Source organism: Macrobrachium rosenbergii, chromosome 21 (genome assembly GCF_040412425.1).
Source record: "Macrobrachium rosenbergii isolate ZJJX-2024 chromosome 21, ASM4041242v1, whole genome shotgun sequence".
In the NCBI taxonomy this organism is placed as follows: domain Eukaryota; kingdom Metazoa; phylum Arthropoda; class Malacostraca; order Decapoda; family Palaemonidae; genus Macrobrachium; species Macrobrachium rosenbergii.
The window spans coordinates 43847791-43919879 of NC_089761.1; the positions used below are offsets into that span (position 1 = coordinate 43847791).

Genomic DNA, 72089 nt, shown 5'->3' on the forward strand with positions numbered 1-72089 from the left:
TGGTGGTAGAATGAACATGCCCCTGCTTAATTAGCTTCAGGAGGTGTAGCAAATATAGTTAAGGTTAATGGCAAAATTTCTAGTTATGTTATTATCATTATTGTGTATTGAAAATCCGCAATCATATAGTAAATATGTTATTATGTAAAATATTAATATATTTTCTATATAATTGTGGATTTCCATCACACAGATTGCTTTTCAAGAGATTGTGAAGATCTTAGCAATTATTATTATTATTATTATTATTATTATTATTATTATTATTATTATTATTGATTTACAATGTAAAATAAAAGGGAAAATCGGGACAAAAACAACTAAAAATTACGTGAAGGAAAAGAGAAACAAACAAATTTGCAGTAAAATGCTCTGTTACATGACGTTCACTAATGTTTCAAAAGAAATATCTTCCCCAGTTCTCCAGAACTCTGTTAGATTTATTCAGGAACCACAAACATGTCTTTTCTTTCTTCTTACTTTCGTGTATAATATCATCTAGATACATTCGATATAGATAATAGATGGCTTACCTGTTCCTGTCAAAATAGCTTTATATAAAAAAAAGACAGCAAAACATAAGAAAATACATTCAGTAACTAAATAAGTAAAAAAATACATTATATAACTACTTCGTTCTCTGGTTCTGACATCCTTGTTGATTGTAATTTTCTTGTACAATGAAGGGCATAAATAATAATAATAATAATAATAATAATAATAATAATAATAATAATAATAATAATAATAATAATAATAATAATAATAATAATAATAATCTTCTCATTCCAAATACTTAAAAGTTTGTCATTGCCCTCCCAAAACTAAGGATTCCCTTAGACTTCTGTGGAAATTCAGAAGAGAGGCCCCGCCCCCCATTCAAACATGGGTCCCTTGGTTTCTTGTCTGTGGTCGAACAGCTACCCATTCTGTAGCAAAGTGGCCTCCGGTCTCTCCTGGAAAACACCAGAAGAGAGGTCTTCTGTAAACCTTGGAACCCTCGGCTCCCTCCGGAGTCCCCGGAGGAATACCTCTAATGACGATTTCAATGTTGTTTAATATTGAAAAAAGACAACCTGGCTACTATCCTGTGAGTTTCCTTGAAGACTCTGGAACCATTCTGCTAACCATTCCAAGTCGTCCTAGAAACTGTGCTTAATACTGAAGAAAGTTGTAGGTCCCTGGAGCCGAAAAGATCCATAATGGTCGCTAGGGTGGACTGCTGAATAGCTAAATGGGTCTAGTACCTTCAAGGAACTGCCAATAGCTGCAGTTTGGTCCTGCGCCTTTTTCCAGGATTAGAGTGAAACTAATTTAATAATGGAAGCAATCCTCCAGCCTTGAGCTTTAGGTCATGCAGAGGAACCTTCTTGTACTGATTCCCTGGAAAAACAGGCACCACTGTTCCAAGCTATGGACCGCTCCCTAAGCTTAGCTGTGGATCCAGAGAACCATATTTGAGTGAGAGGACCTCCTCCGGAGCTTACAGCAAAAACGAGGTGGAACCTCAGGAGTTAAAAAGGCTTTGATGTATTTGTTATATGAATCAGAAAGAGTTAATAATACTACCTCAGATGGAGACACATCTAACTGGCAAGTGTCTATATTACGATTTTGAGATATCTGTCATGGGTCCCATATAGATGACAGCAACTAGGCAAAGTAAAAGTTTTTAACCTTATGAATTTCATGACTTCCATTATTGCTTTACAGTGGGTATTTTCTTATTCATTGATTATCCTGTATTTTGGCATTACCCTTTTGTAGAGGATCCTTTACTTTACACTCTGACATCAACCGTATTCCCCCTATAGGTGACTGATGGTGCCTTAATACCAGTCTATTATATTTTAATCAATTTCTCAAATGAGAGATCTTCCCCATTTCTCGTCACATATTGACTAACTGTCAATGGCATAATAAGATGTACATATCAGGTGCGTAATAATACTGCTCATCGTCATTATTCAACATGTGTACATTCATATAAAACCACCAAAAGGATATTACTTTAAAAAGCAAGGTTCATCAGACTATACTTCCCGTACGTGTAAAAAGGGAAAAGAATAGCAAAGGAGATAAAATAAATTGAACACATCAACAGAACATACAGACATGCACGCATCAGTTTCTACTGAGAAATGTCAGAATATTCGAGAAACGACAGAAACCAGATTTGCTATGTTAGATATACCTTTGAATGAAATCAATGCGACAATAGTAATAGACAGCAAGTAATTTTCTCATATTCACTCTATTCTAGGACAAATTTCAGTTGTATCTTCTGCTCCCATTTCCCAAAGAAGAAACTTTCGCGACTTGCAATAATGAGGATTTCAATACAATTCTAATATAAGTAATCTTGCAACGTTCCCGTGAAAGTAAATTAAGTTGACAACAACGCCATTTGTGTATATGACCCGTATCATTTAAGTTTATAACTGTACATCAATCTAAAATATTCTCACCAAAAGGAGTTTCTACTGGACTGGAAGAAAGTTGTAATATGCTCGAATCCATATTGGGAATCAGACCCCAATGTGCGAAATTTACCTTTGTTTTCTGTTAGACAGGTACGCCATGTCCTCATTTCTCGTCACTGAAACTCATGAACTGGAATGTAATTGAAGAAAATTCTCTCTCTCTCTCTCTCTCTCTCTCTCTCTCTCTCTCTCTCTCTCTCTCTCTCTCTCTCTCTCCATTTACCCATGGAAATACATATAATGACGCACATATCTTTAATATGATTTAATAAATGATGGATTCTTATCTTTAGCTAACCTATTAAACCATAGACAGGTTTGCAGCGCTACATAGATGAATGAAAAGCACCAAAGCAAAAACGAATGGTTATAGACAGAGAAGAACTCTCCTGGTTCCTTAACGGTTCAAAGATGTATGCTGTGTGATTTTCGCACACCAACTACATTTTCTACGCACTCCACTAATAGAATGGAATGGAATGGAATATAGGTTTTAGGCCAAAGGCCAAGCACTGGGACCTATGAGGTCATTCAGCGCTGGAAAGGAAATTGAGAGTAGGTAGGTTTGAAAGATGTAACAGGAGGAAAACCTCAAAGCAGTTGCGCTATGAAATAATTGTTAAGAGAGGGTGGATAGCAAGATAGAAGAAAGATAGTATGAATGGAGCTATAGTAAAAGGAATGAGAGGGATTGCACCTAGGGGCAGAAGGGACGCTGCAAAGAACCTTTAGTAATGCCTACAGTGCACCCCTGGGGTGCAATGACGGCACTATCCCCTTGCGGGAACACTCACTAATGGGAGAGTTGAGAATTCCTGTAGTTCCGACATATTTTGAAGACAATTTAAACAGACCAGTTCGCCTAACACTCTACCTGATCAGTAAAGGAAGACAGGTTAATTTGGGTTGAACTGCACAGTGATGTGGCTAAGGTGCAAAAAAATAAATAAATAAATAAAATAAAATGAAAAATAAATAAATAAAAAAAGATCATTAGAATGAACTTGGAAAGAACTTGGGAAACTTACTCCCAAGTTCCCATGTTCCCACGCTCCCATGCGGTCATCTGTTCGGTGAGTTGCCCCCCTAAAATCTAAATGATAAAATCTCAATGATAAGAAAACTTAACAGATTATTAAAGAAAAAATCATGACGTATCCACTCAAAACATATTTTGCCTCAAGGACCAACGTATTAAAAAAAACTATCAACTTTACATAACAAACCGAAGGGGAGAAAACCTGTCGGGCCAAATGGCGTGTTTTAGCAAATCCTCCGAAAATAAACTGTAGATAGAGAGATGGATAAATATCCATTCTTTCACCTGAGGTCGCTCAGGGTATAGGAGACTTATTAAACAATAAAAGGATGACATTTAAAGATATACTTTAACTTTTTAAAGCATAATTTAATTTTATATTTATCTCTGTTTGACGACATTTCCATTGCACATTCCTAAGACATTCAGTTTATCGCAAAAAACAAAAGGAAGTAACGTAGCTTGACCAAGAGAGCTACGGGAAAGTAAGAGTATCATAGAGTACTTTTTATCTATTTATTTAGTCGCTTGTTTGGGGGATTTCCTTGTGGGGATTTAACTCTTTGGAAATTTGCTCTGAAAGTAAATGGTCTTTCAGGTTTCCTTGCACATGTGAATAGCAACAACAATAATAATATTCATACATCAATGGTAATAAGGAACACCAGATAAAAAGAAGGTCCAGGAGATCCAGATAATTTACCAACACAAAGATTTGCACAGAACTCCAATATACAAAAACTGCAGTTGAAAGCGTGCAATTCAGGGGCTGCGAGAACTGACTGTTCTTCATCCTGCATATCAGATTGAAGTCGGCAGTAGTGTCATGATGCAACTGTTTGATTTGCTTATGCAATCTGGCGTTACAACGACACTGTTTCACTGAGAGAAAACTGGCTGATATCAGTAACATGAGAAGAAAATACAAAATCTTAAAAGCGTTAAGGTGTAAAAAAGGAGCTAATTTATAGAAATAACTCTGGTATGAAAGAGGTAAACAAGGGCGCCACCACAAAGGCCTTTCTTGCTCGAGCTTAGATTCACTTTAATATAAAACGGGAATTCATAGAAAAGTAAAAAAGCATAAGTAGCTAATTACTAGCCTTTAATAAATATAAATAAACAAACGAATAAGTGTATAAATAAATAAGAAGAGTAGAGCTGAATACATATGATTAAAAGTAATAATACGATTCAGTACAATCGGCCGCTCACGTCTAAATAACATTCAGTTGTTTTGTAGATATAAGCAAAAATAAATAAGGAAGAGAGGAGAGTGCACATGCCCAAACCCTCAAGCAATTGTAACAATGTACCAAGAAAAGAAATTGTCAGCCATAGCCACGTTTGCTGTGTTACACGCCACTGGCCCGAAATTTAAGGGGTAAGCATCGGGTTTTACACCTCTGCTGACGTGCCTCAGATATCTGTAATACTTCTCGCTGACAGCTTTTTTTTTTTTTTTCTTTTCTTTTAAGGGTTGTGAGGTTTTATACTGTCTAGGATCAAAACGTTTGTGTATACTAAGTTCTGCTTGGTGCATATGTTTTGGGTTTATTTATATAATATATATATATATATATATATATATATATATATATATATATATATATATATATATATATATATATATGTATATATATACATATATATAAATATACATAAATATATATATATATATATATATATATATATATATATATATATATATATATATATATATATATATATATATATATATACATATAGCACACAAGTGCTCGCTGGAGAAGTGAAAGGAAAATTCGAAGAAACAGAGCTTTCGTCTATTATTCAAGCCATAATCACGGTAACAATGCCAAGGACCATTTGTGGTATTGATAGATAGATACATATATATATATATATATATATATATATATATATATATATATATATATATATATATATATATATATATATATATATATATATATATATATATATATATATATATAAACATATGTATGTATATATATATGTATGTATGTATGTGTGAAAAAAATAATACAAATTAAACAGCTAACTGCAACCAATACTAGCTGTTTTTTGAATCTATTTAATTTTACTCTAAACTAGAGAGAAAAAATTAATATTTCCTAAAGTACATTAACCAAAGTGAAATCAGTACCTTTAATTCTGTTACTACTGGAAAGTGACATCAAATATAATGAAACATTTCTCATCCTCCTGCTGTTAAGAAAAGCTATGAACGTAAGATAAATTCATAAAATTTAAAATAAATCTTATCTTTTCATGACTTTCATGATGAAATCTGACGAAACTTGATAAAATAGTATTTTTTCTTCTAGATGGCAAAAGAATACGTACTTTTTATTCAAGAAATGAATGTGCCTTACAATAATGATCTCAGTGCCAAATTAGTAAAAGTTTATTTGGCTGTAGTTGCTGCAAGTTGAGTTGTCAATAAAACTATCATTTTACATATACTAAGTCGTAAGTTTAAACGAAAATGTTATCAAAACAATAATCTTTTCATTATAAGATGTTAAATAAACGGAGCTTTCAACAAAAGTCGTTACCCCCTTGGACAATCTTATAAAAGAATGAATTTAATTTGCAATGCACTGTTAGCGCATTAAGCCGACTGGGACAAAAATAAGGCATTCCTCAGTTTCATAGTTTAGTCCAGTGGTTCTTAACCATTTTACTACCACGCCCCCTCTAAGAGTTGGTCCTCCTCCACGCCACCCTTGCATCTATAAGTAAAATTCCATCCCAGATTTAAATGAAAATAAAAAAAAAAGAGAATGGGTTTCTAGGGATAGGAAGGGAAGTAAATAATTACAAAACATGGTAAGCCCAACGATTCTAACCAGGTAGTAGACTATAGGAAACTACCGTTATAAGGCGACACTTTTGACATTTTTTCATAAACTTCTGAATATTAGTCCCTCACTCTTGTTAAGAGAATAACGAATATAATTAGAGAATTTTTTATTTTTCCCAAGGGCTCGCGCCTCCCCTGGAAATTGCTGACGTCTCCCCAGGTTAAGAACCACTGGTTTGGGCTAATCATCTTCTTCACCTGATAAGCTTTTCTCAAAGAATTTTCACTTATCTCAGGCGTTACAGTGTTAGACTTCAGTTAACTGGAGTTCTCAGGAGCTTAGCTTCGGTTCATGCTTCAAGTTTCAAGACAATAAAATTCTTACTGGACACATTTACTTCCATGGCTGAATTTGGGTGAAAGTTCAAATTCTGTCTTGAATAAGGCGGATTGTACATATTTTTTTTTTTATGTAAGTTTGCTCTTTCTTTTGCCGTAATAAATAAAAAAAATGAGCCGACGTTTCTTCGGCGCAATAGAATTTTCTTCATTGACGTGGGAGATTTTGTTTGTATTCCAAATTTTGAGCCGCGGTCCATGAAAATCGAAATATTGTTGCCAGATAATGGCTATTACAATTAAATAAAACTACTGAGGCACGGGTCCGGTATGTTCCAAATTGAGGGTGGATGATCAACAATTAACTTTGCAGCAAAAAAGTGCGGACAGAAAAAGTTAAATTATTGAAAAATAAACCTGCATTGACGTAGACATTCTGTTTGTAAAATCTAAAACAAAGATTTAATGAATTCATTAATATGGAATAAAAAAAAAATATGTAAAAAATGAATCCTGTGTGAATTTTGAAGATTTAAAAGATCGAATTCATTATATCGAGACAAAAAATCGAAAATCAAAATGAGTATAGTTAGCGTACCCGAAGATGAAAAGGTCAAATGATCAAAGAGTGCTCTATGTAAATGGTTATTTTACATATTCGCGACGGGAAATATGAATAACGATGAATTTATGCACATGTCCGAACATGAACCAATTTAATTTACGTGTATGCACGTATAGAATTATCAACCATACTCTTGCGTTGGGTTTTAGAGACAGAGAGAGAGAGAGAGAGAGAGAGAGATTACAGCTGGTAAACACACTCTTGCGGATCCCAATGATGTAAAAGTATATCATCGTGTTCCCAGCCCATATGGTTCCCCCTGGAAACTTCTGTTATCCAAGTAAGCCTATGAAGACAGTGGTCCCCGGCAGTTCCCTGCGAAGCACAAGAGTAAGGCTTCATGCATAAATGAGAGCCCAAGACTCCTCCAGAATTCCTGGAGGATTGTCTCTAATACTAAATTGATTTTACTCTAATATTAAAAAAAGGGCACACGCTCCAGTTCTTATTTACTGTAATTCTTCAAAGTGAACGGATCCATGCAACAACCAGTTCTGAGGACACTGGCCCAAGGGACTTGGAGTTTGGCTCGAACTTCAGCCTGAGACTCTAAGATCTGATGAGACGACCGACAGAATAGAACCATTGAGTCCAGGAATCTCATGAAATGGAAGTTAAGTTGCGCAAGCGTGTGTGGATGTGTGTGTGTGTTTCACTTTTAAATAAAGTCAAAATCATTATTACAGCCAACGCTCTGGGGATTCCAGAGACAGCCTAGGGTCCCGATTCTGAAAGTTAAACTCAAGATCTTGAACTTTCTGTTTACTACACCTACATTAGACTTTTTCTTGGACCCCCGGGGGTAGTACGGAATGAGTCTTTCCAGGGCTTTACTGGGGAACCCTGGGTACTCAGGGAGATGATTCCTGCTGTTTGGGAGATGGATAATGGATGACGTATCTATACGTCTTCAGAATTTGAAAGATTTAGTCTCGAGTCAGTATTGTAAACAAATTTTAAACTGTAGTAAATATAAATGATATTGGCATTGGTCTCGTTATTTTTAAAAAGTATTAGGTAGACATAATAATCGGATATCAAATTAATTTTTTATTTTGCAGCTTAAATTTCTTATTGTAAAATGTTCCGCTTCTTGAAGATCACCGTTATAGTTTTCATATATATATATATATATATATATATATATATATATATATATATATATATATATATATATATATATATATATATATATATATATATATATATATATATATATATATATATATAGATATATATATATATGTGTGTGTGTATGTAAATATATATGTGACATACAAACATATATGTGACACACACATATATATATATATATATATATATATATATATATATATATATATATATATATATATATATATATATATATATATATATATATATATATATATATATATTTGGAAAACTGCAACGGAGATCTTCAAGATTCTGAGCATTATATTACAAAAATTTTAATTGCAAAATAAAATTTAGATTTGATTTCGGACTATTGTACATGTACATATATATATGTGTGTGTATATTTATATGTATATAGATATACATATACATAAATAAACCATGCAGCAGTAAGTCAACGTCAAATAACCAGTAGTTAACCATTTCGGCGTTGTCTGAGAAAAAAAAAAACCAGAGTCCGTCATCTTGGCATTTTGCGCAACCTATTGAGTCAGTGTCTTTTCATCTTTTCTCCCGTGAAACTTGGAAACCAAATCCCTTCTTCGGTGTTCCTGCAGAAACTTGGAATCCCATCATTCAAGATGTAGGTATATATATATATATATATATATATATATATATATATATATATATATATATATATATATATATATATGTGTGTGTGTGTGTGTGTGTGTGTGTGTGTGTGTGCAAGTGTATAAATTATTGCATAGACTAACTTATATCCAAGCATCATACTTGAATCTCCACTCATTCTCCAGTCACACTGCTTTTGGCATGTAAGAAATCTACAGTATTCCTCGCTGCTCGGAATAGAGTCTTTAAGAAACCGTTAAAATTCCTAGAACGTCTGTGCTTAAGAATTGAGGACAATGATAAGCCTGCATTCCTAAGGCTATTAGCCTTGAACTACTATACTACCACTACTACTTGGGCCTAACGCTAGATAACAGTTTTCTTTTTTTTATTGCGCATGTAAACAAAATCTTCCCAATGGCCCAATGAGAAAGTAGCATTTTCGGGATTACCTGTGTTGGCAACGCTTTCGGAATAGTTCTTAGGGAAGCGAAATTGTTAAAGAGTCCTTTTTACGAGGGGCAAATGTTAGTTTCTATAGATCATATATTTTTCATGTGCATAACCGGTCGAGTATTCTGAATTCAGTAGACATTTTAGTTTTGTGTTAATGCGGAAATGAGTTAATATATTTTTTCTGAAAGGGATTACTCTAACAAAATGTATGTATTTTTCAATGTCATATTTATTTTTTTATTTTTTCTAACTCTGTGACTAAAGAAATATTTTGAATGTGTGAACTTCTTTTGGGGTTTTATATCAGCTACGGCAACAAGTAACCACTGGCGATGCCACGAAAACGCCCCTAGCACTTTAAACCGCGATCAGAAGTATAAAAGTTTTGGCTTGTTTTGATTCGATAAAAAATAATCCCCAGTTCTGGGAAACCGAGTCGAGAGAGGGACTGGGGTAAGAGGACACTCCAACACTTGATACTGGCGGAAGTGACGCAGTTGGCTGGTCACTGAATAGTTCTTGTCCGTGTGGGTTTCTGGGTTCAGCGCTTATTCTTCACTTGTTTGGTGGCCTTGCAAACGACGTGCTTTCGCGAATAAGTCTAACCTTCTGCCGCGATGACGATTTGACTGAGGAGTCAACGCTTGGCATAAATTCGACGCGACCACCTCGTCGTGCGGGACAGAAACAAATAAAACGTGACACGCTAGTCAGGACAGTAACGAAACACGTGACGATCGCTTGAAGCCCTTACCAAAGTATCTTCTCTCTCTCTCTTTCAGACTTTGGCGCTCTTCGGAGTATAAAGTTGGGCCGTTCCCGCGCTGGCCTCTCAGTCTTACCAAGGTAACCTCGCAGTTTGCTGATCCTATTTTCAGGTGGCTTTGACTCTCGTCACACTTGTGTGTTGGGAAATGATAAACAACCAGTGAAATAAAGAAAAATGATGAAATGTCTGTGTATGAAATCTAAACAGATGATTTCTTTCTTGTTTTCTTTTGCAGGCTCTTGGGCTTTTCAAGATGGATGACGAATGCGCGCTGGCGTTGGTTATCGACAACGGCTCGGGAGTGGTCAAATCTGGCTTTGCTGGAGATGACGCCCCCCGTGCCGTCTTTCCGTCCATCGTAGGGCGCCCCCGTCATCAGGGCATCATGGTGGGCATGGGCATCAAGGATGCCTACGTAGGGGAGGAAGCCCAGTGCAAGCGAGGCATCCTGACTCTCAAATACCCCATCGAACACGGCATCATCACCAACTGGAACGACATGGAGAAGGTATGGCACCACAACTTTTACAATGAGCTGCGCGTTGCTCCCGAGGAGGCCCCTGTCCTCCTGACTGATGCCCCAATGAACCCCAAAACCAACAGAGAGAAAATGACGCAGATCATGTTCGAGTCCTTCACCGTCCCCGCCCTGTACGTGGGCATTCAGGCCGTCCTTGCCCTCTACGCTTCAGGTCGTACCACCGGCATCGTTATGGACTCGGGCGACGGCGTCACTCACACCTGCCCAATCTTCGAGGGGTACGCCCTACCTCATGCCATCTGTCGTCTTGACCTCGCCGGTCGAGACCTGACTGACTACCTGATGAAGATCATGACCGAGCGAGGCTACTCCTTCACCACTACCGCCGAGCGCGAGATCGTGCGAGACATCAAGGAGAAGCTCTGCTACATCGCCCTCGACTTCGAACACGAGATGACAGTCGCCTCCACCTCCGCGTCCCTGGAGAAGTCCTACGAGCTTCCAGACGGTCAGATCATCACCCTGGGAGACGAACGCTTCCGCGGGCCCGAGGCCATGTTCCAGCCGTCCTTCCTGGGCATGGAGGCGATTGGCATGCACGAACTCATCCACTACTCCATCATGCGATGCGACATCGACATCAGGAAGGACCTGTTCTCGAACATCGTCCTGTCTGGGGGCACGACCATGTACCCGGGCATGGGAGACAGGATGCTGAGGGAGATCGTGTCCCTCAGCCCTCCTGTTCTTAAGGTCAAGATTATCGCTTCCCCGGAGAGGAAGTACTCCGTCTGGATCGGCGGTTCGATCCTGTCCTCTCTATCCACATTCCAGGAAATGTGGATCACGAAGGAGGAATACGAAGAGTCCGGCCCCAGTATCGTTCACAGGAAATGCTTCTAAATGACGTAGCCTTTATTTAAGATGGATTGTTTATTTTCTAATAAAGCCCTATTTTTGTATGATGAATGTTATTTACCCTATGTTATTCATTTGAGATATAATGATGTAGAATCACATTCGGCTCTGTATACTAGCACATAGATATACATACGCACAAATATATATATATGTATATTTAATATATAAATATATGCATATATATGTACATACACAATATATATATATAAATATATATATATATATATATATATATATATATATATATATATATATATATATATATATATATATACAGTATATATACATATATATACATATGTGTAACAATAACAAATCATGTACACATGCTCACATAACACATGCAAAGAGATCAGGAAGTACAAACACAACACAAAGGTTGTTTCTTGCTTGTAATATTTTGCTTATACAACCTGTTTTTAAGTAAATAGTCTCAACAGAAAGGGAGCAAAAAAAGGTCTGTCTTTTCCTCATGTACTAAATTTTCCTTTCTGAAGGACATATTGAGGGTAAGTTGATTTCCTAAGTATAACGCATACATGTTGAAAGATAGCCAAGCAGTGGATGTATACATTTGTGTTCTCTCTCTCTCTCTATCTCTCTCTCTCTCTCTCTCTCTCTCTCTCTCTCTATATATATATATATATATATATATATATATATATATATATATATATATATATATATATATATATATATATATATATATGTGTGTGTGTGTGTGTGTATATATATTTTTTTTTCTTCGAAAATGAATGTAGCATTTCTTCATATAATGAAAATAAAGTCTCCAAATGTTATAGAAAACAAGTTGGCCAAAATTCTAGCCCCACTCCTCCCTTTGCAATAAACCCTCTCACTCCCAAAGAAGTTAGCACAAGCAAAGCAACGCCAGCAAGAAATGAGCGCGTGAGCCCAGCGCTGACTTGGTCTAATGCAACAGAAGAACACGAAAACGATCACAAAAAGCGGAAGAAGAAGAAAGAGAAGAAAGAAGAAGAGGCAGATGATTTGGGTCATTTCCAACTGGTGGGAAGTTGAGAATCCTACTCTTTCGTTGCTTTTGTGCAGATCTCTCAGGTAACATAATTTCACCAGCAGATGCCGGATGGGCAAACCCCCAACTAGCAGTTAAGACTGCTAGCAAACGAGCTTACTAGCAACTAATGCTCAATAATTAGCTAATGAAGCTTGCTCAGGAGATAAGGAGATTACTGAGTGATTATTATTATTATGAAAAATAGCAATATAAGCCAGGAAAATAAGGTAGATAGTGCATTATGCTTTAAGGTAGCATCACAGCATTTCTTAAACTGACCAAACTAGGACTAGCTAGCAAATAAACTTACTAGAAACTAATGCCACCTAAGCTCGCTCAGAAGATAAGGAGGTTACTAAGTGATTATTATTATTATTATATAAACAGCGGTATAAGACAGGAAAATCAGGTATATGGCACATATTGCTTTGTAGTAGCAACACAATATTTCTTAAACTGACCATACTTGCTTCAGTGACACTGACAGAAAGACTGGCCGGTTAGATTATCATTCGTACTAATTCTCGTCATTGAATTGTAGGCCGATTTTGATCCGTTAAAAAGATTTACCGTTTGTAACCAGAAATGGAGTAAGAAGAATCGAGGGAAGGAGGGCGAGAGAAACAGCGAGAGACGCATGTATGAAAAAAGGAGAATAACAGGAGATAGAAAACAACTGAGAAATAGTGCGAGTGACGAGACAGAGTGAAGATTGGAAGTTCATGATCGCCAACGTCTTGGGAGACGGTTCTTTTTTTAGTGAAATTCTGTTTCATTTCTTATGCAAGTAATTGATTACCTATTACCGATTCCTAAGACCTTGCAATTTATTTTAGATTGTTATAAAGAAGTTAGTTTCATAATCATAAGACCCCAAATAATACTTTAAGAGAACAGGGACAGCTCAATTTCAGCACCATATGTCAAACAAAATAATTTCAGACATTTGAACTTAAACAATTTCAATGACACTATGTTACATAGGATAATTTCAGACAACTGAAGTCAGTAAATTTAAGTACTATGAGATCACATGAAATAATTCAGATTAACTGAAATCAATAGCTTCTGCACCATTAGGTCACTTAAAATGATTTCGGACAAGTGAAATTAGTCAACTCTAGTACCACAGTCACCCAAAGAATTTTTTCCGAACAAGTGAATCTTAGTAATTGTGGTATTATGAAGCCACAGAAAACAATTTCGAACAAATAAGCTTCCTTTTCGTGGTCTTGTGCCTTATCGCCATCTGGCTGTAGCTATAAAGACCTCATTCCACCAAATGATAGCCTCGATGAAGGATGATATGTCAGTGTCAATAGTTATACGTTGCTTGTCAGTCATCTGAGCCTGTCAGGGAGGTCATCAATGTGAAAAATGCCTCTCATTTATTGTTTCTCGTTCATCATTTTGGTTTTTAATTATTTCAATTTCATCACCTCTTTCTTTTCGTTGTCCTTCTGCACATTTCATTCATGGTCTTTGTAATTCAATATTCACGACAGTGTGGCTTGATATTTTCACCCAATTCTTTCTCTTTTTATATACAAAGTGGCAAAATGAACCAATTCAGATTAACTGATTGTATACACGTTCATCAGGATATCACAACAAGTTCAGCACGAAACAAAGAAACGAGTCAAATAAAGAAGTTTTATTTGGGATTCTTGGAGCTTCTGATTACCATTTCACCAGAACTACTCATATTTAAAACAGAGAGAGAGAGAGAGAGAGAGAGAGAGAGAGAGAGAGAGAGAGAGAAGAGCAATGTAATTGGAAATGCGTCACATCAGACTTTCACCGATACATCATAAAGGTTACATGCGATCACAAGACAGTTGCTGTGCATGAGTGTTAAACAAGTCACTACTGAACCTTACTTGAACTTATCTTCCGTTACAGGAGCTTAACAACAAAACTTCACGATCTAATGCTGAAACCCTAAGCTATTAGTTATACAAATCCAGAAGACACTGATTAAAGTAGAAAAGCTTGTCACCAGGGAAATTAATGTTATGAAGGAATAATCAATCTGGCTAGCCTTGAGTTCCTGACACCAGTACAGTTTCTGTGGTACCGCTAGACCTGACATGTACTGTACATCGAGGTAAACACAGTGTTGCAGTCTTGCTCGATCTCAGACGCTGAAGGGCTCCCTAAGGGCACTGTATTTGTGTATTCCAGTTCAAAAGTTAACCATGCATTGATATTTACATCAAGATACAGCAAACTGGGAAACGCAACACAGTGATGCAGTCGATCTCAGACGCTGTAGGGCTCCTAAAAGCATTATATTTGAGCATGTATTTGAGCAATCCAATTGAAAAGTAAATCATGTATTGATGTTTAGATGAAAACACAACAAATAAGGAAACATGTTTCCTTTCTTTAAGTGCACAAAAGTTAGTCATCAAGTCACATATCATAGAGCTGACTCATTTCATGCAAAGTAAAGGTGACATTGAACTTATTGTGTGAAAATATAAGTCTTGAGACGCAGCTTTTAAATAACCAGTGGTGTTGAATGTTGTCAACAGATGCCATGAGGTGAATTATGGTCACTTAATATCTCAGCTGATCCTGTCAGCTAAGGTGTCATGCTGAAAGTATGTCAAATGGGCAGGATTTCCACTTTGTTCTTGAAATGGCATTACAAGGGCAATACGGAACTATGAGAGAGAGAGAGAGAGAGAGAGAGAGAGAGAGAGAGAGAGAGAGAGAGAGAGAGAGAGAGATTTTATGAATAATTTCCAGGCTATTGTATTCTTATTCTTAAGAAGAGAGAGAGAGAGAGAGAGAGAGAGAGAGAGAGAGAGAGAATTAAAAAATGTGAATATTGCCTGAATAGTTTCACCCTGGTGAGGTGGAAATTACCTCGCCAGTGTATTCCCGTTCTTAAGGAGAGAGAGAGAGAGAGAGAGAGAGAGAGAGAGAGAGAGAGAGAGAGAGATAAGTAAATACCAAAATACCACCTAATGTTACTGGCTGGTAACATCCAGTTTCACACATTTAACATCACTGCGCAGCAACAACACGAAGGTCAAATTTCAGTTGTCAAGAAAAAAAAAACCTCTGTTTTGATCCTGACAACACCGCCTTTGGCTCGCCGCTCCACATAACCAGCTTTCATACCATGAGGCAATCTAAGTCTTTATGACTTGGCGGTCGCCATTTTAAATACACGGAGGAAAGGAAATCGTCACATTCATCTTCTGTGGTGCCACAAGACGACGGGAGGAAGATCTCGTTGTGTGTGGTTATAAAGATTTAATTGGACGGCTCTTGAAGATTAGGTTATGTTTTCTCGTCTTGCTTGGGTTGGGGACGACCTGGATTTTGTGGTATTTACAGAATTTCTTCAGCAACGAAACAATATTATTGTTGTAGATACACTTATTAATATATATATATATATATATATATATATATATATATACACATATATGCATATATATATATATATATATATATATATATATATATATATATATATATATATATATATATACACATATATGCATATATATATATATATATATATATATATATATATATATATATATATATATATATATATATATATATATATATATATATATACATACAATATATATATACAGTATATATATACATACAATATATATATATATATAGGCCTATATACATATACATATAAATGATAAATTGTAAATTAGAACATTCGACAATGAAGGTGCGTTCCGCATGGTACTCAACCTTCTGTCATTGTATATTTCGCCCCCTCATACATGTTGCAACATTACTAACCCTTAAATATGATCTTTTGTCTTCAATCGTGAAGCCCACGCACGTCTTCTCTTCGCCAGATTACCTGCATTAATAGTAACGAATCATCAGCAAGAAATGAAACTGCTTTCCACTTCAGTAGGGGAATGACAAATGGGCATCAAGCAGTGTATTGCAGGGGGCAAAATAACAGTTTTGCTCAGCGTGAAAGCTCGTGGTCCTTATTCATAAAGGTATACAAAATGGAAATAAAGTAAAGTCATTTCTAAAATGAGACATTTTGTCATCCCAATAATAATAAGCAAAGGGTTATTCGGTCTTCAAAAAATTTGCAAGTTTAGTACAGACTATTGAAGTATAAGACTTTGATAGAAAAGTGGTTTCGTCAATAAAAGACACCACAAATGAGGGTTTGACTCACAGTTTTCTTCTGTTTCTTTATCTGCAAATTTAAGTAAAATGAATTTTTTTGGTTCGTTCAACATGGAGCCATTTTTGTCATTAATTTTTGCCTTGGCAGAAGGAATCTTTACTTACTAAAGGAGCATCTGAGGCATTTCATGACAAAATTAAAGTGATCAGTTTTAGATCGACCAAAAAATGGACCCTTAATAATAAGCATCAATAAAGCAACATATCAAATAAATAGACAAACAAATATTCAGAAAAACTGAACTACGAAAAATGAAGAGAAGGCTCAGCACCAATGGCTCTAATTCCAAGAACTTCCATCTTTTGAATAAATATTCTAATTACAAATTTTCTAAGTGATGTCGCTGTTAGGGCTTTGCGCTTTGAAGTTAAGGTTAATTAGAAAAGCAGAATATAATTACCACTGTACAACAAATTCTCCTAATCAAGTGGAATTTCATTTTCTCAATAACAATGTAGACTGTTTACACCAGAAATCCATGACAATCTAACGCTCACCTGACTTTTCGTGAAGTCCTTAAACAGTAGCCCTTGCACTAATGTATGTTAATCAACATCAGGTTAAATTTGACGAGAGATCTGACATATTCGCCGGTTTCTTAAGGGTAACTTTTAACGTGAATTGCACGCTAGACAGTGAATCCTAGCCTAACCCATCCTAAGGTGCCTTATCTAGAAAACTGTTACCCTCCTTGCAGTCGGTGTTTCTTGAAATGACATCGGAGCTTTAGCCCAATTTTATAAACATCTATTACACGATCGATTTGCATTTCAAAATTCTTTCGTTCAGGATCTTATGGCAAAATCTTAGTAGTTACTGGAAAAAAATTATTTTATTCAAAATGAAAATCGATAGAAATGTAAGAGGAACCTAACTAATGTTAGTACCAAAATGATTTATATAAGGAAACAAAGAGGTAGTTGAAGAATTAATTGTTATGAATTCGAAAAAAGATGCTAAGCTTTCTGTTATTAGAAATGTTCTTTCTGGTGTAGCTGAATTATGGAGAATCAATTAATGTCATTACAAAGAGCAAAGAACTCAGTAATCGCACGACTCAAGCAAGAGACTTTATTCTTTTTCATTCCCTCCAACGGTCACTGGAAGCAAAGAGTTTAGTACAAAAAAGAAGCATAAACAAAGCAAGGCACTTTTCCTGGGTAAATATGCAATCAATCACCCAAGTTTTAGGAAAGATAAATTTTCTACGATTCGCTCCAATCAGCGAAGAAATTAGTAAACAGACATTATGAGTACGAGACGTCTTCATCCTTGAAGTAACGAAATGCAATCTCTCACAGGTTCTTCCTTCAACCAACGAAGAACAGCAAACATACTTTTCAATGAAGAAAGATTGACGGATGTGTACAATTTAGGACAACACTCTCAAGATCACCTGACTACAACCTCTACGGTCAGCAATGCGAACGCGTGGGAGAATAATTCCTTCTTCACTTGTACCTTTCATTCTTCTCCCTTTTTTCTCAGGTATCGGATGCCTGGGTCATCTCGCCATATGTTTTGTATTGCATCCAAAGGAGCCGAAAAACAGAATATCTCACTTCTGAAATATGCCATTCTATTTTGAAGGGTGATGGTGGGCGTCATGTATAAATACATAACGTTGCTCCCTCATACTTCTAGTATAAATACATAACGCTGGTCCCTCATACTTCTAGTCTACGTCAGGCTCTCGGATAACAAAGGCGTGAGTTGTGATTGCAAACATAACGTCTCGAGTTTTGCTTGCAGGAATAACAGAAAGAGGGTCTCTGCCAGTTGATGTTCTCTGTTTGTTGAGGACTGAACCCTTGAAAGATTTTATTTTGTTGCTTCCGGTGTTTGCTTGCAGGATTAACGCGAAGAAAGTCTCCTGCTTAGGTCATCAGTTTGCTAGCTTCTTTTGCTGACTGAAAGGGACACGTGGAATTGGTGATTGCTTGCAGATATTTGTGAAAAATCATTTTGGCTTCAGCAATCTGTGCTCTAACCTCTTTGTTGCTTGAAGACAGGACTTGTGAAAGGTTTGTTTTGTTGCTTTTGTGATTGCTTATGAGAATAACAACAAAGAACGATCTTTCGCTTGGGACGCCATTTACAGAGTTCTTCTCTGCCTGAAGAGGGCCTATGGCAGGTTTTTGTTTATCGCTATTCGTGCATTTGGTCAGGACCGAAGACTCTTTCTCTATAGATCTCTAAGCTAATAACTGAGTCAGTTTAGTAACTGACTAAATGACTGATTTCACTGATTAAGGTTTTAATAGAAAACTGGGGCAACAACAACCTTGGTCATGGATGTCGGATAATACCAAATTCGAAATTAAGAGATGCCCACTCACTCAATCCACTGGTTAATAAGCCTCAATGATTTCTATTGCATGTTCCATCAACGACAATTTTTTTTAAAGTATTAGTTTAGCAATCATACGCTCAACCCTTACCTCTCATCCGGACTTTAAACCGGAATTACGTAAACGAGCTTGTTGGAACGCACTACGCACGCTGGAACCTGGGGCTGCTGTCTCCCTTGCTCTCCCGATCCCCCACCTACCGCCCCACCCGGGTCGGACAAACTGGTTTGCAGGGAGTGGGTGGCTGTGTCATGTCTCCCCTAATGTTACCCGAGGGAGGACAAACAAAGTCCACCCGGATTTTAATATATAGATGAAACAGTCATTGTTTAGCAGGCATATGCAGTGAAAAAGTGTTCCTTTATCCTCGCTACCTGCTTGTTTTCATTATTATGGTAATGGTTTTGACATTAGTTAATTCCCAGTCCTTAGAGATTGATACTGTCGTTACTAATTCCAATTACCAATTCTTAATATTACAGGAAAATATAAATATAAATCTTTTTAAATCTGAAAATATTTAGGGTTTTATTATTAATATTATTATCCACAGTGCTTAATTAGGAAGCTTATACCTCTTTTTAAAAGGTAAAGTTAGTCATACTTTTTATAGCTTTCTTGGTTTGAAGCAACGACGAGTAACTGTTTACAGCAACTCTGAAGGAGGATTCAGAGTGTCATTCTTTGTTAAATAGATTAAAAAATGAAGTGCATTTTTGTTCGCCTGTCACAGTATTCTAAAAGCTGCTTCAGTGTGATTGCAGTACATGCAATATATATATATATATATATATATATATATATATATATATATATATATATATATATATATATATATATATATATATATATATTTATAAATATATATATACATACATACATATAGACATATGTACATATACACATATATATATATATATATATATATATATATATATATATATATATATATATATATATATATATGTATGTATATATATATGTATAACATCACCAACAATGAAGAAATATTTGGTTAATATATTACATTTTATTTCAAAATAAAAAAAAACAAAGTTTTTTTTCTCTCCTTATAAAGTAACGGCTGATGAATTGACTGATTGTTCTAAGTCATCTGTCGTCGTTACGGCAGAAAATGATGACATGTTTTTCTGGACTCTAAGAAATATTTCACAGGTGTTTCCTACTACTCATTTATTTGTATTAGGGAGAATTACGAAATGATTTTCAATCATTAGTGGATTCAAACTAATCTTGTTAAAATTAGTAAACTGCGTCAATTAGCTGAATATATCAGCATGACAGGAAGTTGTTGACATTGCAGAAATCTTATTTCTTTATTTCTTAACAGATCATCTAGAACATCACAATGTGCGACGACGACGCATGCGCCCTGGTCGTTGACAACGGCTCTGGAATGGTTAAGGCCGGGTTTGCAGGGGATGACGCCCCCCGCGCCGTCTTTCCCTCCATCGTGGGCCGTCCTCGTCACCAGGGTGTGATGGTCGGTATGGGTCAGAAGGACGCCTACGTCGGCGATGAGGCCCAGAGCAAGAGAGGTATCCTCACCCTCAAGTACCCCATCGAACATGGCATCATCACCAACTGGGACGACATGGAGAAGATCTGGCATCACTCCTTCTACAACGAACTTCGCATCGCCCCCGAGGAATCACCAATCCTCTTGACGGAGGCTCCTCTCAACCCAAAGGCCAACCGTGAAAAGATGACTCAGATCATGTTTGAGACTTTCAACACGCCGGCAATGTACGTAGCCATACAGGCCGTGCTCTCCCTCTATGCTTCTGGTCGTACCACTGGAATCGTCCTGGATTCCGGAGATGGCGTCTCTCACACAGTTCCGATCTATGAAGGATATGCTCTGCCCCACGCCATACTGCGTCTCGATCTCGCCGGTAGAGATTTAACAGCATACTTGATGAAGATCATGACTGAGAGAGGCTACTCTTTCACAACCACGGCCGAGAGAGAAATCGTTCGGGACATCAAGGAGAAGCTGGGCTACGTGGCGCTCGATTTCGAAAGCGAGATGAGCGTCGCTGCAGCTTCTTCTTCTTTGGAGAAGTCTTACGAACTTCCTGACGGTCAGGTCATCACCATCGGTAACGAAAGGTTCAGGGCGCCTGAAGCCCTCTTCCAGCCTTCCTTCCTGGGGATGGAGTCGGTTGGCATACACGAAACTGTCTTCAATTCCATCATGCGGTGCGATATTGATATCAGGAAGGATCTCTACGCCAACAATGTGCTCTCTGGTGGTACCACCATGTACCCTGGTATTGCTGACAGGATGCAGAAGGAGATCACTAACCTGGCTCCTTCCACCATCAAGATCAAGATCATCGCTCCTCCTGAGAGGAAGTACTCCGTCTGGATCGGTGGCTCCATCTTGGCGTCTCTGTCCACCTTCCAGGCCATGTGGATCACCAAAGAGGAATACGATGAGTCTGGACCTGGAATCGTACACCGCAAGTGCTTCTAGGTGGAAAAGGGACATAAAATCCTGAAGCGTGTTGTTCATTTTTTCTGTTATTTTATATTGATGTTATCCGGTATGAAATAAAATTGTGTATGCTGTTTTAGTACTTTTCTCTTCCAGTAAATTAATCTGGAATAGGTCTTCTCATGGGTCAATAGTTTTAGGCCGATAGAACTTATCTGGCTTATGAGTATGGTCTTTGTTACTAGAGTACATTCGCTAAATAAGAAGAAACGGTAAAAAAAAATGACTCTTCTCATGTAATTGAAATGTTATTCAAAAGTCACGAACTCATGAGCATTATGAATATGAGTTAACATAGGCCGTTACAAAGTCCTTGGCAAATATATTATTCAATTTAGTGATGATAAAAAAATAAAATTCACAAGTGAAGAGTTCTGGAATAATTTAGATATAAAAGTTTACCACTGATTTACCCATTCCACTTAACCAGGAATTGAGATCCATTATAAAAATTAAGTCATCTAACAAAAAATCTAAGTTTAAGAGTAATTGTAATACTGTACGGATATTATCTTTAAATCACTTTACTGTAAGAACAGTAATTTAACTTTGATATTTTCTGGATGCGATTCCAGAAGGAACGTTCTCCAAGAACTCACATCACGCCACAACCTAGAGCGTGTATATATACATACTGCTACACCATGTATCACTTACATTCACACAAGCTTGCTCGTAAACAAGCAGTCACTCACATACACACATGTATTACGTTTTTATTTAAAGCCTTTAAAGAGCATTTGAAACTAGGTAAAAAAAAAATGACAAGTAAATATAACTTTTCAACTTGCTCAGAAATTAAATTTGACATACAAACTTCATTATCCCTGGCAGGTGATTCAGACCCCTCTTTATAAAGTTACTTTGGCAACAAGTGACGGTGTTTTCGTCCGTCTATCAAAACAAGCGCTAAAAGCCACAGCTGTTATTACTCCACGTCAGGTTCCTCTCTGCCCCAATTAAACTCTAAATCTCGACGCGTGCGGCCGATGACCCACACCTGAGAATATTAAATCGTCAAAAGTAAATAAATCCCAGAGCGAAAGAAATCGAGTATTTATGCGATCAGTGATAGCCAGGGAGTATATTAAGACGGGTTAGTGGGGATTGTAAGTGGGTGGTTACCTCGGTGTTAAGTTATCGAGGTCTGTTTGTGACAAAAAGCTTAGTGCTCTTTTTTTTCTGGTCCTTTTTAGGAATTTAAAGAAATGCTTCTGGTCACTCGTTGTAACCTGTCCCTTATACCTTCTTAAAAACTACGATATATTTGTCTCTGTATCTTATATAACCAACAGGCCTTGTTTCTCAAGCTTTTATAGCTCAATACAGTCTTGTATACCAAACAGTGTTACCAAATTTGACAGCTACCAGTGTTCAAGACTTCATTCTGATTCTATGAGGACAGTGACGATAGGTAAAAATGCGTTGGAAATATATGGAGAATTTGAGCCGATGTGTTTTCTCCTAATTTGATAGTTACAAATAATTAACAAAAAAATATTTGTATTTCAGTGGCGTCGCGACGTAATTTTACAAAACTTTCTTTTGAACGTAAAATAGATTCAGAAAAGAGGTAATGAAAGTCGTCACTCCCCAGAAAGAGAATTTAAAATCACCATCGCTGAAGCTTTCTAGATTTTATCATGGTTAAAATGATTATCCTGTAACTAATCGCGGTGAATAAATAATCCTTTCGGGTAAGATTTTGCTTACTTTTACACCATTTTAAGGCAAAAATATAACTTCCTCCGTATTCAAAGGGGATAATTCTTCCTCGCTTGACTCCTAAAATAAGGGGATTCACCTCACCTTGACTCTCTCTCTCTCTCTCTCTCTCTCTGATGGCAACAGTGAGCTCAGTCACTCAGAATACTTGTTTTATGACTATTTTATCGGTTGCTCCGTTTCAGTATTACACTTAGTCAAAAGAGTATATTAATTACTGTTTTTGAGTAACCAGCAACTAAAGCAAGAAGTGTAAATTGTCAGTTTAGAGGTTTATGCTTATGTAAAGAAATGCCTATGTACACTGTGTTGATGTATACTGTAATCATGTTGTAAATATTGTAATTCTAAATAATGCAAGTTTAATCCTTTCAATAAAAAGTAAAAAAAAGGGATGACACTTAGTTATACGTTAGGATAAATTTCAAACATTAAAAGACTCTGTCATGAGAGATTATGCGTTGGTCTTTGTCACGTGGCCGGGTGACTGTAACTGAAATTTTGCAACTAACCGTAGTGGTCAGGTGCATCCTGCATCCGTAATGGAAAAACCCGACAGAATATCATTTTTCCAACATTTAGATGCAGCCGACCTAAATGTCAGTTTATCTCTTTTTTTTTTATATTTCACCAAAGTATTCAAAGTTTTGAATACCAAGTTTCGAATTACATTAATATACACACACACACACACACACACACACACACACACACACACACATATATATATATATATATATATATATATATATATATATATATATATATATATATATATATATATATATATATATATATATATATATATATATATATATATATATATAGATTTATATACATATATATGCTCCTACTTTTTTCAAGCAAGCTTAGGATACAGCTGTATTAAAATTGACTAATTCTGTTGTCAATTAAAGTAAATATTTGAAAGTGATTTATCTCAGCACTCAATTTAAGAAAATACATGATTAATGGACTCAATTTAGCTGTCTAATTGAATAAACATATGAAAAATGGATCCAACATAGGTGTCTATTTGAGCGAATTTATGACAAGTGAACTCATTCTGGCCGTCAAATAGAGCCCATATATGAAATATATTGTATACTCCAATGTAAAATTGAAGAAAATACATCAAAAATTTATTCATTCTAGCTGTTTTAGTAAAAACAGTAAATTGAGTTCATTGTAACTAAATTTGATTAACTACTTGCAAAATATATTTGCTTTAGCCATCTATTCTATTAACTGACCTTTCCTTGACATTGTGCTTTTCCAGACCCTCTAGAGTCCATATGTTAACTCCTATATAAAATCGGCAAGATCATTTTCATTCTCTTTGTTTTGGTTCTTCTTTCTTTTATTCTGTTTATCTGTAATTTCCAGATAATTATACAGAGGGATAAAAGAATTCAGAGGAAGAACAGACATGAAACCCTTTAGAAAAAAAAATAGTAAGCATAACAGAGACGAGGACAAAGGAGTGTCACAGACGATACGAAACTGCACGGGTGCATCAAACAGGGCCTCAGAAATGGCTTCACACAACGCAGTTCCACAGGGGCCATTCATTTCTTCATTAGCCCCATCGTAAAGATTTCATTGCCCCCATAACTCGTATCTCGACATCGCACATGTCATCGCGTGGAACTGTGACGAAGAAGAATTTCTCCCGTGTCACTGACGCCCACGAAAAAACCTGAAAGAGGACCTCAGCCCCTCTATATATAGATGTTAAATTTTCCACCCATGTAACTACGGTGGTCTTTTCTAAAAGAGAAGGGTGGCTACAAAGCTCTCTCGCCCCCTAGCAGCCTTTTCAAAGGCTTAACAAGGAGTGGGCGAGGGACCCTCACCAAGCCTTTTCGTTCTCCTGAGGGTGGAGTCCGATGCGGCCCGGCGCCACCGTCTCAAATGAGCGGGAATTTGTTTACATCCGGGTCGTCTTCGACTGGAGGCGATCTAGCGCGGGTCAGGAGTCGTATTTATTTATACCCGAAGAGTGACACATATGATCCACAATCTCTCACCTGCGCGGGTAAATATTACCGTTAATACGCGTTTTGAATGTTGGTTTAGTATCGAGGAAGAGAAGGAGTTGGTATATAAGGTGTTCGGAGGCTCGGCGGGTTCTTAGTGTACTTCAGGCTCAAGCTACATCGCGTCTGTGGAGGTAGAGTGCTGGTGGCGGTGGTGTGTCTCAGTTCTAGTGTGAGATTAGATTAAGATTTATTAGTTTCTTCTGGTGCATTACGTATTCAGGACATATAAAAGTGATGCCTTTAAGGTTTCTAATCGATTTTGAGTCATGGCTTTTCTTGGCATGCGCACAACAAATTCTTGCGAGGTCTGAATCATTGCATCATGTGCTTGGCTGACTGACTGACTGTTTTGGATTACTCCCGTCGGGTTGGTTAGGTCTAACTTGGTGGCCTGAAAACCTACGAGATTTTTTTTTTAAAGTGATACAGTTTTTAATCTTTTCCAGTTCCTTATATGTGGGAGGAACTTAAAACATCTTATTTGATTGATCTTTAAAATCCTTCAGACTCAGTCTAATTTTTTCATATATTTTGCCCCATTTACGCTTTGTTTTGGAGGTGTCATAAGGGCTCCCAACATACCTAGCGACCAAATTAGTACTAGGAACCTGTCACTGAAAATCCTTTTATAGGGTATCCGTTTTTAGTGTCTTCCTAACATGACCAAGATTGAAATGAGAAAAAATAACATCTAGGCAGAAACTGTTTTCATGTATTGGTGTTGGTCAGCAGTCTTGTTTACAAGAGATAAAGCTTAGCAGAAAAATGAAATTACAAATATCATTACTCAAACTCGTAAACTTATCCCTCAAAAAAAGTGTTCTTCCTTTATGAAGATTAATATCAAATTAATATTCAGAAGCAGATATGTCTGAATTCTTACATTTTTATTTTCTTTTTTTAAGGAAAACCTTTGAAAAAAAATCGTTTGCACCACTTCTGAATGCCAACCTGAATGAACAGACACTGACGAAGCTGCAAGAATGACGTCTTACTGATCTCGAAATCTTTTCACTTACACTAATTTAGCTCGCCTAAGATGTTCTGTTGCATAGAGCAGTGGTTCTTAACCAGGGGTGCTCGTACCCCCTAGGGAGTGCAAAGCCGGTTCCTAAGGGGTGCGAGGATGCCTATAAATAATTAAGGAAAAATATATTTTTATATACGCATGTTATTTTTTCTGCAAAAAAAGCAAAAATAAAATAAAATAAAATAATAATAATAATAATAATAATAATAATAATAATAATAATAATAATAATAATAATAATAATAATAATTATTATTATTATTATTATTATTATTATTATTATTATTATTATTATTATTATTATTATTATTATTATTTCAGCAGTTCAGGGGGAGCAAGAACTGACTGCCGATCTGAAAGAGGTGTATACATTAAAAAAAGGGTTAAGAACCACTGGCATAGAGTGTTCTGAAATATTTTTTTAAAACCCTCATAAGTGGGTTTTCCAGTACAGACCCAATCACTGAATGCATAATGGTAATGTATGTGGAGACTACTGGGACGGGCAATCCAGTGTCCTTATCTAGCCCAGACCAAAAGAAGCCAAGGCAAGGAAAGGGATGGAAAAATGGCTGGATGTAACCTCGAGGAGAGTGATAAGTCTGTAGCCTTTTGAGGGATGGAAGCTTATATGACTTTAGGAAAATGAGAACAACAGGTAAAATCCGAATCTTACCCGGTGAGGGGACGAGACAGTTACGGCCTCGTGCGATTCAAGGGTTGATGTGAATGTCTGATTTTTCGTGAATCGTGTTTCTTAAAGTTCTTTAGGTGACATCGTTTGAATGCTTTGTAGAGCTTTTGAGAGAGAGGCATGGGCTAAGTGCTTGGTAGAGCTTTTGACAGGGACATGTGCTAAATGCTTTGTAGAGCTCTTGAGAAAGACATGTGCTCAATGCTTAGTAGAGCTTTGCACAGGGATATGTACTAAACGCTTTGTAAAGCTTTTGAAGGGAACAAATTTTAAAAGCTTTATGGAGCACGATCATGTGGAAAATTCCGTAAAAACACTCCTTTGAGTGTAGGTGTGCTTAACGTTAGAGCTTTCGGAAGCGGGGGGAGATGTTCTCAATGATTTATAGAGCTCTTTAAGGGAATATATACTAAATGCTTTGTAAAGCTCTTGAAGAGAACATGTATTAAATGCTTTGTAGAGCTCTTGGTAGTAACATGTTCTAAATGCTTCGTAGGGCTCTTAAGGCTTGTTCTAAGTGTTTTGCTGAGCTCTTCAGCTGGACATGTGTTGAATGTTTCATATCATGCAGAATATCGCCATTTAAACAATACTTTATTTACATGCTCAACCTAGGAATATAGGGGAACGGTGTAATCCAAAAAAATAATGTACATCTACTAACAAAGAATTTCCTTGTCTTTAAGGAAATGATTCCTCATAGCTCTGGAGCAGTTTGGCAAACTTTTAGTTGTATAAGCGGACCTTTTCCTTCATTGCAACTACAGTGCAGTACTAGGCAACCCTAATTGTGTTTCATATTTTGGACCTGCATTTTGTCATAATATCTTTTCTTTGAATTATGTCTGTTCAGTTAAATATGAATATAATCATTTTTTTGAGGTTCCTCTACCCTTCCTGCAAATATTAAAATTTTTTATGTGTCTTGTATGGTGTACAGTTCAACTAAAAATTAAATTATAATCCTTGCAGGGCTCTCATTAGGCAGCCATGTGTGACGAAGAAGTAACTCCTCTGGTCGTGGACAATGGATCCGGCATGGTCAAAGCCGGCTTTGCCGGGGATGACGCCCCTCGCGCCGTCTTTCCTTCCATCGTGGGTCGGCCACGCCACCAGGGAGTGATGGTCGGCATGGGTCAAAAAGATGCCTATGTCGGTGACGAGGCCCAGAGCAAGCGAGGTATCCTGACTCTCAAGTACCCCATCGAACATGGCATCATCACCAACTGGGACGACATGGAGAAGATCTGGCACCACTCCTTCTACAACGAACTTCGTATTGCACCTGAGGAATCCCCAGTCCTTCTGACCGAGGCCCCACTCAATCCAAAAGCAAACCGGGAAAAAATGACCCAGATAATGTTCGAAACCTTCAACACCCCTGCCATGTACGTAGCTATTCAAGCTGTTTTGTCACTCTATGCCTCAGGCCGTACCACTGGAATCGTCTTGGACTCTGGGGATGGCGTTTCACATACCGTTCCAATCTACGAAGGATATGCTCTGCCACACGCCATCCTTCGTCTTGATTTGGCTGGACGTGATTTGACCGCTTACCTCATGAAGATTATGACTGAGAGAGGCTACTCCTTCACCACCACGGCTGAAAGAGAAATCGTCCGTGATATCAAGGAAAAGCTTTGCTACGTTGCTCTAGATTTTGAGGCTGAAATGAATGTTTCAGCTGCATCATCCACGATCGAGAAGTCCTACGAACTTCCTGACGGTCAGGTCATCACCATCGGTAACGAACGCTTCCGTTGTCCGGAGTCTCTCTTCCAGCCTTCCTTCCTGGGTATGGAATCTGTCGGTATCCACGAGACCGTCTACAACTCCATCATGAGGTGCGACATCGACATCAGGAAGGATCTGTTCGCCAACAATGTGCTCTCTGGTGGTACCACCATGTACCCTGGTATTGCTGACAGGATGCAGAAGGAAATCACTTCTCTTGCTCCTTCCACCATCAAGATCAAGATCATCGCTCCCCCTGAGAGGAAGTACTCCGTCTGGATCGGCGGTTCCATCTTGGCCTCTCTGTCCACCTTCCAGTCCATGTGGATCACCAAGGAAGAGTACGACGAATCTGGCCCTGGTATTGTGCACAGAAAATGCTTCTAAATTCTTGCGAATTTCTTTGATAAAATCGGTTAAAAACAAATGGCATTCAGTGTTTCCATCTGTCATCTTCATGAAATAACATTAATATGATAACAGTGACCCCAATAAAATATTTACATTGATGTGAATATTTATTTACCATTTGTTGTAAAGTGTCAGTAATCTAGCTATATAAGTACGAACCGAGATGGTTGTTAGACCTTTCTTTCTATGTCCCATATCATTATAATTGATAACATTTGTTGTATGATTATTTAAAACCATTTATTATGGATACAGAGGTAAATTTGTACAAGTTCAGCCTCAGAAAGTAGTAATTATTTAAAATATTCATCTACCTGTCTGGACTTAAAGTGAAAGAAAATGTACAAGCAGATTGACACACATGTTTCTTAAAGAGGTATCTCTTGGATGATTAGCTACAAGAAAAGACAAGAATGATTTTACAAAGAGACATAATTAATAACCTAGAAAACCATTACACAAGACAGCTATAGAGAAATGCATGACAAGAATAACCATTCTCAAAGAATGATTAATGAACAAAGAATTCTGTGTTTTGTGAAGTTAAAAGCTTCAGTCAAGACTTAAGCATTACACCTTGGCATAAGTTCAAATGACGCGTGATGAGTAATGCTATGCATATTAAGAGAAAGAGAGAGAGAGAGGGCGGGGAGGGCCACAAGGAAATGTATTTTGGCAAGTCATGAATATATTTCTTACACATTACTCACTCTGAGAAAAGGAAAAATAAACTCAGAAATATTTCAGTTTGACTTTGATACATTTCTAGTTGTGCAGGTATGCCAAATTTGAATTTCCTAATGTACAAGGACATATAAAGGTATGAAATGTTCAAATTATTCATCTAAGAAGTATGAAATAAATGAGAGATTGAAATTCTAAAACAGATGGTATGTTACGAAAGTATAGTAATAGAGGAACTCTACAGAAAACATACCATAATGCGTTCAGGTGGTTTGGTCATATGGAGAAAAAAGAAGAGCATGTCCTTAGGAAAGACAAATTGCTACCGAGGAAGTAGGGGAAGGACGTCAAAGGAAACTTCTTAGAAAGATAGGACCTAAATACACAAATAGAGAAATGCTGACTGTATCAGGAAGCAACTAGTTTTTGTTTTTGTAGCTAAATGAAACTAAAGTAATTGCGAGGAAATATCAGACGCCTTTGTGGCTCTGAAATTGTTCATTTATTTCTCTTTGCAAAAGAATAGAAATTGGCATTTCTGTTTGATGGATGAGCAGGGCCAGTGAATGCTGACTTGCATATATCTAAGATTTTTATTGTCTTCATGTATAATATAAATATATATATATATATATATATATATATATATATATATATATATATATATATACATACATATATATACATATATTATATAAATATACTGCTAGCGGATAACCTCTTAGGTCTACCAAGGAGACTTGATTTATTTTCAGGAAATGGGCCTCAGTCATTTCCTATGTAACCGACATCAGGTCTCATGTTGCTAAGGCGAGGTTAATAACCACTGAACCACAGCATACACAGATACACACGCGCATATATATATATATATATATATATATATATATATATATATATATATATATATATATATATATATATATATATATATATATATATATATATATATAATATGTTTGTCTGGGAATCTATTAAGCTATTTAGAATTTAACCTAAAATACGACTTTAAGTAGTAATGAAAACTTCGATCATTAACATCCCGACTCATCCGAATTATTTGTAGTGTTTAAGTGAATTCTGAATAAACTAATCATTCTAAACAACTAGAAAAAACAATAAATTTTTCTTTTCAAATCGTGCATAAAATGACATTTAACCATATTTCCTCGTAGTCATGCTAATTTTGGCCTGGGCATTCAACCACCGAATATACTTCCGCAGTTTAAAGTTCGCACAAAAACGAAATCCTTGAAGCCTCGGTGACTGGCAGATAAGCAAAACGAACGACCTGGCAAAATTAAGTAGATAGAATTAAATTAGCATTACTAATAAATGAGGGCCCATTAGGTTTTCCTTTTTCAGATATATATATACATCTGCCATGCAACAGGTACGATAATAACTGTCCGTGTAGGTTAGAATTAAAATGTAGGCTGTTGCAGGGACTGGTAACGGAAGAAAAAGAAGGCAACCACTTCCTTTTTAGTCTTCTGCTACAGAAAACTATTGTGCCGGCTTTGTCTGCCCTTCCACACTTTTTCCTGTCCGCACTTTTTCTTTCCGCCTTCAGATCTTAAAAGCTACTGAGGCTAGAGGGCTGCAAATCATCAAACATACCAAATTGCAGCCCTCTAGCCTCGGCAGTTCTTATTTTTTATAAGGTTAAAGTTAGCCATAATCGTACGTCTAACAACGATATAGGCCAGGCCACCACCGGACTGTGGTTAAAGTTTTACGGGCCGCTGCTCATACAGCATTATACCGAGACCACGGAAAGACATCTATTTTCGGTGGCCTTGATTATACGCTGTAGCGGCTGTACAGAAAACTCGATTGCGCCGAAGAAAAACTACAGCGTATTTTTTACTTGTTTTCTATTGCTCTTGACTACCAACACAAGAACATGAAAGCCAAAATCCATTAAAATGATAAAGAAAGAGAGAAAAACGTGTAATGGGAGAACTTCAACACATCTTGGATAACTTTGTCGTTTAGGTTTTGTCATCCATTATGCGGAACCCCATATGGGGCTAGTGCCGTCAGTGCACCTCACGCAGTGCACTGTAGGGATTACTTACGGTTCTTTGAAGCATCCCTTTGGCCCCTAGCCGCAACCCCTTTCATTCCTTTTACTATACCTCTATTCATATTCTCTTTCTCCCATCTCACTTTCCACTCTCTCCTAACGATTGTTTTATAGTGCAACTACGAGGCTTTCCTCCTGTTACGCAATTCACCTTTACCCTCAATTTCCCTTCCAGCTATGAATGACCTCATAAGTCCCAGCGTTTGGCTTTTGGTCTAAATTTTATATTGCATTCCATTCCATGATGCGGAAGAACGATTTTTGTCATAATCTGAGTAGCAGGCATCTGGAAACGTGTGATTGTTTAACAATGCTATTGTTGTGAAATAACAGCTCAGTAGTGTCTTAATTAGGTTATTCAGTACAGATTGGCTGAATGGACATGCGTGGACACATACGTTGCTAGACTCCTTGACATGATTATTTAAATAGATGGCTCTATTGTAAACAGCATATGACACTGAAAGCACGCACACAAGTTTTATTCATTAGGTGATAGCAATTTGAAATTTTAATAAACATGCTTATACTGTAATGCAGTATTTGAAATATTTCCTCTCCTTTTACCAAGTGCCCTCCAACTAAAATATCAAACTATTTGCTAAGAAAATATATTTCAGCTTGTTTATCCATTCAACCTTGCCCTCCAAAAGTAACACAAATGTTGAGTCTATGCCTTTGATACTGGGTAGGTGCTGCAGTATCAGTGAATTTTGAGATCACACTTGAAGGTTTTTTGACAAGTGGCTGGGAATTATCTAACAGAAGCATACGCTAAAAAAAGTCTCATTAAAATGCTTTGTATATTTATAAATTTTTCTGTGAGTAACAAACACAGCCTACCAGTCATAAACTTCAAGTTTAGACTTGCCGTCGTCCAGACCGGGGTCAGTTTCTCTCACCATTGGACAGAGTTACAGAATGGAGGTACCTTTGGGATGATACATAACAACCCAATGGTCGGGACTTAAGCCTCAACCTTCTCTTATATTACCAGTGTTATCATAATTAAAAAAAAATGTTGTAAGTTAAAGGAGGGGGAAAGTTAAAGAAGCTGGACAGCTATGGATCGGAAGACAGAAAGCAATGCACTTGGGGACCAAATGGGCACAGTTTGTAGTGGAATTGTACAGCTTAATCGGTGTTATTATTCGACAGATACTTCATACTATCGTTTACATTCTTTAAATTCAGGAATGGCTGAGGAACTGACCACTCCTGAAATGATAGAATTGCCTTACTAGAATGCCCTAATTTTTTATGTCAGAGGTAATATTATCTACTTTCTTTTTTATCAATGGTCCCACCTCTCACCCGTCTAAGTTTAAACTATTGCTGCCATGGCCCCTTCACGCTAATGCGGTTGGATGATGAAAAACCGGATGAAATGATATATTAGTTAAGCGAGGCGTGAAATCAGCCAAGAAAAACAAACTGTCTTAAGGTGATGTCACTCTATACGAGTTCAAGATGAAATGATGTCATTCTTTCTAGGTTTGTTTACAGAAGCAAAGGCATAAATTAAAAATAAAAGAAAACGTAACTGTATCTTTAGTTCAAAGTTCCACTTTTTTCGTATGTCGGGTGCTTTGATGCTTTCAACCAGGGTTCTCAACTTAAGGTTCGCGAAACCCCAGGTATTCCACTGAGGCATTTCAAAGGGGTTCTTGGATGCTAATGAAATTGTCTTCAAGTCCATTGGCACTGAGTATCATGTTACTGAGTAACTTCTTAATAAAGCAATTGACATTCCTTCACTTTACTATATACAGTGTAGGACAGTGTTATAATGTAGCTTTAATTTATAACGATATTAAATTACTATTAGAAAAATGAGGGGCACAGTTCGATCGACCAAAATCCCATAAGGAATTTTCACAGGCCAGTAATGTAAACACATATCTATTTCAACCTTTTTTGACAGAACTTGAGGTAAATGTCAGTATATATTTTAGTACCTGGCTAGTGGATTCTGAACTTGAAGAAAATAGTTGGTCAAAAAGTGGGTGATTTTTATCAAGATACCCAAAATTTAATGGAATTTGTTGACTTTAAAAAATTAATTATCACAATCTCTCATTTTTACAAAGGATTACTCGAAGGCCACAGAAGTCCAGCATCGAAGAAGTATTTTTTTTAGAAGACGCAAAACAAATTCCCTCGAGTGGGAATATCTAGTTTGAGAGAAAAGACGCGGAATTTACTAAAATAGTGAAGGAACTGGTACCAATGCAAGAGTTATGAGCCATAAACTTCGAAGTTTATGTTCTCGTTTCAGGCTACATTTCATCTCAAGGACTTTTATCGGTAATTTTCGATGAGAATTAACGTCCTGTTCTCCAGTTACTTCTTCCATCACCTCTCAGACATACTTGAAATATAACTACAGGTAGCTCTTATTTCATTAATCATTTTTACAGCAACAGATTTTTGGAGTAAAAGAAAAATCACTTAGTTAATAAAGTAAAGAAAAAATTATCGATCAGTAACAACGTAAAATAAGACAACCAAAATAAGATCTCCTAAGAAATCTAACAGCATCAGGAACCTTTGCCTCCCTGATCGCACAAAAAAAAAAAAATAAATAGATAAATAAATAAAATCCTGAACAAATTCCTCTGGTTACAGAACGGTGTGTTAGGTGTGTTTTCCGGCGTTGCAAAAACAAATGGAGTAAACAGACGGTAAATTTCATCCGTTGTGTAAACAAACTTATGCAGAGTGAAACCGTAGTTCTGTTTGGCAGGAGGCAAAATTCTAATGGATGTTTGTTTAGAGTGATTTTTCTGTTGATCTGAAAATGATTGAAAGAAGAAACGGAGCTTGCCATAGTTTGGAAATAAAATCTCTGTCTTTCATAATGCATTTCACTTAATTAAGTTTATGATATGTAATTGTAACGACATAATCATTCTTTAAAAGTACGCTTATATTTAAAACACTTCTTCGCGTGGTATCCTCTCAAATGGAGTCTTATTATTGTACGTTAATTTTCAATTTACATTAAGTTTAAAATAGTCTTTGCATAGGGTCATCCAATACGAAGCTAGTTCTATATTCGGTTGATTTTTAAATGATAAAAAAAATTACGTGTCACTCATACATCATCATTAGTCATTAATGAGCGTTCTGAGATAAAATATTCGAGATGCAATCAGAGGAAAAATGTAAAACTTTTCTTCTTAAATAATAACCATTCACCATTGATTTTAATAAATAAGTATCATATAATTACGAAAAGCGATATACTGTAGTACCTGTTCCTTTTTCAATTTTCGTATCCTAAAAGTAGCTAAGATTTTACGAAGTTGACGAGAAATTTTGAGACTACGAGTATTTGCAAGTTCTTTACTGAAAATGTGATGCAGACTTCGTTTCTTCTTTTAGTGTGTTCTAATTCACCATGCGTGACAATGACGTAATCACTCTTGGAGTAGACAATGGCTCCGGCAGGGTCAAAGCAGAGGTTGTTGGAGACGATGCCCTAAGGGCTGTTTTCTCCTCAATCGTAGGTGACTCTCGTCACGAGGGCGTGCTGGTCTTTGTGGGTCAGAAGGACGCCTATGTCGGTGACGAGACCCAGAGCAAGCAAGGTATCCTGATTCCCAATTACCCCCCTGAGGAATCCCCAATACTTCTCACTGAGGATCTCCTTAACACTAAGGCTGACAATGAAAAGATGACCCAGATAATGTTTAAAACATTTAGTACCCCAGTTATGTACGTTGCCATTCAGGCTCTACTGTCTCTATACTTCTCTGGCCGAACCACCTGTAACGTTCTTCAATATTAGTGGCGTGACTCACTCTGTTCCCATCCATGGTTATGCTCTTCCCCACGCTATCTTTCGTCTGGATTGGCTGACGAGACCTAACATCATACTTAAACTAAAATCATGACTCTGAGAGGTTACTCATTCACAGCAACGGCTGAATAGGAAATTGTCCGAGACATAAAAGAGAAGCTCCGTCACGTTGTCCTCGATTTTGAAAGGGAAATGAGTGTTGCTGCAGCTTCTTCATCAGCTGGGAAGTCCCACGAACTTCCTAACGGTCAGGTCATCACAATTCGGTAACGAACGTTTCCGTTGCCCAGAGTCTCTCTTCCAGCCTTCCTTCTTGGGCATGGAATCTGTTGGTATCCACGAGACAGTCTACAACCCCATCTTGAGGAGTGACAACAATGTTCTTTCTGGTGGTACCACCATGTACCCAGGTATTGCTGACAGGATGCAGAAGGAAATCACTGCTTTGGCTCCTTCCACCATCAAGATCAAGATCATCGCTCCTCCTGAGAGGAAGTACTCCGTCTGGATCGGTGGTTCCATCTTGGCTTCTCTATCCACCTTCCAGGCGATGTGGATCACCAAGGAGAAATACGACGAGTCCGGCTCGCTCTAGGATTGTTCATCACGAGTATTTCTAAGGAATTGGTACCTTTACTGACTTACACAGTAGTTTCTATTGCATTCGATCAATTTATATCACACCTTTTAAAAGTGTTAGCCATTAACATATGTGCCATCACACATAAATTCTATTAACACAGTTCTTATCTTGAGATATGAATTCAGTCATTAGTGTTCCTTAGCGCTTTGAATAATGAAGTGAAATTTCCCATGAATTCTCAGTTATTGAGTTGTCTTTCTGTATCCCTTATCATAATCAAGGCAATGTTGGTATAAGAAAATAAGTCTAATGCAATAACAATGTTGCTAAGACAAGAAAAATAGATATTTCTGAATTTTGCAAATCCATCTGGACAAATGATAAACGTGCAAATATACATCTATCTAAATAATTTTAAGAAATAGTTATATATAAGTGTTTCAAAATGTACACACTTTAGAAAGGTTGCTCAAACAGTATGGTGTATAAGAGAACTTCACTAAAATAAAAGGTATATATGTGGATATTTTCTACAGGATTGGGAGAAATCAGAGGCAATAGAACCACCTGACTAGTCTGTCTCATGCTGTTACTATTTAAAGATTAAAATGATTTATTTTATCAGTTTATTACTTATCGTGATGTGATGGATAAAAACAGTATACTTAGAAGCAACTGGTTTTCAGTTCAGCGAAATGAGCAACAATATAATAACTGAATTTCAATTACTAGGCCTCCCTAAATTCCCTTACTTTCAGTGATCTAAGATTCAGGTTTATTACACAAGCTGGATTTTGGTTTCAGTTCCCCTTCTATTTGCTTTTTTGCGTTTGATTTTATTTCCTTACAGACATAATTAATCAAATGAAAGAAGCGGTCTTTCTTATGATTCATCTGGGCTTCACAGATTTCTCTGTTATTGTTGAGTTGCCTTTAGCCTTCAGAGACCTATAAGAAACGCTTGACAAGCACGCGCTGATAATGCCAATCGGAGTTTATTTACTTAACAACGCTTGACGTACAAATTAATATAATTCAGATGAGCATGGCTAGCGAATTCAGGGTAAGGCTGTTGGGACCTAATAAAGGCAATAGTAAGAATTGTGGATGCCAGAATATAGTTTTGGATGACATTAAGTCACAGCTGGTATACCAAGAATAACTTGGTTGGTTACAAAACAAGAAGTACAGCGCAAAAGCTATTACGGATACTTTACAAAACTCAGTTTTTAGAGTGTAAGGACTTCAGATGCATTATAACGAAATATTCGCATGGGTTTATTCCTCTGTTGCCTTTAAACTAAACTTTCATCTTTTGTTAACCACCAGCTCTTAACAGGAAACAGAATTCCGATAATGTAATAAAAAAAAATTTTTAAAAGTCCCTGCATGGATCCGACGTGTCTTTAACTTCACACTAAAGCAAATTTAGGATAGATTTCCTATGCAAATAATGGTAAAAGCAGAACTGATGGTGCTTGAAAGATTTTCTGGAAAAGATGTGATCATGGATATTTCATTATAATTATTTCATTTTCCTTATGATCGTTGTTGTAAAACACAGACAAAAGACCTATAAAATCCACGAGTTATAAGAATATATATTCAACGAATAAGTAAACAGATACAGGAATTAATGAACCATTAAAAACCAATTAGATATTTGCCCCAATACCATCTGACTTATCTCTTTGGATATCAAACGTCGCAATGAATCTCGGGAGCGGTATCTTTTTGCACTAACCCATTTCCGTAAACACTCAGCCCATAAACTTCTGAGATGGCATCTGCTTACCTCTTGCCCTACTAATATCATATCCCACCGTGGTAACCCAGACCTACCCTTTTCGCCTTTTTTTTATCATCACGCCAAAGGGTTTCTTATAAAAACAGCCACTTGGCACTACTCTTCGACAGCCATCGCTTTCCCCAAACAGGACGCTTCACCTCTTCTCTGGGCAGCGACGGGTATCCCTCAAGTCCCTGAGGTACACGAGGGGTCCCCCTCGATTTCCCACCTGGAGGGGCAGATATCTTTAAACGACTCGCGCTAAAATATCGCGGCGTTCTAATTCTAATTTCCGCCTCTCGAGTTTCCTCCTTTTGGTGGAGCGTCTGGATTTCCCCGACAGGTGGTTGGTGTGGGTCCGTCCGCCCTCCGGGGGGCCACCGCCTCGCTTCTTGGCGCCATTTGGACCTGACGGGGGAGGAATTACTTCGACCATGTAAAGAAAAATCATCAGCTTCGTCAGAACGCTCTCAGGACAAATAAGGTGTTGAAGTTCACCAATGATCATTATGTAAAAGGTTATGGCAGCGTTATAAGAGAGCCAAAAGCCATCGTGATATATTTATAACGGGAGAGAGAGAGAGAGAGAAAAGAGAGCAAGAGAGACACGCCTTCCACGGCACAGTTTGAGAAGAAATGTTTATCCAATGAGCTAACTATACTCATGACTGCATGACGCTGTTTCCTATATAAGAAAGGCTGTTAGCACTTGAGGGCTCAGTGTACTTCAGAGTCAGGACTCGTAGGTAGTGGGGACTCAGTGGTTTGTGATTTGTGCTTCAGAATCGTTACGCCAGTGAAGTAGAAGGCTAACTTTAGTGCTTGTAACAGGTTCAGAGTCTCTCTTTCTCTCTCTCTCTCTCTCTCTCTCTCTCTCTCTCTCTCTCTCTCTCTCTCTCTCTCTCTCTCTCTCTCTCTCCAGTGCCATATCAAGCAGAGGTTCTCAACCCAAAACACACACGCTGATAAAAGCAGCATTTTCCCCTTCTCAAGGGAGTCTTTTTATTTGCAATTTCGTAGCCCGGAAATTAGCTAAGCTAATTTTTACAATAAAAGAGCATCCTTTTTATCATCAGTCTGTGTAACAATAAGAATACTACAGCTAAGATGGGAAGAAAATCAAAAGAAACTATACAATGCACTTGACAGGAAAGTTTACCTTCACCGAAGTCACTATATAGACTTGAAATTTTCACAAATATGAAAAAAATCTCTGGCTCAGGGATCATCCTACCAGTGAAGGGACTAACCGATGCATTTTTCCATATCAAAAATGTTTTTTCCTGGTTTTGTGAACATCTGCTCGAAATGCATCTTTGAAACAGTGACGATGTATTAGATTACTCCAAAACCTCTGTCTATTCTTTCTTTCAAGTTTCTTGAAAATCTGTTAGTTTCATAATTATTAATATTTTAAAACTGTCAAAAGTCTTACTCATTTTAGATTCACAAAAGTTTATTAATCAGTTTAAGCTGTTTTGGACCTGCCCACTAAATTAGTTCCAGTAATACCTTTCCTAGTAATTATACTAACAACCGTATGAATTACTAATTCTTCAGGTTGTCAATAGACTTCTTAAACTTAGTTTAGGATAAAAAAAACTGATGGACAGTAATAGAAAAATAACCTAAAAATATTTAAAAAATTTTTCAACATACGAGTCTAATCTATTGTATAAAAACTTACTTCCTGGCATTAGGGGAGAATTAGAGGCTAAAATAATAAACCCATCTATTTTCACTCATAATTTTTCTCACCACATCATTCAGGTTTTTGTTATGGTCCAACATGTGTGCATAACCAGCTGTGATTGATAAAGGGAAGGCAAAACTGTCAGGCTGCAGCTGCCAAAATGTCAGTTTATTTATACTCTGTTTATTGTTTCATCTTTTTTCACTCATTTTGACACCATTCACTTCTTTCCTTCAGTTATTAGAGGTACTTTTATGCAATTCATGTTAACTTTGTTAACTAACAATCAGTAATTTCCCTTAAAATTAATTTTAAAAGAGACTGCCTTTGCAACTGTTTGCATAAAATTGTTCTGATTATGCATTTGATTAACTGTCACTTCTAAAGAAGACAATACTCTTTAGGACTGATTATTTTTAGTCCCTTAATCTAGGCTGACATACAACGTTCAGAAATGAATGATGGTTTTGTCAGTTCACTAAATAAAATCAGAATTCCAAGAATAAGAGTGTCGTTAATGTTGCAAGAGTTCCTAATGATATAGAGTGAAGAACATTTTTTTTATTTCAGTACTCGACCAGCCATCATGTGCGACGACGAGGCAACAGCCCTGGTTTGTGACAATGGATCCGGCATGGTCAAGGCTGGCTTTGCCGGAGACGATGCCCCTAGGGCTGTTTTCCCCTCAATCGTGGGTCGCCCTCGTCACCAGGGTGTGATGGTCGGTATGGGTCAGAAGGACGCCTATGTAGGAGACGAGGCCCAGAGCAAGCGAGGTATCCTGACTCTTAAGTACCCCATCGAGCACGGCATCATTACCAACTGGGACGACATGGAGAAGATCTGGCATCACTCCTTCTACAACGAACTCCGCGTTGCCCCTGAGGAATCCCCAGTCCTCCTCACTGAGGCTCCCCTCAACCCAAAGGCCAACCGCGAAAAGATGACCCAGATTATGATTGAGACCTTTGGAACCCCAGCTATGTATGTAGCTATCCAGGCTGTCCTCTCCCTTTATGCCTCTGGCCGCACAACTGGTATTGTGCTCGATTCTGGAGATGGTGTCACCCACACTGTCCCCATCTACGAAGGTTATGCTCTTCCCCACGCTATCCTCCGTCTGGACTTGGCTGGCCGCGACTTGACCGCTTACCTCATGAAGATCATGACTGAGAGAGGCTACTCCTTCACCACCACGGCTGAACGAGAAATCGTTCGTGACATCAAGGAGAAGCTTTGCTACGTTGCTCTAGATTTTGAAAGCGAAATGAATGTCTCAGCTGCTTCAACTTCCCTTGAGAAGTCCTATGAACTACCCGACGGTCAGGTCATCACCATCGGTAACGAACGTTTCCGTTGCCCCGAGTCTCTCTTCCAGCCTTCCTTCCTGGGTATGGAATCCGTTGGTATCCACGAGACCGTCTACAACTCCATCATGAGGTGCGACATCGACATCAGGAAGGATCTGTTCGCCAACAATGTGCTCTCTGGAGGTACCACCATGTACCCTGGTATTGCTGACAGGATGCAGAAGGAAATCACTGCCTTGGCTCCTTCCACCATCAAGATCAAGATCATCGCTCCCCCAGAGAGGAAGTACTCCGTCTGGATCGGCGGTTCCATCTTGGCTTCTCTGTCCACCTTCCAGTCCATGTGGATCACCAAGGAAGAGTACGACGAGTCCGGCCCTGGCATCGTCCACAGGAAGTGCTTCTAATTTAGCAATATTTCCATTTTATTGCAGTGACTTAGGAAGATAATGTCTCCGTATCATCTTCATCGGGGAATATACACGAACCATAAACTTATAAACATCCATATTGGAAAAATATAACAACCTGAACAATAAAGAGTATATTTATTTACTTTCGTTTCATTCCCGGATTATACTTTCAAGTATTTAATAATTGCCACGATATAAGAGGTAATTTATGAAATAAATACTTCAAAGTAACTCTTAGTAATTATTTAATTATAAATTTTTATTTTAAATAAATCGAAATTACCTTCGTAACTCGGCAAAATAAGACATTAATAATTAACTCACTAACTATTCAGCCAAGGATGGATGTGGTACAAAGAAGTTGATAGGAACTGCTCTCTACCCCTGCCTATTCATAAATGTCTTGCACGAAACCTGCATGCAAATTCCTTCCAATATAATGCTCATCTCAAAGATTATGCACGATTTTGTTCTCGATTGAACTAAAATACATAGGAGATTGAATCAAAATACATAATATGAGATTGAATCAAAATACTTAATACGAGATTGAACCAAAATACATAATATGAGATTGAACCAAAATACATATGGAACTGAGCCAAAATACATTTGAGATTGAACCAAATACATAATATGAGATTGAACCAAAACAAGACTTCGAATGAAATTCTAGCAAATCAGTTTCGTTTCTGAATATGAGTTCGAATACAGGTTATTAACTACTCGTGAAGGGTTAATTATAAGTCATGTAGATGTCCTGAAAACAAATAGGCAAACAAACAAATAAACTTGTAGCTAAATAAAAACAGATAAATTAAATGAAATGTGCAAACACACGCAGATATTTTTTGTTGATAGATACTGGTCACTTAAACCGTTTAGTTCCTCTGGGTCCTAAACTCGAATGTTACATAAAACATCCTAAAATGAACCTTGGCTCTTATTTAAACTTCATATATTATATTACCTAAAAAACTGAAGTATGGATCCGGATCCTCTTTAAAATACGAAAAATCAGCTTTTCACATCGTAAAAACTTTGCTATGACAGAAATCTACGAAAGCGTCCATTGCAATTTCTCAGAAAATATACTTCCAGGAAGATGTTCCAATAAACAAATCGCGAAGGAAACGCAACCAACTTGAAGGAGTCATAAAATGAGTTGAAGGAAAGATCACCAGGAACCTCTCAGATTATAAATACTGAATCTAATAGCTCTGACTCTTCCCCTCGCTGAGGTGTTTACAAAATAATGAAATGTTTAGTGGCTGAGTTCCCCAAGGTCCATATTTTCGTTTTGGGCAAGATATTAGGTGCAATGTAGGTTAATGATTGTGAGTGGAAACAATCAGCTGATCGAAAAGAAAATAGTGGTTAGTTTTATTTTTAACAGTTTTACCAAAACTCTCTAATTCTATTATTTCTTTCTCGTAACGTTGTTTTTTTCATTCTTATATTTTTAGTTTTCTGTAAAAGAGAACTATTGAGACGTCTGTTTGTCTGTCCGTCCGAACTTTTTCTGTCCGCCATCAGATCTTAAAAACTACTGAGGCTAGAGGGCTGCAAATTGGTATGTTGATCATCCACCCTCCAATCATCAAACATACCAAATTGCAGCCTTCTAGCCTAAGTAGTTTTTATTTCTATTTAAGATTAAGGTTAGCCATGATAGTGCGTCTAGCACCACTATAGGTGCCAACAGGCCACCACCGGGCCTTGGCTGAAAGTTTCATGGGCCACGGCTGAGAGTTACATGGGCCGTAGCTGAGAGCTACATGGGCCGCAGCTGAGAGTTTCTTACAGCATTATACGCTGTACAGAAAACTCGATTGCGCCGAAGAAACTTCGACGCATTTTTTACTTGTTTTTATAGCTTACAATGACCCAGAAGGTCAACAAAATGAAATTTGAATCAGCTCTTGTTTTTCCTTATTATGTATTATATGTGACTGTCTCCCTCAACACAAGACAGACCTAAACCAATTATGTATACATAACCCATAATATATATCAGTACATTCTCAGAATGTCTGTATTCAAACTTTTTACTTCAACACGCGGCCAAGCCTCTACAGACAGTCACCAGAGCATGTAAGCCAAAAGTAAACGATATGGCCACCCATTCAAGAACTAACCAAACCCAATGTTATTTAACTCCGCGGGTCAGAAGACTACCAAAAACTGCCACTAGGTCGCTATATTATAATTATTAGAACAATATATCAATAGTAGGTCTTGTCCGTCAAAAGGAAATAATATGTATTTACTAAGACATTGTGTCTACATTTTATTTTTTTAGTTAATTTGATGCTTTAAGAACGTGCGAGGGAATTTCAGAGCTTTTTACCATATGCGATTAATCTTTTACTTTTGAGCTTTTACACACAATTTCTTTAATATAAGAGGCATTTGACCCCAGATAATATGCTTTTTTTATAGATTTCTAAAATTTCGCCCATTAACTTCAAATCACACACACACACACACACACACACACACACATACATATATATATATATATATATATATATATATATATATATATATATATATATATATATATATATATATATATATATATATATATATATATATATATATATATATATATATATATATATATATATATATATATATATATATATATATATATATATATATATATATATATATATATATATATATATATATATATATATATATTATATATATATATATATAAATATATACATACATAAATATGTATACATAGTATATATATTTATATATACTCGTACAATTGCGCGTGTATTTATGAATGTGTGTGCGCATTTGTTTTAAGGACAAAGCTTTCCTCACTATTATTCTTATTTACTGATGCACGCGTGGCGTCCCCTATTTTAAGGCAACACTACTCTAATCATCGGAGTCCCCTGTTATCCTCAAGATTAAAACTGAAGATAAAAACAAAAACCGTTGCTATGTTGTTCCATTTCATTTCGGCTCTCTTCTCTCGACAGTTGTGTCAGCCATTAACTCAAGGGTAGCATGAGAGCTACCAGAGAATCGGAATGAAACTACGCTCCAATATATAGTTGAGCACAGCCATATATCAAAGATCAAAACAAAAATCCAAATAAAAAGAAAAATCGACAAATAAAGAAATTTCATAGAGGAAAATTATTCCTCACGAGGCTTCATAAGCCAGGGTCCTTGGACCCGGTGAGCCCTGGCAGTTTGCAGTGGAACTTTCCTTCTACAGGAGAAGATAACATTGTCTGAAGATACCTCGACATCCTGTGAAGTCTGCTGCAGTCCAATGCTCTCCGGTTCAGCGACTACAAGCCGCTCATAGCTATCCTCCTGGGAAACAATTTCTCTGTAAAGACACAGAAATTGTTTGCCAGGTTAGTCGAGGTAGTTTCTTGTCGTGGCTGCAATGTTTCGATGAAGTTGTGTCTTTAGGGTTGTCATTGTGTACCGAACGTAGCTTACATCGAGGGGCTTGCTTGCCTCTTCTGAAGACTTCAGCTTGCAAACCACGTTGGTCCTCGTTTCCTTGGATCCCCTGGGGCTGTGGTGTGGTTCCTCATCACGAGGCTGGTTAACAGGTTGGAGCGGCTGAAGACTCTTAGCGATGCTCCGTCGTGCAAGGTGTCTTCGGTGTTGCTCCAGTAATGGTAATCCTCAGAAGACCTTCTGCATCCTGCTCATGAGCTGTCCCATAGCCAATTTTTTTATGAATTATTAAAGCTTCCACTTTTTCTTCACTGTTTTAGGCTTGAGTTTGGAGAGCATCCATTTTCTTCCTTGCCTTGTCTTCTATCACTTTGCTGGGATATCCGTTTTTGTCAACATTTGCTTCACTCGCTCCAACTCCAAATGGACATATTTCCAGGTTCTTTGATGCGAGAAGGCCTTTATGATGTAAGCACCAGTGATGGACTTTTTGTAGCTTTCATGTACGCTTATCTTGAAACGAAGAAATGAAGAACAAGAAGGGTCTTCTTTTTGCTGTCCACAATAGTTTTATGAGTTTCGATATACTAGCCACATTCCCCAGGTTCATGCAGATGAAAACTCTTTACACTCTACTATCTTTAGGAGAGTTTTCCACTGAATCTTGAATTCCAAAATTGGAAATAAAATCATCAAAAAACCTTTCACGCCAAAATTAGAACTTAGGTTAGGAAGAAGACTGAGTCAGCTTACCACAAGGAACATGATTATTGTGTTCCTGATGTATACGTATTATGTCTGTCGAATTAAAATAAACTTTACCAAAAATAAAATATATTCCATTCTCACTCTGGCAACATGATAATGATTTTCTAGACAGGTGGAATTTAAACGGCCACAAACAATAAACTCTTAACTTGATCATGGAATCTGATGAACTCTCAAATTACATTACAGTTTTGTATGACAAAAATCATTTACACAAATAGGAAACTTTTCTCAATTATCTTTGATTTAGCATAAACTCAGGCAAAACAAAAATTAAACGGACCCAGAATCAACTTAATTCTTGACCTGTGGTGTACGTTCGTCTTCATTACATGAGGATCTTCTTCTAGATGTAGGAATGTTTGGTGTCCACGGGAACAATATCTACCTTTTGATATCAATAGACCTTCGTTTAGAACACTGAAACGTGCAACAGCCTTTGAGGGCCTGGTTCAATGTGGCAATGGGGCCACAATATGACCCAAAGAGCAATCTCTCCTCTGTTAGCAGTAAACCTTCGTTAACAGCACTGGACCATACCAGTGCAACAGACTTTGTGAGTCCGGTCTGAGCAGTACTAGGTGCCAATGACTCCAAGAGAGGTGTTTACAATTTTGGTGGTAGGTCTACTACTGAATCGGTCAGATGTGAGTAGCAGCAGTTCACAATGTGGTCAGATTAACCAAAAGATGAAGTAACTAAGAAGTATTTCAGGCGGTGATTAATATTACCATCTAAAGATGGAGGAAACGTTCAATCTATGTTTGTCTGGAGTTTCATAATTTGTTATTAACTTACTTGTATTCAATAATGTTGAAAGCTATTTTAAGCAAAGACTATTGGTATACTCAAAGACTTTGATTTATAAAGAAGGCTTCATGAGATCATCTGCTGTCATGCAACCGGAATGAAGTGTAAATGTTCTAAAATTTTATATAATATATTTAAAATATAGAATTCCCTAACTCCATTTGTACAGTGTACTCTAAAAAAAAATTAAAGTGGGGGTGGATATGGGAAAAAGATTTAATGTTGAAGATACATCACACCTTGGCAAGATTTCCATGCATACACACACATACATACATACATACATATATATATATATGTCTATACTTTATTTACACACACACACACACACACACACATATATATATATATATATATATATATATATATATATATATATATATATATATATATATATATATATATATATATATAAACATATACTGTATATGCTCAGTTTCTTTTAATTTTGTTGATAGATCTTCCTCTGAATATATATATATATATATATATATATATATATATATATATATATATATATATATATATATATATATATATGTACATGTACACACACATATATAATTTACTTTAATTACTCTTGAATGCAATAAGAGAATAAGCCCAGACATAAAACACAAAAGAATGAAAACATTCTCATCTTTCACATTCCATAAATAATTTAAGAACCTTTCCTAAAACTGAATAAACGATGAAATGCATTTTTTCGTGAAAAGATCTAACTAGTAAAAAATGTCGTTTAATTTTCTTCAATTTACATGATTAACCAAATTTTCTGTACATCCATATAATCAAGGACACTGAAAATAGATCTATCTTTCTGTGGTCTCGGTATAATGCTGTATGAGCCGCGACCCAATGAAACTTTAACCACGGCCAAGAATGGTAAAACCTATCTATATAGTTACCAATCAGCACGATTAAACTACCTTTAACCTTTAAATAAAATTAAAAACTATAGGCTCATTTACTGCAATTTGGTATGTTTGATGATTGGAGGGTGGATTATCAACATATCAATTTGCATTCCTCTAGCCATCCATAAAGTTTTCAAGATCTGCGGACGAATAAACGAAAAAGTACGGACAAAGATGCTAACGGACAGACAAAGCCGGCACAATAGTTTTTCTTTACAGAAAACTAAAAATCGTAAAAAGGACCCTGACATAAAAAACTAAACAGTTTCTTTTTGTACGGGTGGGCGGTATCTTTGCTTCACGAATCAAGACTTGCCGTTTCCCGCCCCTTGCCGATGTGTGGTTATAGCCTGACCTACTCAACAAACCCCAGAAATCTATAAACCTCACAAGTATAATCAATTTGGTGTGTCTGAATGACTTGGATATTCTTCAACTTCTTCTTCTTCTTCTTCCTCTTCTTCTTCTTCTTCTTATTAAGTTATTATTATTATTATTATTATTATTATTTTATTTTATTAAACTATTATTAAAATTTTCTCCCGTTGACATAAAATGCCACAATTTTCGTTTTGTAAATTGCATTAATACTTACTATATAATTGTAGATTTTTATTACCTTAACATGTTTTATAGCCTGACCTATTGTGAAACCTTAGCATTATTAACCTTATTATTATTATTATTATTATTATATATTATTATTATTATTATTATTATTATTATTATTATTATTATTATTATAATAATAATAATAATATTAATATTATTAATTATTATTATTAATATTAATAATAATAATAATACTAATAATTATATAATAATAATTAATAATAAAACTATATAATTGTAGATTAAATTGTGTTTTTACTTACTATATTGTGAATTGTTAGCATTTTTATTATTAACAGTTTTTATTATTATTGTTATTATTCCCCAGCACTATTATTATTATTATTATTATTATTATTATTATTATTATTATTATTATTATTATTATTATTATTATTATTATTATTATTATTATTATCCAAAGTTAGTAAACTTTCATATAAACTAGCATAATAGGAATTTTTGGCAAGGCGACGTCTGCAGAATTAATGTTCAGATATGCATCTTCAATCTTATACATCCAACCTAGAAGACCGTTAAATTGGCAAAAGCAAACAGTCACATAAAACTAACCTAAGTGGCCATTAACCTGGCAAAGCAAAGCTACACAGAAAAAAAAAATGGCCATATGTGAAAAAGAGTGAAGCAGCTGAAGACAGATCAAGAAATATGCAAGCATAAATAAACAATATGACCCAGAAAAAAAGCAAAGCAGATGGTGCATGACTCCCTCTGTAGGTATTTAAAACCCCCAGAAAGAAATGGTGCATGACACCTAACTTGATTATTTATAAGTCCTCGGTCATGACTGCAAGCAAAGGACATCAAGCACTGGCAAGAAATCATAAGAAGACGACTCAGACAAGGAGGTAAACTGGGCGTATCAGATCTTCAACGTTAACGGGTTATAACTAGCAAGCCATCTTAGGCTAATATTGTTCTCTTTCCCGCCATTTCTCCTTCGCGCCAAAAGCCGCGGCTCCCATATTCCGCAGGCGGTTATTTTTGGGCGCCTCTCCCCCCCACCAAGGAACCTCGTCGGCGTTGCCTTTTGAGGTGCTCTGCCACTCAGGTGCCCTGATCCCTTAATAGCAGTAATAATTATTGTGGCCTTGTCTTTTTTTTGCCTTGAAGTATTTCATCTTTTCGTTTGAGTTTTGGCAGCTGGTTTCCATAACCTTTACTGTTGTTGTTGTTATTTTTTATTATTGTTATTGTTGTTGTGTTTATTTCTGATTATTATTATTATTATTATTATTATTGAAACAAGGCGACTCTGTAACGAGTCTATAGTATCGAAAATTAAAAGCCACTGTAGTGTTTTTAACTCTGTACATAAATATTTTTAACACTACTGTGGTTTTTAATTATTATTATTATTATTATTATTATTATTATTATTATTATTATTATTATTATTATTAACCTTCACACAGGTGCCCTTAATAACAATAATAATTACTGCAGACTAATTTCCCTTTGCATTGTATTACATGCATCTTCATCATTACTCTAGCTGCAGAAATTTATAATACCCAACTTTTAATTATTATTATTATTATTATTATTATTATTATTATTATTATTATTATTATTATTATTATTATTATTATTATATTCAGGGTAACGATTATATGAAGCACTCTTCCCAATCCTAATTAAGTACTTGGAACTCTGATTTAGGCAGATATCAAAAGGAGACTAGGCCAAAATATCAAAAGATTCAGATATGTGAAGCTTAGAAAATCAAACATTTTCATAGCAAGCCCCAAAGTATGTTCAAAGAAAACAAACTGATTGTGTTGTTTTGACAGAGTAACCTAGATACTGAATTAGCTTATGGATGAAATCAACTCAGCAGATCCATGTTGATTGAAAAGACGGACTTTGTATATATATATATATATATATATATATATATATATATATATATATATATATATATATATATATATATATATATATATAATATATATATATATATACAAATATATATATATATGTATGTACAGTATATATATGCATATATGTATGCATATATATATATATATATAATACATATATGTATGTATATATATATATATATATATATATATATATATATATATATATATATATATATATATATATATATATATATATATATATATATATATATATATATATATATATATATGCTGGAGTTTCCGAAAAGAACAATGTAACTGGAAAACGCCAAGAGACCAATAAAATAAAGTTAGATCTTTTGCAACCTAGCCATAAGCCCAAAGGAAATGACAAAGGTATTAAATCTTTATTGTACTCATACTTAAATATTTAATCTTAATTGTACTTATAATATACTTGAATAATTAAAGGTTGTTACGTAACGTATGATACAAGGAGATTCTATACTTCTTATGTAACAGGTGATGGAATCCTACCATATTAGTAAGTATTAAGTATGAGATAAACGCATATGTATATATTCGTTCTAAGTTAAGTTGGCTATATGCCAGCACGGGCTACTGCTTCTGGAACACCCCGTAATGTAAAGGTACTTGAAAATTAAGGAGTTACTAGAAATACGATGCATTCGGTAAGAATTTTTTTTTTTTTTTAAGCATACCGATACTCGCCATTGCACAGGATGAAATATGGTCATAGTCAACGCCCCCCCCCCCAACCCGAAAGTTGCTTGCAATATTCCCAAATGAAGTCACGTCCTCCAAATAGCCACGGACGGCCTTGAATATTATTTAGCGCGCGGGTGACATCACCCGCTCACCCACACCTAATGGGTGGGAAGGAGGTGGAGTGAAGGCGGAGAAGAAGAGGGGAAAAAAAAAAGTAAAAAAAGAGGAAAAAATATTCTTGGCTTTAACAAGTCAAGCCGCGGCTTGACTCTGAGAGGGCGGAAGCACAAGGCTCGGTATATAAGGTAGTATCTGTGCCCTTCCCCTCTTCAGTGTACTTCAGCCTCAGGATACGTCGTGACCTTTGTGTACGTGGCTCCCTGTGCTGTACCTGGAGAGGGTTTGCAGGATTCGTGTTTTTTTAACTCTGCACTAACCGATTTCCACCTGACGTGGACGTGACAATCCCTCTAAGCTCTTTTGACAATACTTTGCATCTTTTGACATTTGAATCTTGTGGACGCCATATTGCCCTACGATGGCTAGCCTAACATCAACAAACTTCTGATTTCTTTTTTTTTAGAATCTTAAAGTAGCTTTTTGAAGTAGATTATTCCATTTTCTGAATCATACTCCAGTCACCTTTTCGAAATGAGTCCACGTCCAGGATAGCTTTAAGCACATTTTCTAAATACTTCCAGTTTCAGAATTGTCTTGTAACAAGTTCCCAAAATGCATCTACATTCAGGGTTCTATTTTAACCATTCGGATGAGTTGCATGTACTCTAAGTTATATTCTGACAAGCTTTTTGAAATTGTACCACCTTCCCAATTATATTCTGACCGCCTTTTTAGAATGACTCAGCTTTCAATTACTAAAAGCCACCTTTTTACATACTGACTCTACTTTCAAAATTGTTATCTCTACCTCTCCAAAATATCTTTAATTTCATAATCAAGACTAACAAATGAACACAGAAGAATCATTAACTTATTTTAAGTTATTTATGACTTTTACCTATTATGCATCTGCTCAATTAACAATACAGTTATCTTTCCTAAGTAATAATCGTAAACTTATCACCATATACAGTATAGCTGGAGTGCGTCTAAAGGAACATGTGTCAATTTCCTGCATGGTGTTATTTTCTTTTTATTTTTTAAGCAGTAATTCATCTGTTGGTTTGGAGCGTGACTTCTGCAGAGAGAGAGAGAGAGAGAGAGAGAGAGAGAGAGAGAGAGAGAGAGAGAGAGAGAGAGAGAGAGAGAGAGACTCTTTCTTGAAATTTCATAAGCAATTCAAGAGGAAGAGAGAGAGAGAGAGAGAGCACTCTTTCTTGAAATTTCATAAGAGTTCAAGAGGAAGAGAGAGAGAGAAAATTTCATTAGAGTTCGAGAGAGAGAGAGAGAGAGAGAGAGAGAGAGAGAGAGAGAGAGAGAGAGAGACTCTTTCTTGAAATTTCATAAGCAATTCAAGAGGAAGAGAGAGAGAGAGAGAGAGAGAGAGAGAGAGAGAGAGAGAGAGAGAGAGAGAGAGAGAGAGAGAGAGAGAGAGAGAGAGAGAGAGATCTTTCCGAATCTCTTAAGGATTGAGTTTCAAGGTACCCACCCCTACATATGTTGAAACCTAAATTTACTTCTGAATCCCATTAAATTTGTTTCTAAAAAATGTTATATTGTTTTTTTTTAAATTCCACGATTAACCTGGAACGAAATAGTAAACTTCAGTGATTCCAATATGAAACTGTCAGTTAAACAGCCCGATAATTCTGAAGTTTGGTACGATATAGGCAATGACAGTTATGAAAATTGTTTTAATACTTTCTATAAAGTAAGGAAAAAACTCTTAGGAAAAGAACACTTTTCCTGTTTTCATATTAGAGCTTATCTCCTGCCATTCCAGATCCGTTATTCCTCGTAGGACTTACAAAATTTAATTTGATTTACTTTTCTTTTCTTTCATAAGTCACTTCTACTGAATATATTCTAAGAGCAGAGTTATTTAGATTGTACCTTGAATATTTACATTCTAAACAGGACGATTTCTCGTGGCATTTGGATTCTTTCGGTTAATAAAAACAGTTTCAACAGTAGTAATTTTCTTGAGATAATCTTAACGCGTATTTCAAATAGCATATTATCCTCTTTCATAAAAAAATATGTTAGTAAATTAAGTTGAATACCTAAATGGAATACCGTTACTTTATTCATTCTAACTCGTATCTTCAGTCATAAACTCTTTGTTTCATTTCATTTTTAGAAAAGGCTTTCACCAAGAGATGAATCAATGTTAGTGTTGATTTAAAAGCCTTTTCTTTATAAGAGTAAAGTATATATCCTTTAAGGAGGGGTCTGTAGTTATCCACTGTTAGGCATAAAATTCATTACAAAATTTAAACCCATCTTCCTCTCCCACCCTCAGGCTAAGTTTCAAATTACTGAAAACTCATCTTTTATGTTCTGTGTTTCCATTCCAGCGACGGCCTAAACCACCAGAATGTGTGACGACGACACCACCGCCCTTGTTGTTGACAATGGCTCCGGCATGGTCAAGGCCGGTTTCGCAGGAGATGACGCTCCTCGCGCCGTCTTCCCTTCCATCGTCGGCCGCCCTCGTCACCAGGGTGTGATGGTCGGTATGGGTCAGAAGGACGCCTATGTAGGAGACGAGGCCCAGAGCAAGCGAGGTATCCTGACTCTTAAGTACCCCATCGAGCACGGCATCATCACCAACTGGGACGACATGGAGAAGATCTGGCATCACTCCTTCTACAACGAACTCCGCGTTGCCCCTGAGGAATCCCCAGTCCTCCTCACTGAGGCTCCCCTCAACCCAAAGGCCAACCGCGAAAAGATGACCCAGATCATGATTGAGACCTTCAACACCCCTGCTATGTACGTGGCCATCCAGGCCGTGCTTTCCCTCTACGCCTCTGGCCGTACCACTGGCATCGTGCTCGATACTGGTGATGGTGTCACCCACACTGTCCCCATCTACGAAGGTTACGCTCTTCCCCACGCTATCCTCCGTCTGGACTTGGCTGGCCGCGACTTGACCGCTTACCTCATGAAGATCATGACTGAGAGAGGCTACTCCTTCACCACCACGGCTGAACGAGAAATCGTTCGTGACATCAAGGAGAAGCTTTGCTACGTCGCCCTCGACTTCGAGAACGAAATGAGCATGGCTGCTGCTTCCTCCTCCGTTGAGAAGTCCTATGAACTTCCTGACGGTCAGGTCATCACCATCGGTAACGAACGTTTCCGTTGCCCCGAGTCTCTCTTCCAGCCTTCCTTCCTGGGTATGGAATCCGTTGGTATCCACGAGACCGTCTACAACTCCATCATGAGGTGCGACATCGACATCAGGAAGGATCTGTTCGCCAACAATGTGCTCTCTGGTGGTACCACCATGTACCCTGGTATTGCTGACAGGATGCAGAAGGAAATCACTGCCTTGGCTCCTTCCACCATCAAGATCAAGATCATCGCTCCCCCAGAGAGGAAGTACTCCGTCTGGATCGGCGGTTCCATCTTGGCTTCTCTGTCCACCTTCCAGTCCATGTGGATCACCAAGGAAGAGTACGACGAGTCCGGCCCTGGCATCGTCCACAGGAAGTGCTTCTAAACATTTGACATTTTTGATATTTTATGTTATGTTAAGGTAATTATTGGACCCTTTCATTCATACCTGAGTCATTTGATCTCATCAGTCATTACTCACTACAAACGATAATAAAATATTTATTTTATTCGGGAGTTTCGAAATCATACTGAAAGATTAATGAATTTAACTTTATATGCGTAGGGTAAATGGAAGTTATTACAATGTTTAAAAAACATTATGCAACCTCTCTACAAGATCATTGCCTACTACTGAACCCTTTCTCTCTTTCTTAGAGCCACAAAGAAAAAGATACTCTAACCTGATGCGAAATGTAATGCTACAAAGACTTCAAGTATTCTTTGCATATTTGCCCCTTTACCATGTGGGAGGTATGTGTTTACCCAGACAGATGCCCTTACGCATGTACATTCACCTTACATTCATGATCAGAGCTGCATGCAGAAATCTCTCAATGTCATGACAGTTACGAGCAATGAATATGTCTATGCTACGTAGATACTGAGAGAGAGAGAGAGAGAGAGAGAGAGAGAGAGAGAGAGAGAGAGAGAGAGAGAGAGAGAATATCTGATGGATAATTCCACTTTCAACTGAGATTAAGTTGGTAACACGAAAGAACTCATCTATCCCTTCCTTTTCCGGTCCTTTTACTTTACTAATTTTTCTTCCTCTATCTTTCCCACCCCCTGGCTATTACCCACGTTAGTTGATCGACCAACAAATATAAAGTTCACTTCTTAGGTCAGCAGGGGCACAATGGCACAGGGTCGTGCCCAAATCTTTCCTTCCTCGCTTGGTATCGAACCGAAATCGCCTCTTCGGTTGCAGGTCGAGGGTCCTACCACTGTACCACGAGTAACAGACAGGCAGACAGACAGACAGACAGACAGACAGACAGACAGGAAACGACAAAAGACTATCACTCAGAGACAGACACAGACTTAAATGACTATAGCTCATTCGTCCTTATGGAGAAGCTGTCAAAGGAAATATTGATATTTTTGATGGACTTACCCCTTCCCAGTTTTGGCAGTCGACGCGGATCCTCTCACTGGCGTATTCTTGGCCCCAAAAGCAGACCCGTAGTATCCACCTGTTGCTGTCACAGGGACTAGTTAGGTTATATCTGCCGTGATTATGTTATAGGAAATGATGAAAGTTTCAGCAGAGTGACTTAAGTTTACTTATTAATAATATTTTTGAAGTGATAGGGGAATCAACGTCCAGAGTTCTTGCAGGGATACTCGTACGACTTTGGATAATATGATCGTATGCATATGGATATGAATGTAAGGCCCTATTTGATATGTATACGCTTATATATATATATATATATATATATATATATATATATATATATATATATATATATATATATATATATATACATATATATATATATATATATATATATATATATGGATACACACATATATACATACATACATACATACATACATACATACAACATACATACATACATACATACATACATATATATATATATATATATATATATATATATATATATATATATATATATATATATATATGTGTGTGTGTGTGTGTGTGTGTGTGTGTGTGTGTGCATTCAAAATTATTATGCATACCAGGGGATGTGTGAGTTTGCGTATGAGCATGAATATGCTAAATGACTATTTCTAACTTACACCCGATTTTTTAGCGCAAAGGTCATTGGGCCTGGGATTCAAATGCCCTTATTTAGTTGTCCTAATACAAAGATGAGAAAAAATAAAAGTTGGAATAAATAGATACAGAAATTATAGAGCTGCCTCTTGAGAGATCAAAATTTACGAGAAACAGAAGTAAGGAGAGGATTTACCTCCAAGAAGGTAGAGAAAAAGAAGCAGCACTTAACAGAAAAACAAATAAACCCGCTGATTTCCACAAAGTCAGTGTGAGACGTTCTAGCCTGGCAGGTGTTATCAGGTCGCCTGAGTGGAAAAAAAGAGCATATCACATTTACTCCTTTAAATAGGTCTTGCAAAAATATTCGTGTGCAAGAAACAGCGAGAATACTTCGAGATGGCGAAAAATATGCTCTAGAAAAGGGATATAAATGAGCTTGGTCATCGATTAAATTAACTGATTTCCAGCCAGTCCTTTCGAGAAAGCAGGCTAAATAAGATGATCTCCCAATATAAGTATATTATTCCAGAGAGACAAATAATGTTAAAGTAAAGGTTTTGTAGTTATAAAGAAGAAAAGATTCAGTTCAATAAACAATATCATTACTGAATTCTGTATTCATGTTTGTTTAACGGATGCAAATTCCTAAGATATATGCTAGTATTGCACCAGCCCCGGTTTTTTTGCCATGCCCCTAAGGTTAGGTTTGATTTGGTTAGATTCGAAATAGCACCTCTCAGGTAATTAGGGTGTGGGAAACATAATGAGTTTGTTTTCAAGAAAGTTCTATGGTTAGTTTTTAAGATGTGGCGTCCCGCTTTTTTCATGGAAAGGTCTCGATACTTGGTTACATCTCTGGGAAAATGTTACCGGATAGCATTTCAGAATTAAGTGATTCTCTTTCCTTTTATAACTAAAGACGCCATTCCTTCATGATATCACTGGAATCGTAAGAGGTATTAAGAAAATGAAACTTCAGTAAAATCCTTTATGGAAGAACTGATTATAGAGGTATTACTGTAAGATACATTTAAAGATGAATGACAAATCCTCCGTCATATAAGATAAGTATATCGACCTATAATAGAACTTTGCCATTTTTTCTTTCATAAATATCGTGAATGTGTGCGTATGTGTGTTTGTGTGGGTGGAAGAGTGAGGTGAGGTGTACTGTCACACTGTCTATAAATAACTGAGCAGTCCAAATTGCCCCTTATGGTATTCTAAGTGTTTTTACGTGTAGAATACTATTTAGAACTTTGGACTCAAGCCACAATGGATGAAGGTGGAGTGTGAGCCCTGAGTATGTTTGTGTGTGTGTGTGTGTGTGCGTGTGTGTCTCCCACGACCTTCACTAATCATCATATTTTTGGTGCAAATGCTCATCTCATAATGTACAGTCTCTTACGCTTGAAGACAAGAAATGTATTTTGGCAAGCCGTTACGAGTTCACCGTCTTGGCCCTTCGTAAATGCGTGTATCCATACACTTGTGGACACGTACAGAAAGATATAAACATACACTGTATATATATATATATATATATATATATATATATATATATATATATATATATATATATATATATATATATACATATATATATGTGTGTGTATACTCATTTATATATACATATATATGCATACAAATATGTATGTGTGTGGGTGTTTGTGTGTGTGTGTGTGTGTGTGTGTGTGTATTCGTATGTGTGAGTGTGTATTAGTGATTTATTGGTCAGCACTCACATGCAAGGCAGAGGTGGTGAAAGACAAAGCACTGAAAAATCAAATTAAAAGAGACAAATATTCTATGGCTGTCCCTGAAACAGAGAGAGAGAGAGAGAGAGAGAGAGAGAGAGAGAGAGAGAGAGAGAGAGAGAGAGAGAGAGAGACGTATTGATAATTATACTATCTCAGGTAATATCTGGGCTGACCTTTTAAGGAGGGGAAGATTGTGAACCTCTCGAAGAATCTTATACGAGAGCTGGCGTTTAGAGAATCTCGAATATTGAGGAAAAGTTACAAGTTTCGACTCAAAAGAAACTATTTCTTCATTCACGGCCTCCCAATATATTACTTCCGAAGTTTTTTTATTTTCTAAAATCCTTTTAAGATTCAGGGTCAATGAGGCGGCCAACCTTAGACCCTTTTCCAGCCCAACAGAAAACTGGAAAGGAAGGATGAAGGATTAAGGAGTTTAACCGCGAGGGAAGCGATTGACCTTTTCTGGAGTCCTGAAGGAAGAAAGATTATGAGAAAGATTATGGAAGGATGAAGGATTAAGGACTTTAACAGCGAGGGAAGCGATTGACCTTTTCTGGAGTCCTGAAGGAAGAAAGATAATGGAAGGATGAAGGATTAAGGAGTTTAACCGCAAAGGAAGCGATTGACCTTTTTTGGATTCCTGAAGGAAGAAAGATTATGAGAAAGATTATGGAAGGTTGAAGGATTAAGGACTTTAACCGCGAGGGAAGCGATTGATCTTTTTTGGATTCCTGAAGGAAGAAAGATTATGAGAAAGATTATGGAAGAATGAAGGATTAGGGAGTTTACCCGCAAGGGAAGCGATTGACCTTTTTTGGATTCCTGAAGGAGGAAAGATTATGAGAGAGATTATGTAAGGATGAAGGATTAAGGAGTTTAGCCGCGAGGGGAGCGATCAACCTTTTTTGGATTCCTGAAGGAAGAAAGATTCTAAGAAAATTATGGCAAAGCCTGGAAGCAGAAAGGAAGAGAAATGCCCTACGTTTCATTCATGTGGAAGTCTAACCTAATCGTAAGTAACATAATCGCTTAAAATAAATCTTTGGGGGGAGAAGGGTCTTCTGCCACTAATTTTTCGAAAGATTTCTCATCTGAGACGTTGTTTGTTGCAGTGTTTTCCTGTTTCAATTTTTTAAATATATTTATTAATCGAAATAGGATACAAATTGTTATTTTGCGATAAGACTTTAAATACTTATGACGGTACTGTACCTATCCCAAATAATAGAGATTTTCTTATGCGAAAAGTGCTGGGTCACAACGAGGCAAGACAACCCCTGTAGCGAGGAACTGGAAACGACAATGAACATTCTTTTCTTAAAAATCATTATTTATTATTATTCAGGAGATGAACCCTATTCATAAAGAACAAGCCCACATGCAGGGGCCATTGACTTGAAATTCAGTCTTACAAGGAACGTGGTGTGCATCTGGAAGAAGCTAGCTAAGACGCTTAATGAAAGTTCTTACCTTCGGCAGTAGGCTCTGTTCAACTTTTACAAATCGAGTTTAGGAAGTAACTGGTCTGCTTCATAGAAATTTAATTTCTCTGCCAACATAAATGTCAATTTCTGTACCTAAATATCTTCTGCGTGCATCTACACAAGCAGTCCTCAGCAGACCTCAATCCTAAGTGTGTCAAGAATTTAAGATCTTAACAATTCATTCCTCCGCGACTATGTTTATTTTCTTTTATTTGTTAATGTTTCTTTTGCAAGTTCTCGTCCTTACATTTTCAATGTTATTAAAATATAATTTCGATGACCAAGATGAGGAAATACTTTAATAATAGTCTACTATCTGTGACTCACTATCAAGCATATCGTTGCCATTTTGGACTTCATATCCTAAACTTTTGAACAGCAATGGAAATTAAACAGTTCATTTCTATTAACGTTTAAATTGCTTTCTGGACTTTTAACTTTAGAGTTATATTGTTCTATATTTTAAGACAACAGCAGGCGTTCGGATGTGAGATGTTCCCCTTCATGGACATCTTTGTTTGTTTTTGTATCAGGAATTAATTTCCAGTGTGATCCCTTGTAAACTTCACATCTGTAGTTTAGTCTATATGTATGTATGTATATATATATATATATATATATATATATATATATATATATATATATATATATATATATATAATCATGTATGTATCCATATATATGCACATGTAGGTGTATATATGTACACAACACACACATATATATATATATATATATATATATATATATATATATATATATATATATATATATATATATATATATATATATATGTGTGTGTGTGTGTGTGTGTGTGTGTGTGTAAATAGGTTTACAACATTATACTTATCTTTTGTCTGTTAATCTTACGCAATGGAACTTGGAAAATACTGACAATCGTAAAACTCTACTTCTGATTCTGTAATTCCTATGGAAGACGCCCGGAGGAAACCCTCTCCTGAGACATACTTTGCGTGACTCAGGACACCCGAAAATCGACGCCGGGAGCGAGAGAAGGGATTCGAATCCGTGGAAAAACATTATGTCTGAGAATAAGCGATAGTAAACCAAGCTGGCTTACTCATCTTCGCCACCCACTCACCCCCCACCACCACCCCACCCACCAGCCGGAGATATTTTGCAAGAAAAGATAGATGTCCTTATAGAGACACCTACAACTCGGTTCCCTCGGCCAACGATTCGTAAAAGAAGGTATAAAAGGTCGGGCTTACGGTGTGCTCCCTTAGTGTACTTCAGAATCAGGATACGACTGACTTGTGTACGTGAGGAGGACCTTTCTTCTTCTTTTTCTTCAGTGTTCAGTTGTGTGACTGAAAGCAGTTTTTTTTTTTTTTCAAAACTTGTTTCTCTCGTTAACTGCAGTGGTTCACGTCAGGAATGTTGCGAAACTGAAACGTTGTTTGTTGAATTGCTGAATCTTGCTCTTGTGCTTGAGGGCCAGTTCCTGGTCTTACTGTAAAGCCTTGTGGTCGCAGTTCAAAAATTTGTCTTTAGTTATGTGGTCCTTTGGAAATTCAACAGAGATCAAATTAGTAATTTTGTTCCAGTGATTCAACTTTCGCCAAAAATAGATTACGTGTAATTGCAGCTTGATGTCGATATTGCAGTTAACGAGTAGACCTTCAGTTTAGCTATTCCAGTTTATTTGCCTCCTTTAACTAGTGCTTTATTCTTATACTTGAACGAGTTTCAAGGGAGTTAAGATCCTTCAGTCAGTGATCTTTGATTAAAAGAAAAATTCACATATGATAGAAAAAAAATATCGTAACAGGCTAAACCACTACTTATTGGGGAACTGACCTTTTCAAAATACTTTTACTCAGTCAACCACTTAGGCAGACTATTTATAACAATCAACAGCAACTCTTTAGACATTTTAACTCATTTAGAACGATAACTTGTACATAATTCTAACTAGTCTTAAGTTGCGAATTCCTGCATTACTTCGTTCATCTCTTGAAGGCTTTCTCACAAAAGAAGTGTTTTTTTTTTATCATCTTCTATATACTATCGCCTGACTTTCCACCGAATAGCTAATACTGATAACGAAACTAAAGCCGCGTATGTCTGTGCCTGTGCGACATCGCCTTGAGAAACTTACGCGAATTTGTCTTACACATCATTAGCTACTTGAGGCAAAAGCTGACAGCAAAATGATAGACGATGCTAGAAAAGTTCATAGGTGTCACTGTCTTTGGTTTTAAACATTTTTTGTTTGTTAAATCGAACCACGACCAATTAAGGTTTGCTTGTTGATTATTGCCACTGCATGGTATACCATTTTCAACATTATCTTTGATCTTTTAAATGCATTTATCAAGTCTTGGTTATGTTACCAGTTAAGTGGTCGTTTATACCATCTTTGCTATATACAATTCCACTGAATTACACCAAAGATATTGACAGCAAAGCTAGAAAATGTTATAACAGAAGGATGAATGATTACTATACGTTTTTAAAATTAGATTCATTAAAGATCATTAATGGAATTGTTTCCACATTTCAAAAAGATAGGTTATGATCTGACATCAGTCAGCTGACGCAGATGAAATTTTTCATTCAAGTTGGCATCACCCGTAGACAAGTAACTAGGGGCAAAGATGAACACCGTTGTGAAACGACTTGAAATCGCTCTTCTCTCTCTCTCTCTCTCTCTCTCTCTCTCTCTCTCTCTCTCTCTCTCTCTCTCTCTCTCTCTTCATCTCAGCGGATGAGTAAAACAGGTAGTTAATGCCCTATTCCTGAACATGTAAATAAGTAAGAGGTGTTTACAGCCGATTTGTAGAGTGACTCCCCTCGAGCGTGACTCATCCATCTGGCACGAGAGTCGAGAAAAACGACCTCCCGGATAAACAGCGTCTGAAGTTTGCATGTCGTAACTCATAGCAACACTGAGTGTGCTCGTCCGAACTACTTCTTCGTCGTCTTCTTCTTCTTCATCCTCTTCTTCACCATCATCATCATCATCATCTTCTTCTTCTTCCCAGCTTTGTCCCCAAAAGGGGTTGCTGTTTTTGATAAGCATTTTCTAAGCGTCTATCTTGTGTCCTCCCCTCCTTAATTCCTCAGTCCAAACTTCTTCTTCTTCTTCTTCTTCTTCTTCTTCTTCTTCTTCTTCTTCTTCTTCCCAACTTTGTCCCTGAAAGAGGTTGCTGTTTTGATAAGCATTTTCTAAGTGTCTATCTTGTGTCCTCCCCTCCTCCATTTTTCTAAGAGTTCTTGTGTCCTCCCTCCTTAGTCCAAACTTCTTCTTCTTCTTCTTCTTCTTCTTCTTCTTCTTCTTCTTCTTCTTCTTCTTCTTCTTCTTCCCAACTTTGTCCCTGAAAGAGGTTGCTGTTTTTGATAAGCATTTTCTAAGTGTCTATCTCGTGTCCTCCCCTCCTCCATTCCTCACTCCGAACTTCTTCTTCTTCTTCCTCTTCTTCTTAACTTAATCCCTAATCTAGGCTGCTGTTTTTAATGAGCATTTTCCAAGAGTTTCCACCCTGCGTCTTCCCCTCGTCTATCCCTCAGCCTCTCATCACCCTCCATATGAGAAAAATCTCGGACAAACTTTTTGAATAGCTTTCATGAGGCAGGGATTAATTGTTTAATCTGTTGCAGTTACATGGACCTTATTTAAAGCGCTGTGGGGCTATTCCTTTAATATTTGTATCGTTCCTTTAATATTTGTATCGTTCATTTAATATTTGTATCGTTCCTTTAATATATGTAAGAGACATTTTCAACGCAAGATAATTGTGCCCGCTTATGGAAATGAAAGAGAGGTCCTTTGCAATTATATTGTAATAATGCCTTCAAATTTATTTCTCAGAGAACAGCACCCCAAAACACTATCTTACCCCATTTTAAGACAAAAGTAAATTCCAGGGAAAAGTTCTACCATAAGAATGTTTACACACGTACTTTTCCTAGCCCAGGAGCTTGCAACAAACCGTAAGGGATTGATGCAAGTGGTAATGCCTCATGATGAATCCCGGACGCCAACAGAATAAGAGGGATGAGTTTATTGGGTAATATCATCGATTTCAGAGTAAATCTAGAATTCAGCCAGCGAGGAGCTCATGAATAATGTCTTATTTTTTACTTTCATAAATATTTTCTGCAGCTTCTAGAATTCTCCTTCTAATAAGTCGTTTTCCAAGAATTGCTTATTATGAGATGAAGAGGTTTTGCATACAGAAAAGGATCAAGGGCATTTTTCTATCTGCTGCGTCTGCATCATATCAGCTTTTGTCTGAAGTGAAGCTAAAGAAGATATCTTTCGATATTTCTTTGGTCAGTAATTGTTTTCGGCACAATGATTTTATTTGCATTGTAAAGTAAAATGTCAACTGTAAACTTGATGACTCAGATAAGTAATCCAAAATGTACGTGCCCCTGTATTCGTTAACGTTTCAGACAACTAAATCAGCAAAACCAAAAGAAGAGTTCGGTTATCGTAAAGCGAGATATCAGTCTAAAACATATCGATTCTGGTAAAAAATACTGAAAAGGGAGACATAAATTGACGATGAACGAACGGCTAAAAAACGGTAAATTTCCCGTGCACGGGGTTACTTGCTAGAGAAGAAATTTATTTCAATCTAAGTCGTTTGGTCATCTGAGGTATCATAAGTCTTTTCCCTTTCATTTCAGAAGCGGGTCCTCACAAAACAACAACATGTGTGACGACGACACCACCGCCCTCGTTGTTGACAATGGCTCCGGCATGGTCAAGGCCGGTTTCGCAGGAGATGACGCTCCTCGCGCCGTCTTCCCTTCCATCGTCGGTCGCCCTCGTCACCAGGGTGTGATGGTCGGTATGGGTCAGAAGGACGCCTATGTAGGAGACGAGGCCCAGAGCAAGCGAGGTATCCTGACTCTTAAGTACCCCATCGAGCACGGCATCATCACCAACTGGGACGACATGGAGAAGATCTGGCATCACTCCTTCTACAACGAACTCCGCGTTGCCCCTGAGGAATCCCAGTCCTCCTCACTGAGGCTCCCCTCAACCCAAAGGCCAACCGCGAAAAGATGACCCAGATCATGATTGAGACCTTCAACACCCCTGCTATGTACGTGGCCATCCAGGCCGTGCTTTCCCTCTACGCCTCTGGCCGTACCACTGGCATCGTGCTCGATACTGGTGATGGTGTCACCCACACTGTCCCCATCTACGAAGGTTATGCTCTTCCCACGCTATCCTCCGTCTGGACTTGGCTGGCCGCGACTTGACCGCTTACCTCATGAAGATCATGACTGAGAGGCTACTCCTTCACCACCACGGCTGAACGAGAAATCGTTCGTGACATCAAGGAGAAGCTTTGCTACGTCGCCCTCGACTTCGAGAACGAAATGAGCATGGCTGCTGCTTCCTCCTCCGTTGAGAAGTCCTATGAACTTCCTGACGGTCAGGTCATCACCATCGGTAACGAACGTTTCCGTTGCCCAGAGTCTCTCTTCCAGCCTTCCTTCCTGGGTATGGAATCCGTTGGTATCCACGAGACCGTCTACAACTCCATCATGAGGTGCGACATTGATATCAGGAAGGATCTGTTCGCCAACAATGTGCTCTCTGGTGGTACCACCATGTACCCTGGTATTGCTGACAGGATGCAGAAGGAAATCACTGCCTTGGCTCCTTCCACCATCAAGATCAAGATCATCGCTCCCCCTGAGAGGAAGTACTCCGTCTGGATCGGTGGCTCCATCTTGGCCTCTCTGTCCACCTTCCAGTCCATGTGGATCACCAAGGAAGAGTACGACGAGTCCGGCCCTGGCATCGTCCACCGCAAATGCTTCTAAATTCTTGAGATTATCTGTTGGTGCTTTGATGATGATTTCAAATAAGTTCCTCTCTTGTGATCTCGTTATTTATGCATTGTTTTGAATGAGGGCAATGGTTATTTATCAGATATTCAATAAAAGATTTGTTTTTTAAAGGTTTTAATATCAACCAATCCTTAAAGGCAAATGTCATTGCAAATTTGGACCATGTAACAACCGATGTTTTTTATTATGGCAATTTGCAGACAATACAAAATAATTTGTATTCATGAATAAAAAAAACATACTAAAGAACTAGAAGTCGAACGTTCTCATAGGATCTAACTTTTAGATATATTAAGAAATTTCCCTACTGATTCTACATGCACATGCCCCTTAGCATAATTTATTAAAAGAAGAATGGCGCAAGATTATAAATATCTTTGATGAATTGTATTATCTTAATTAACATACAAATATTGCAAGCTAGAAACAAGACGTTCCACCTGAGAAGACGATTTACGTCTTAAATTCTTAAACGAAAATGAAAGTTGAACGTTCTGGTAATTCTGACCTGCTTAAAATGTCAGCCAAATTTCATGGATTATTACAGCAACCAAGATTAACATTATGTTACTCTTTGACAGATGACGTCGGTTTTTCCGATGCTATAGACACCTCCTTGGCACCGAAAGGATTTTCTTTGTTTATTTGTCAACATGAAATTTTCTTTCTGCACCGAAGCTCATATGATAAACTCTTCCTCTGGTTATAGAATTACTGACACATCTTTTATACTTGAGGAAAGTAAGACTAATTGTAATGCGTTACGGAATAGTCTCTCGTTATGTACTACGACTGACAAGGCCGAGAAATTTTTTTTTTTTTGGTCTTTTCTAAGTTAAACTTTTGTGGCCTCAGTTGATCCCCTCAACTGATATCTCTACGGATAAATATTATATTCATTCCTTAATGAAGATACTGTAGGTGTTTCTCACTAAGGAGAAAATAGGTACATGAAGGATAAACTTAATATCCGGTAATGAGATCTTGCATATTTTTTTTTATATATTTAAGCTTGATCTGAAATATTTTAACTAATTTGGTTACTTCCATATAACATAAAGACATTTGATTTATTGTAACCTTTTTATCTGATGATAGGTGCCGTGCTCAAAAAAAAAAAAAAATTCCATTAACCATCAAATAAACGCATTTGGTCGCATAACCTTCGTCCGTCGGTCGGCATAAAATTGGATTAGAAAACTGAGAAAGCGCAAAAGTTAACAACTCAGTTTTGATGAATGACCGGTTTATAAAAAGGTGGAGGATGGCTCTTTTACTCTCCTCCGATAATGATAATAATAACTTTTATATATATATATATATATATATATATATATATATATATATATATATATATATATATATATATATATATATATATATTATATATATATATATATATATATATATAGTAGTTCTATATATATACGAGAAATTTTATTTACAGGATGAATTGTATTTCGTGATGATTTTGTAAATCAAGTGACCAATCGTCCACTTCTGAACATTACAAATAAAAAAAAATAATAAATACAAATGATAGTAATTTACCTTAACTAGTGCTAACAGAATTACCACATATGAAAAAAAGTTACAATTTATTTTTATTGCGTGATAGAAGCTACAGTGACATTCGAGGCCCTTTTAAACTTTCGTCTCTCCATCATGGTTTTAATTATGTTTTAAAATATGGTCTCCAACCTCAAGGTTGTCGGAAGACCAAGATTGATATAAGGTATTATAATTTAACTCGCCACTTACTCTCTACAGATAAAACCACTCAGCATCCCCATGGAAACCAGAGCAAGATGACGAATGTCGACGGAAGCTTTGGAAATTTAGGTCAGAAGTGGTCGACTGCACTGAAATGCTGCCAAATAGGAAACGATGCTCAGTAGGTTGCAATGTCCCAGTAAACAGAAAGCAAGTAAAATAAAAAAAAAATAAAAAAAAAAGAAAGAAGAGTGATGTATGGGAATCCCGCCGTGTTGTGGAAAATCCAAGGCTTAGAAACTTAGTATCTCTAAATATATACTAGAGGGAAAGACGCCTCCCCCCCCACGTAGAAGACATCATGTGATACAGTTTGGGAACAACTTCTCGGAAGTCAGCATGAGGCTTTTTGGATCTTCCCTCAAAAAAATCTTTATTATTTACGACGTGTTGTGGCGGAAAATACTCCTGTTATATAATTGTCCACGAAGGTCTGTCATTAGGAAAGATGGCGTACCTACTCTCCGTCTTCCTGCATAGCTGCTTGATACCGGTCGATAATGTCATTACATTGTGCTTTTGTAACACATCAAATCACTGGGAAAACTGTCGGAATAGATGATCTTCGTATAACCTGTCTCTTTAATTTCCGATCGTTGTTCGAGGTAATCATCTTGATACAAATATTTTTGGTGACAGTAGGAATTAAGGGAAATTTTTGCATTTTGTCAAGCAATGAAATCATGTGGGTTACTAACTCAGAACCGGCGAATAATTATATCAGATTTGTTATCGTTAACTGAAGGAATAAGGCAAATTCAAAATAATCAGTAATAAAAACCGTTATCTGGATCATCACAAGATACAAATACTCTCTTGCATGCGTTATTATCCAGATATTCGTGTAACAAAAGCTAATTGTTGAAACTCATAAATATTGTGGCCAAGAGAGCATCTCCCCTTTTCCCTAATTGCAGAAAGTAATTTAATCAGGTACCTCTTCAGTTCTTCTTGATTATTCAGTCAAATTTATTCTAATGCCTCTGTAGCATTTTAACTGTCCAAAATTGCTGGAACTAATTCATCATAATTCCTCAAGCTCAACTTCACTTTTCCTGATTATTTAAAACTGGCCCATAACAACTGACTGATCGGATGATTTATGAAAGTTTGCCCTTCAAACCGAGTGCCAGGGCATTTTCGGACATTCAGGCCTTAAGACAGTAAAAGGAGGGAGTTATAGTGTTTGGACAGCAAGATGAAGAGATCCAGAAATTGAAGGAGATGAAGTACAAGGATCTACAGGCAGAACTTGGAGAACCCCCGCACTTGCATTAAGAAGTAACAGGTTGAGGTGTTGGACAGCAAGACTGAAGTGCCGAGGCGGGAATGGAAGTGAAGTAAAAGGATAAAAAGCAGATGAAGCTAGTGGGAAAAGGGACGCCGCAAACACATTTTAGTAATACCTACAGTGCGCCACGAGTTGCACTGACAGCACTACGCTCACACGGAATGAGTTGATAATCCTTCAAGACCACCTTCCCATTCTCATGATTAATGAAATATTTCTCTAATATATCAGGAACATCACCACTTTCCCCGATGACAGAAATACATTCTTCTAATAGCCTCAGTATCATCTTCACTCTTTTTCTATCCTAGAATGGAAGCCAATGTTTTGATGTGTTCGTTTTCGTCGGCATTTTTGCAAACAGCTGCACTGTTGCATGTTTACCATGATGCCAAGGTAGCTGCGTGTTGCGTAAAACCGAGGACGACAAACTAAGCCGCTCGTCCTGAAGTTTCAGGTTCAGGAGAATCGGCTACATTCGTTTCAAAGGGAAACTTAATACGAAACTAGATTCAAGTTTGTCTTTCAAGGTACGTTGTGATTATGTTCAAAGATGAACATGAGCAAATAATATATATATATATATATATATATATATATATATATATATATATATATATATATATATATATATATATATATATACATATATATATATATATATAAAAATATATATATATATATATATATATATATATATATATATATATATATATATATATATATATATATATATATATATATATATATATATATATATATATATATATATATTCAAGTGTCCCAGAATCTCATCCGTAAATGTGTTAATTTCAATTTAATAGTAATCTCTCTCTCTCTCTCTCTCTCTCTCTCTCTCTCTCTCTCTCTCTCTCTCTCTCTCTCTCTCTCCTGCCTAATATACTGGGTTTTAGCGGCATTTCTTTGATCTGCGCCCAAGCTTATAAACAAATTTTTCAACATCCTTCATCTTTCCACCCGGTGGCTCTAACGCTCATAGGGCCATAAAGGCTGTAGCAGAAGTAAGAACGCCCATACGCATGCGTTACAATTACGCTCTTATTTTGGCATAATCCGATGGACGCATCACCTTTGGTAACCACAATTCGTTATGTGGGATGACTTATCTTTTTAGGAAAACTGTTCGACGTTTAATAGCTACTACTGGTCGTTTAAATCGGCTTATTCAAACAGATCTGGCTGCTACCAAGAATAACTGTGAAAAGTAAGGAAACTTGTTTCTGGTTACTTACATTTTCGTTTTCTGTAAAAGAAAACCTATTGTGCCGGCTTTGTCTGCCCGTCCGCACTTTTTCTATCCGCCCTCAGACCTCAAAACCTACTGAGGCTAGAGGGCTGCAAATTGGTATGTTGATCATCCATCCTCCAGTCACCAAACATGCCAAATTGCAGCCCTCTAGCCTCAGTAGCTTTCATTTTATTTAAGGTTAAAGTTAGCCATAATTGTGCGTCTGGCAACTATATAAGCTAGGCCACCACCGGGCAGTGGTTAAAGTTTCATGGGCCGCAGCATTCTACCGAGACACCAAAGGATAAATCTATTTTCGGTGGCCCCGATTATACGCTGTACAGAAAACTCAATTGCGCCGAAGAAACTTCGGCGCATTTTATACTCTTTTTTTTAATTAGCCTTATTGAGACAACATTATTATTAGTACCTTGAATCTATTAAATAATTTTTTTTCATTAGGGTGAACCTTTAAAAATTATTTTCCACAGACCAGTGATGGGATTATTCGTACAGAGGATGAGTTTACAAAAACCAATGACTCGGTACGTTTAGCAAACTATAATAAACATTAACAGAATATTAGCATTGCTGTACAACGGATGGTTAGGTATGCTTGTAATAAATACAGTAAATTGACAGTGGTTGTTTTGAAGGTGATAACAAGACTTCTGAAGTCATACTAAAAGGCATTATCAGAACGTAAGGAGTACATGACATTTAGGGTGCATATAAATATTTATAGGCATATAATCACGTGTCTACCATGCTTGCTTAATTCCTCTAGAAACATTGTCTCGTTGTTAGAATGGCCTGTTTGTACTATTCATTATTATCATAGCTATAAGAACTCCTCACAATCTCACTATTATCGGCTTTGTTGTAAGAAGTAGGCTTACCATGTCGTGCAATAGGAACTTCAAAACTTCAAGCGAAGGAACAATGCATTACCACCCTAATACTATTCTCCTTGCATTTCAATACATTTTTTCTATTTATTAATTTATTAACTAAATTTTTCTAATAAGTGAGTGGGATCTCTTCTTTCTGTATTTCCCTTTGCCTCCTCTTACTTCTTCCTAATGAATACTATATTCTTTGGAAGCTTGAATTTCAAGCCAATGGCCCCTTTGGTGGGCTTGTTCCATGTGAATAGGTTTCATCTTCTGAATAATAATAATGATAATACCATTATAAAATCATAGGTCATAAACACTGGATTTCACCCCAGGCAATGAATTTAAATGCTCAGTTAAAATAGTGTCGGTACATGGGTTATCAAAATAAATAGGTCGTCAGCGCTAACACTGCTCGTTATTGTAAGTTCTGAGGCTGTTTTAAATACATGAACCAACTAAGAGGTCAAAATTTCTTTTCGTCTTTCTATAAACGACCGCGGAAGCTTTCTGTTGAATAGAATAGAATATAGAATTTGGAATTTAGGCCAAAGGCTAAGAACTGGGACCTATTAGGTCATTCACAGCTGAAAGTGAAACTGAAAGTAAGAAGGTTTGAAAGGTGTAACAGGAGGCAAACTTCTCAGCTGCACTGTGAAACAGTTGTTAGGAGAGGGTGGAAAATCAGATGGAAGAAAGAGAATGTGAACGGAGGTACAGTAAAAAAGAAAGAAGGAGGTTGCAGCTAGGGGCCGGAGAGACCCTGGAAAGACCCTACAGTGCATCTGACGACACTATTCCCCCTCCTTAGGGCTCGACTTCTAAGGTCGAATGTACTATTTATTGCTGCAATATAACATACTCTACTGTACACTAGAACAGAGGCCAAAGGAGCTTTGCCAAAGGTTATAGTTGTTTAAAAAATCCATAATTCTTTTTCCGAAGGTGTTAGATGTCAGACAGAGGTTTTATGACCCTTCTCAACTCCAGGGTTCTTTTTGGCCTTATCTTAAATTATGATGACTGCTGACGCCTTCGTTTTAAAGCTGAAACCTCTAAGAAACTTTCTCTCTCTCTCTCTCTCTCTCTCTCTCTCTCTCTCTCTCTCTCTCTCTCTCTCTCTCTCTCTCTCAAGCACATTTACGTATGTGATCATTTGTATTACATAACGTGTGTATCTGTATAGGAAAAAATCTATTTTTGCACCATTTACATAACGTGTATATATATATATATATATATATATGTATGTATATATATATATATATATATATATATATATATATATATATATATATATATATATATAATATATCTTTATATATATATAATATATATATATATATATATATATATATATATATATATATATATATATATATATATATATATATATATATATATATATACTTACTGGCCGTGTGGGTAAAGGCGTCCACTGTCCTGAGTTCTTCCCCTTGGTTCGGTAACATATATTATCAAATATATTATTTCCAAGGTAACATATTTGGATATTAAAGGACGTTTGTAGCTTACTTGTATTAAAGGACGTTTGTATATATATATATA

At 36.8% G+C, this 72089-nt stretch overlaps 5 protein-coding genes and 2 pseudogenes across 11 annotated transcripts; all 7 read left to right on the plus strand.

Moving 5' to 3' along the window:
• The first annotated feature begins 10245 nt into the window (after positions 1 to 10245).
• On the plus strand, positions 10246 to 11718 carry LOC136850024 (actin, cytoplasmic-like). Its single transcript, XM_067123569.1, has 2 exons — positions 10246 to 10384; positions 10511 to 11718. The coding sequence occupies exon 2, from the start codon at positions 10529 to 10531 to the stop codon at positions 11657 to 11659; it is 1131 nt and encodes a 376-aa protein (XP_066979670.1). The 5' UTR covers positions 10246 to 10384; positions 10511 to 10528; the 3' UTR covers positions 11660 to 11718.
• A 6838-nt stretch (positions 11719 to 18556) lies between these two features.
• LOC136850025 (actin, muscle-like) lies at positions 18557 to 21861 on the plus strand. Its single transcript, XM_067123570.1, has 2 exons — positions 18557 to 18622; positions 20617 to 21861. The coding sequence occupies exon 2, from the start codon at positions 20635 to 20637 to the stop codon at positions 21763 to 21765; it is 1131 nt and encodes a 376-aa protein (XP_066979671.1). The 5' UTR covers positions 18557 to 18622; positions 20617 to 20634; the 3' UTR covers positions 21766 to 21861.
• Positions 21862 to 25264: 3403 nt separating this feature from the next.
• LOC136850026 (actin-57B-like) lies at positions 25265 to 29520 on the plus strand. Of its 3 annotated transcripts, none has more exons than XM_067123571.1 (2): positions 25265 to 25684; positions 28250 to 29520. In XM_067123571.1, exon 2 carries the CDS (start codon positions 28268 to 28270, stop codon positions 29396 to 29398), a length of 1131 nt encoding a protein of 376 aa, XP_066979672.1. In that variant the 5' UTR covers positions 25265 to 25684; positions 28250 to 28267; the 3' UTR covers positions 29399 to 29520. The 3 variants fall into 3 exon arrangements, with proteins under 3 accessions (XP_066979672.1, XP_066979674.1, XP_066979673.1); XM_067123573.1 differs by having other exon boundaries at positions 25265 to 25549; XM_067123572.1 differs by having other exon boundaries at positions 25678 to 25722.
• Positions 29521 to 35598: 6078 nt separating this feature from the next.
• On the plus strand, positions 35599 to 36595 carry LOC136849470 (actin, muscle-like; annotated as a pseudogene).
• Positions 36596 to 38495: 1900 nt separating this feature from the next.
• On the plus strand, positions 38496 to 41930 carry LOC136850036 (actin-3, muscle-specific-like). Of its 4 annotated transcripts, none has more exons than XM_067123585.1 (2): positions 38496 to 39114; positions 40636 to 41930. In XM_067123585.1, the coding sequence occupies exon 2, from the start codon at positions 40652 to 40654 to the stop codon at positions 41780 to 41782; it is 1131 nt and encodes a 376-aa protein (XP_066979686.1). In that variant the 5' UTR covers positions 38496 to 39114; positions 40636 to 40651; the 3' UTR covers positions 41783 to 41930. The 4 variants fall into 4 exon arrangements, with proteins under 4 accessions (XP_066979686.1, XP_066979687.1, XP_066979683.1 ...); XM_067123586.1 differs by having other exon boundaries at positions 38496 to 38856; XM_067123582.1 differs by having other exon boundaries at positions 38962 to 39118.
• Positions 41931 to 51177: 9247 nt separating this feature from the next.
• LOC136850037 (actin, muscle-like) lies at positions 51178 to 54703 on the plus strand. Of its 2 annotated transcripts, none has more exons than XM_067123587.1 (2): positions 51178 to 51319; positions 53429 to 54703. In XM_067123587.1, the coding sequence occupies exon 2, from the start codon at positions 53449 to 53451 to the stop codon at positions 54577 to 54579; it is 1131 nt and encodes a 376-aa protein (XP_066979688.1). In that variant the 5' UTR covers positions 51178 to 51319; positions 53429 to 53448; the 3' UTR covers positions 54580 to 54703. The 2 variants fall into 2 exon arrangements, with proteins under 2 accessions (XP_066979688.1, XP_066979689.1); XM_067123588.1 differs by having other exon boundaries at positions 51288 to 51351.
• Positions 54704 to 60615: 5912 nt separating this feature from the next.
• Positions 60616 to 65421, plus strand: LOC136850038 (actin, muscle-like; annotated as a pseudogene).
• The last annotated feature ends 6668 nt before the right edge of the window (positions 65422 to 72089 follow it).

Excerpts from the sequence above, each read along its gene's own strand:
- LOC136850025 (XM_067123570.1), top strand. The coding sequence starts at position 20,635 with ATGTGCGACGACGACGCATGCGCCCTGGTCGTTGACAACGGCTCTGGA.
- LOC136850026 (XM_067123571.1), top strand. The coding sequence starts at position 28,268 with ATGTGTGACGAAGAAGTAACTCCTCTGGTCGTGGACAATGGATCCGGC.
- LOC136850036 (XM_067123585.1), top strand. The coding sequence starts at position 40,652 with ATGTGCGACGACGAGGCAACAGCCCTGGTTTGTGACAATGGATCCGGC.
- LOC136850037 (XM_067123587.1), top strand. The coding sequence starts at position 53,449 with ATGTGTGACGACGACACCACCGCCCTTGTTGTTGACAATGGCTCCGGC.
- LOC136850024 (XM_067123569.1), top strand. The coding sequence starts at position 10,529 with ATGGATGACGAATGCGCGCTGGCGTTGGTTATCGACAACGGCTCGGGA.